The following is a 72,089-nucleotide window of genomic DNA, read 5'->3' as shown; positions in this document are numbered from 1 at the left end:
TTTCAGACATTGCGGAGGCTCTGATCGGGCAAATGCTATTTCCTCATACTGATCTCTGATTTGTCCTCATCAAAATCAATTTTGTTGAGGGGAATTCTGCTTGGGACATTTAAAAGAAGATGTGGCAAAACAGAAATAAATAAGCAGCTGAGAACAATGCTTACTGTCCAGGGGAGGAGTGGGGTAGGGTGATCTGTTAGATATAGGCCACCTTTAGGATCTCTGGTCCAGCTGTATTTTACTGTTTAACACCTCATGTTATGTGCAAGTGCTCTCTTCCGTAGCCTGAGTCTTCAGAGAAGAGAGGGTTCATGTAACTTAATGTTTTATATTTCCTTACCATTAATTCTTATTTAAATGAATGCTCTGTCTGCTTAGTAGCTATGCTGTGTGATGGACTAATAAACACAAAATAATACAAAAATGAGTATTTTATGTGGTATCTTCCTCCTTCAAAATCTTGCAGATGTTTGGGTCCCAGTGATACTTCTTAGAGGATGGAGTTTGCAACTGCTATAATTAAGCAATATAGTACTGTTAAGTCACTCGAGAGGAAATTAGGAACTAAACTGGTGCTGTGTGCCGAGGAAGCCAAAATTGTGAGCTGAGATCTTAATTCAGAGCATGAAAGTCTGCCTTTTTTTCTAGTTTACTTTAAAAGAGGCATTATTCTTCCTATTATACACCATCAGAAGATGCAAAAAGTGAGTTAAATCTGTATTCAATGTTTATTTTACATGTAAATTGGGATCTCGGAGTGTGGGAAAAATTTGTTTTTTGTCGCCGGTGCTTTCTGTTTCTCTCGTACTGTATTAGTTTTTAATGGGAAGGAGAAATGTGCTGATTTGGAGGCTTTCCAGGGGTTTGGCAGTATTCCACTGCATCAGCGCTGAGTAAAGAAGATGTTATTCTTTCTTGTTACAATAAGAACTGGGTAAAGGCAGTGTCACTCCTCTGAGCCGCCCTGGCGGAGCTCCACCTACAGAGAGGCAGCGAGACCAAAACAACCCCAGTGTGAGACAGGGAAATGCTACGTGGTAGGAAATGAACTCCCAGTAACCCGTCTGGGACAGCGCTTGCACACATCAGCTTCTGCTGCAAGCGGCCTAATGGGGTCAGGAGTGCTGCATCTCCTGGAGGAAACAACTGTCTCCCAGACAGCACTGAAGGATCGGAGTGCGGGTGATCCGCTCTCGCAAGAGCCTCACATCAGAGGACCTGTTAGCTCACATGGAAGTTTACAAAGCAGGGGAGAGCTCTCCTGGTTGCTTTCTGTGATGGGGATTTTAGGACATGCAAGGTGACGCGTCTGAATAGAGCTCAGTCTGGGCACTCGCTTCTGCTTCCTAGCAGCAGATCCACATCTCTGCCAGATTGCCATCTTCTTGGTGATCTGCTCTGTGCATCCCCACAAGGACTGTTGTTTTGTCTTTGACAGCCTACAGGCAACTTTCAACTGGATTCTTGACTTTGAAGCCCTGACGGTCCCCCAAAGTACCACAGCGTTTGTCTGTCTTGAAGAAACATTTGTAGACCCTGAACTTGTCAAAAGTATTATCCTTCCTCTCCCCTTTTCAGGTGACGTGCTTTTACTCAGCTGCATATAGAAGGATCAGCTAGATATTGATGTACGTTTTCAATTTAGTTCTCGGACTGATCTTCCTGCCCCTAAATTGCCACTTCAACAAATTGCTCTTCTCACTGGTCCTGACATACGTCTCCCCTGATCTTGCACTAGGCTAGAGTTTGGCAGCTTTCATGGATGCCATTATTTATTCTTCCTCTGGTTTCCAGACCCATAGACACTCTTCATTCCTCTCTACTTACCTACCTTGTCTGAACAGAATTTAAGTAAAGGGAATCTCTATCTTTGCATACCAGCAAATAAATAATTCTACTGTAGTCTAAGTGATCCCAAAGCCTTGCTGCTCTCTCACAAGGCCACTCATGGACAAGTCAAAAGATGCCATCAAGGTGCAACTTCCCTGTCACACCAAGGTAAAAATCTGAGGTCAGATTTCAAGCTTGATCTCTCTGGACCAAGCTGTTAACTGCATTGCACCAGGAACGTCCAGGCACGACAAACATTACCCTATTGTGTACACCTTTGTGCAAAACCAGAAAAGATAAAATAAGAGGCAGACACACCAACAAGCTCTTCTGCAGAGCCAGCAAAACAGTCTTATACAGTGGTTGAAGCCACAAAGAGAGTAATCTGCCCTGTTTTTCCTCAGTGATAGGCAGCACTCTCATTTTGGTGTGCAACAGTGGCATAACGCATTCAGTGATAGTAATCATGCCACTTTTGTAGTTAGAAAAGAAAGGAGAAGCTTCAGAAGGGAAGGGGGAGGACCTGAGCCTATCTGCAAAAGGTATTCCTGTGGGGTCCCTCTGCAGTCCTCCAGATGCCTTCATCTTACTCTAAAAGATGCTGCCCCAGCTCAGAGGTGCACAAGTCCTCTCTGTGGTCTTCAGGGGTTCCAGGAAACGAGCTCAGCCCAGACCCATGTCTTTTCACTAGTTTTACTGAAAGACAAATCTTACAATGTGTGACTTGAGATCAAGTCTGGCAGGGCTGGGAATGAGTCTTCCCAGCCCTGGTCTCCTGGAAGGACATGGTAATTTCTCCAGAAGGAAATAAGTCTTTGAGGGTTATATATAAAGTATGGAAAGAAAAAAAAAAAAAAAAAAAAAAAAAAAAAAAAAAAAAAAAAAAAATCCTATTATTTGGTAAAGTCAAATTTATCATGACAGTTATTAGAATGCCAGACAATGCTCAAAGAGTTTTGAAAGGTGAAAATCAGCTTTGTCTCATACCAAGTCTCTGCATAACAGGGGAAAAAAAAGCCTTGTTTGTCAGCTGCTTCCTTGATTATGTTCAATAAGGATACACAGGGCTGTTTTTATTTTCACTTGGCAATTTCTGTGTTGCTATGACTTCACTAATCTCCAGTCCATAAATCATTTGAGTAAACAACACACCAACAAGCTCAAATCCAGAGGAAATTTCTCCAAGGCAAGTCTTTATTCATCTTTCTGTTTTAAAGAGAGAACTCAAGAGATTCCGCCTACATGGGATGTCACCGTGAGAAAAAGACTCCTGACGTTCCTGAGGTTTAGCTTTAAAGCATATCAATAAGTGTAGGTATTAAAGTGAATAGAGAATACTACAGTATGGTCAGCTGAATATTTTTCTCTCTCTGAGTTCTGCTCCCTCTTGACCCTTCCATGAGGATCCTTCTGTTGACTAGAGGGTCTCTGCTTCTCCTCCCACTTCAAAACCCTTCCTCCTAGCAACAGAAAAACTATCGATGTGCAGAGGCTTTCAAGACAGCCCATAGCTGTGCTCCCGTGAATGTCAAAAGGGGTTGGTCTCACAGCTACAAATCAAACATCATTTTATTTAATAATATATTTCGTGGTGGTCTGTGTCTCATCTGAATTGTTTGTTTGCACGTCTACCTTTTGAGTTTTCTCTATAGCTGCAATCCAGTGCAAATAACGTGGGTGGTGGGGAAATGTGCATTGGCTTTATAACACAACTTAAAATAAAATCCCTCAGGGAAAAAACACTTTATAGGAATCAGAGGCAGAAAAAGCAACATGCGGAGATGCACTTACATGAACAGGTAGTCAGCTGGCCTAAGTCTCTGCTGCCTTGTATCTTGCCATTAACACAGCGTAGAATGAGATCAAAAAACAAGGAAAACAGTGAACGACCCAGAAAGTAATATTCCCACCATTGCCCACTTTGTGCTGCTGTTAGTAGCCACACGGTGTGAAAAGCACGAACAGATGGTGTACCCACAGTTTTCCTTCATGAGGGGGGATACAAAACAAGATAACTCTGGGATACAGTCAGAGTTTTTAGAATGTCTTTTGCAGGCTGTGAATAAAGATTTCACATGCCAGCCTCTGGGAACTCCTTGCCTGGACAGATTAATGTTGCCATGGACTGGCTAGAAAAGGATTCCCTGAGCGTCTTGCCATCATCTTCTGCTGAGTGAATTCTACAGTCCTTCTTTGTAATCAAATTATTTTCATATTAGCTGACACACAAATTGACAAGTGAATGATCTGATGTGATCCATGCCTAGGTATGAGTTAGATCTACTGTGTGGTGACATCAAGAAACTCAGTTCCATTGGCAACTAGTTTACCTCTCTGCAAAATGGGGCTATAATTTTTCTCACAGTAATGGACAAGCTTAAGGATTTCTTGACACTGTATTTCCTTTCAGCTCACAGAGATTAAGTAACTTGTATTTCTAGAGTAGATACTCTGGTCATTTACTTTCACCCTCAGTCCTTTCAGGAGAAATATGACCGTGCACTGTCATGTCTGTGTTTTCTTTCGGATCACCAGCCTGCCTAATCCTCTCCCTTAAAAGTATCTACACTGAATTTTCCTGTATGTCAAGATTTTTTCCTAGCTGTTTTTTGCCTCTCTGCTGCCACAGGAGACAGATGTCGAGACAGTATTTGAGAGGCTTTGTTTTCTCCTCATCTGCCTGCATGTGTGGCTCAATTTCCTTCATTCTCTGGCTCTTGGCTCTCTTCAGCATTGCTCCAAGTTCACCACTCACAGGGGCCATAGAGGCTTTCTGGCCTGTCAGTTTTTGAGAGAGTTTGCTCTGGCATATCCTTGTGAGAGTCTTCAATAACAGAAAGAAATCCCCAGTACGGAGCAATTTAAAGGATGGTAAGAAGGGAGAGACCTGCATCACAGAAGTCCTGGCACAGAAAGGAAAGTCCCAAGACACAAATCTCTTTTCTGTTCCTCTTAGGCATATTTCCTCTTTGCTTCTACTTCCCTTCTTTCACATGAGATGATCCTCCAGAAAATATTTCTTCAACTATCTTCAAATGTTCATCTTCTTTTGTTCATCCCAAGGGCAAACTCAGTCCCTGTTTTATTATATATATATATATATATTTTTTTTTTTTTTTTTTTTTTTTTTTTTTTTGCCAGGGAGCCAGCATAGAGCAATCTCCCAATAAAAGCACTACTTTTTCATCCAAAGTTGTCAAAGTGTTTTACAAAGGTGAGCAAGTGATGAGGGTCCCACCTGCCCAGCACACAACGGTGTGATCGGGATACGCAAAGCAATCACACGGAGACGAGAGATTTTGCAGGGCAGAGAGTTCCTCCGAGAGAGCCCCAAGGCTGAGCCAAGCCCAGAGCCCTCTGCCTGTTTATTTCTTACTTATTATATATTTGTGGGTCTGGCTGTGGATTGGCTTCTGGAGTTATCACCTCCCAGCTGAATGGCCAGACCAACTGTCAGTTACAACTGTTTTCAGGTTAGAAATATGCAAACAAAGGACAGAGAATGAAAAACAAAGGATTTGTTTATGATACATGTGTGAGAAAAGGCGAAAACTGCTCCTAATATTGTACAGTAGCTAAAAAGTCTGACTCCATTTTATGAACAATCAAAAGGCTTTAAAAAACTCAGAAAAACCAGGGTGACACAACGGGATGTATCCGAGATCACACTCAACTTGTAATTCCCCATCCCTGCCCCATCAGGAAATGCTACTGAATCCATACATTAAGCAAGCACAAACAGGAGGTCTAGGTAGAAAGGTGGAACCTGCCTGGGCAGATTGCTCCAGGCAGTCCTCTAGAAAAAACCCCAATGGTTATTCAGGAATAGAAGGTCTCTCTAACAAATGTGAAACTGTCCAGAATGAGTTGTTCATTCTTACTTTTAGAAAGAAATTACATTGATTTTTTCCTTTCTTCATGCCATTGTCTTATTTCACTGAAGACTCTCAGTAGCATCACCTGTTTTCTCTATGGGGATTCTTTATTTGTGGATGCTTTATGCAGCTGTGCTGTGCTACGAGCACCACTAAAACAGGAGAAATTAGGTTATCAATGAAAATCAGCTGAGTATTGTAATTTCTTTCTGATGTTCTCTCTTTTTCTTTGAAAAGTTTCCTTGGCACACTCCTAGTCCTCTTATTCTTCTGCTTCCCTCAATCCTCTGTCTCCCTTCCACCAAAAAAATCCAAAACAAAACCCAGCTTATTACCTAAAACAATGGTCAAACATATAAAATCACTTATTCTTTTAATGTAAGTGAAATGCTATTCTTCTTCCCAATAGCCTTCTACTGGGCAAAATTTTATTTCACTGAAAATTTTTGAGCATCACAAGAAGTGTTAATAAAGCATATATTGATCTGCTGAGGTTTTTAAGTTAAAATACATCTGAGAGGATCAATCTTCAAAGAAAAATAATGAAACAAACATAAACCAAGCCAATCTATTCCTTTTTAATATTTAAAAAAAAAAACTATGGTAAATTACAATTTATTTAAAGACAATTTTACAACAGAAGTTTGCAAAAATTTTGAAGACATTTGTAGTGAAAATTCTCAATTTAAAAAAAAAATACCCAATCTTTTGGTCAATTAGTCGATTAGAATGACTGCTGCCAGTGTGCACAAGTGAAAAAGGCTAATATATGTGTAAGTCTGAGCCTTAAACATTTTGCTGCTCATCATTTATGTTTCCACTTGTTGATGCCAGGCAGCCAGAGCAGGGAGACAGTGGGCAAAGGAAAGCCTGGACCCCATCCCAGTCCCAGGGCTGTGAGGGGGAGGGACAATAGAGACTAAAAAAGAAAATGTTGCATTGGGCAATTAATTACCAGTCTTTAAAGTAAACCAAATGTCGTATAATCACCAGCTAATTTAGATATTTGTGCAGTTGATTGAAAATATGCAAAGAAAGCAGCATTATTGAAAATTATTTTTAAATGTTTGGAATTTATTAGAGTCGACTATGGAAAAGAGATAATTAAGGATGCTAAATATAATTAATGTGTTGAGTTATAAAAAGCACTGCTTAGGTTAGGGGTTTTCCAGTAGTTAGAGAGATGGCTGACACCGTAATGACAACTTTACATTTAAATATGTTTGCGGTTCACATAAATATGTATTGAAAAATAATTTCTCAGTTGGTGTATAAAGAGTATACCTCCGTCTTCATATACAAGAACCCTTACACACAAGCAAGTACAGGGGAGAGACAAGGCTGTGGTAGAGAAGAAAGTCCAAATTGCTGCATGATATGGATTTCCCTTGTCTTCAGCATGTGTAGATTCCTTACCTGAGCAGGCAAGGTGAAGTGTTAATTTCTGGAGGTGCTAAATGTTGGGGTTTAAATAAAGTTGACGCATGAACAATGCAAAACAAGGTGAGATCAGCTGAAGAAAACAAAGGCACATTTTGCTGGTTTCTTTTTTAATAATCTAAGACTGCAGCCTTTTCACTTGGGTTTTCTTGGGGGAATCCAATTCATGATTTTTGAGCCCTCAAGGTTTACAGCCCTAGGGGTAGGGAGGCATCCTCTAGCAAGAGGAGGTCCAGTGTAAGGGCAGGTTGAAGCAAGATGGCAAAAGCCTCCCTGCACAGAGGTGACTACCGTTTCCATGCCTGCCATTGTAAGGAGTGTTTGGGTTTCCTATCTTCTGTCAACTTTACCTGTGCATCCAAATCCCAGTGTAACCAAAGCAGGAAGCTGGAACACATGGATATGGGCAAGGCGGGGCTCTGGGAAGGGCCAGCTCATGCTGCAGGGGGCTAACATCAGTCCGAAGGGATCTACAGCAGCTTAACTGCAAAGTCCCTTTGAGGAGCCAATACCAGGATGTGCTGCAGGGAGCCACACACGAAGTGTGGATGCCATGGGCCACTCTTACCCAGGGCATCAGCCTGAGGAGTGGTCCAGGCACTCAGACATCCAAATTGACTGACAGGCTGTATCAAACCATCCTATGCTAGCACCAGACACTGTGGATCTTCTAGGAGGCTGTGAAGCTCAGATGAAGGACTGCTGCAGGTGCAGAGAGCTGCAGGATGGGCTTCCACATTGGCTGTTGGCATAGCAAACACTTATAAAAACAATTCCAAAAATGCACAAAGAATTACAAGTTTTAGAATTGTATGGAAAGGCCAGGCTTCTCTGACTAGGAGCCTGAGATTTAGCATAAATAGACTTTGGCACTTTGATTTCCAATAGGTTATAGATGCATGAAAGTCTGTGCCACCATTTAAACTGGCACTTCATATCTAAATCCATCAAAACATGGAGTTTCCCATCAGATACAGTGAGATGTTGTACCCAGCAGGAGGATGAGGCTTGCCAGAGTCTCCTGCACTGAGCTGTTTGGTCTTTGTGCTCGTCAATCCTCAGGAAAAGTAAATTCAGACTGTGTGAGGGAAAGCAAAGCACAGATGGCGAGCTGGAGTCTGTAGAAGGAAATTCATAGAATCATAGGATGGCCTGAGATGGAAGGGACCTTAGAGATCGTCTTGTTCCAAACCTCCCTGCCACGGGGCAGGGACACCCTCCGCTAGATCAGGTTGCATTGTTCAACCAGGCCTTGAAAACTTCCAGGGATGGGGCATCTACAGCTTCTCCAGGCAACCTGTTTTTGAGCCTCACCACCATCACAGTAAAGAATTTCTTCCTAACACCTAATGTAAACCCACTCTCTCTCAGTGTGATGCCATTACCCCTTGTCCTGTCACTCTAGGCCCTTGTAAATAATCTCTCTCCATCTTTCCTGTAGGTTCCCTTCAGGTATTTCATTCTTCTTAGAAGGAAAATTATAGTATTGCAAAGATTATTTCTACAAATCAGGTCAGATAAAAGAAAAAGAATAAAAAGCCTAATTTCTGGGGAGACTAGGGCTGTGCTTGTTTTGGGGTTTTTTTGTTTGTTTGGTTTGGTTTGGTTTGGTTTGGTTTGTTTTTTTTGTTTTTTTTTTTTTCTTTTGTGTGTGGGGGGTGTGTGTGTGTGTGTGTGTTTGTTTTTTTTTTGTTTGCTTTTTTTGTGGTTTGTTGGTTTTTTGTTTTTTTTTTTTGGTGTGTATGTGTTTTAAGTTCCTTACTGTATCTTTGCTATTGCTTGAGTGGCTGCTGCCTCCCTGATGTTTAAGATAAGCACCTACCCTCCTGGAGAACAAAGCAGTCAGGGTGAGACTCGTGTAACCTTGACAAACTGAACCAAATCCTTCCTGTAATGACCTTCTCAACTTTCTGCTTTTTATTTTATTTTATTTTATTTTTATCCAAGCCAAGGAATATGTCTGAAACCAATAACACACAGTTCCCTTCCATGGGCATTTCATTACTACCTTTAAAACTAGAACTTACAATCACCATTTGAAAGTCAGGTTTCCTCTTCCCTGGTGCTTTAAATGTGAATTTGAGGCCATAACTTAGCGCAGGCTTTAAAATGAACTTGAAAGTACTCAATGCTCTGTGTTCAATTTCAATGAATACAATCTAAATTACTGAGGAGAGAAAGTTCTTCGAGTTGATGTTTTCCACAGACATCTGAGGTTTAAATACTCATAAAAGCCACTCATTGCATAAACCTTCATTGATTACAGCAGCATTCTGCTGTCTGCTACCGAGCACCGTTGCTCATCTCCCTGATTTAGGATATCTTGACTTTGAATGGGCGTAGTGGCAGAAATCCACCTGACGCCCCACAATGAGTTGAATTTTGCTGCCATTTCTTACTAAGCTGTGAAACTGCTCCCTCCCTCTCCCTGCTGTCTAAGATCCTCAGAAAAATTGCTTGCTGAGGTGTGAGCAAATGTGGAGCTGAGGCTGGAGAGCTCAGTGTCACCTGTCTTCTTGAGATGTCATTTTCCCTCACTGCAAACAGGGTCTCTCAAGGAGACAGACAATGCTTACCTGTCTTTCTGTGTAGCAGGATAGTCATGAAAGGAAAACATATCCCTAAAAGATTATTATTACTAATGGAAGATAACACTATGGAAAGGAAGGAAGGTGATAAAACTGCCAGATACATGTTGCCTGGTTTTAGGGCTTTAATGGGAAAGAAGACCTCCTGAGGGATTCATTTTACTCAGATTATTCTCCAGTTGCAGTCGCATTCTTCAGGGTCCTGGTATTTGGCAGAGAATAATCCTTTTTGACAGTGTTGACAGTGTTTCCTCCACTAGAATCTAATGAGAATAAAACACAGATGACTAAGGGGTGGCCTCTCGAGAGGCCAGCTCTTGGATTGCTCCTGAGATGCCCAGGGGAGCAGCAAGCAGTGCTGAAGCCCAGGGTGTGAGGACAGCACAGCGAGCAGCTGCCAGTGCTGACCACGGCCTCCTTTCACCTGCCAGCTCTCCAGGACCCAGGAGCACCTTGAGGGCTCCACTTTCCCATGTGTCATTCCACTAGCAGAAGCCCACTGCCCCACGCTGCTCTTCCACAGCGGGTTGTGTGGTGGGATTTCTCCAGGTGCAGAGCCAAGCTGTGCTGGGGGCTGTCATCCCCATGAGAGCAGCACCAGCAGCTCTCCTTGCGGGAGGACACGGGACCTGAAAGTGCAAACCTCGAACTTCATGCTCTTCTCTTTCCCACAGAAGTGAGGAGGAGCATCTCCACCGAGGGGAGGGCAAATGGACACTGGCAGGACCCCACAAACCACCCACATGTGCACACACACACACACACACTTGACTGCTGTGCTTTCTCAGGTCATAAACTTGTGGTTTTTGCAGGCAAGTGGGGGACTGAGCTCAGCTGTGCTTTCTGTACTCCCCTGGCTTTGCTTTTCATCCTGATCTCTGCTATGGTGTTACCAGTTTCCTCTCCCACATCTGATCAGAGTAAAAATAAGCAGTAAAAAATCACAACGTCTCCAGTTGGGAACAAAATAAGTTATTGTACCTTTCTGGAGCAGCTGTTCCCCTCTGCCTGCAAACCCCAGCTGGCAACTGAGCCCCACACAGCCCCTCACTCACTTCTCCCTGTGGGATGGAGGAAGACATTCGGGAGAGTAAAAGTGAGAAAACTCATCAGTTGTGATAAAAGCAGTTCAATAGGTAAAACAAAAGCCACACACAAGCAAAGCAAAAAAAGGAATTAATTCACCACTTCCCAGGGGCAGGCAGGTGTTCAGCCATCCCCAAGATAGCTGGGATCCATCACACCTAACAGTACCTTGGGAAGACAAACCCCATCACTCGGAACATCCCCCCTTCCTGCTTCACCCCCAGCTTCTACTGCTCAGAATGATCCCATATGGGGAGGATACCCTTCTGGTCAGTTGGGGCCAGCTGTCCTGGCTGTGTCCCCTCCCAGCTCCTTCTGCACCCTCAGCCTCCTCACTGCTGGGGTGATGTGAGGAGCAGAAAATGCCTTAATTTCGTGTAAGCACAGCTCAGCAGCGGCTAAAACACCCCTGGACTATCAACACTCTTTACAGAACAAGTCCAAGCCATAGCCCTTCACCAGCTAGTGTGAAGAAAATTAACTCTACCCCATCCAAAACCATCACAGGAATTCATCAGACTGAAATGAAAACCTTGGAAGGCGGGGAGGGGAGCTGCCATGAAACTCAATACCAAAGGGATGTGACAGAAGGTCACACAGACATGCCTGCACCTTGGCTAGGGCTGGGGGTAGCTGGGTCTTGACTTGAGAGATGTCCTGGGGTTTTTACACCTGCCCAGCTCCATCCTAGATAGATTTCAGACATACACCTCTGGCTTCCTAATTAAGGGAGAAGTCACAAGCAAGGCAGAGTCAATCTTTCAGTAGAAGTTTCCCTCTTCTGCAGTTGTTTCTGTCATAGGGAATGATTGGGTCGACTATAAATGATATTAATGTTGTCCTTAAAAAGTCGTAAGGAAATCTGCTGTAAGTCAGCCTGCTGGTCCCCTGGAATACAGAAATGTGCCCGTTTGTTTCCCAAATAGTCATTTGCTGTAAACAGAGTAAGTGATTGAAAGAGTGGGAGAGTTGGGAAGCCAGGGCTCTCCTGCAGCCCCGTGCTCAATATCAGAGTACACCAGGTGGTTCTTGGATTTGTTGTTGTTATGGAGCTGGTGAGGTTTAGAAGAGTCGCAACAAAATTTTCATTTTAGAAGTTATTTTGTTCCCATATCGTATTAGCTGTATTTCCCTTTTGTCATTGTCATTTACAAGAATATTGACATATAAACCAATGTTTGTTTTTTTAAGCTCATTTTCTCTTCCTACCTACTTTCCCTCTGAAATCATGAGGTGAACTATTTGCAGAAACAATATATTTGATAAATAAACTCCTTTTCCTTTTCACAAATTATCTGGGAATAGACATTGATTTTTTTATTACTTTGTTCATTATCTAAAGCATTTGTCAAATTCTTTCCAATAAAATTCCGAACCATGCACTGCTGTCACAGCTATCATTAACAATTTGACTTACTGATTTACTTTCTGGAGCCGGATCTTGAATAATTCTTCATGTCATTTCCAAATCCCAAAGACACTGTTAATTTGCTTTGCAGGAGCATCTTCTACTTCCTGCCATGCATCAGGATGACACTGTGCTAGGTGCTGCATAACAGATCAAGGAAATTCTTATTCCAGTACCCAGTCTAAAGTCTAGAAACAGCTGGGTATTACCAGGAAAGCCAGAGCACAGCAACAGGTACAGGAATGTTGGACACTGGTGCAGCATGCAAACAAACAGTTGTCACGTATTTTGTAGGCATCATAACAAAGAAGAGTCTGTCTAAGCAGAGACTGAAAAAAACAATGAGGTATTTTATATAAATTCTGAAATTATTTTGGTTTATCCATTGATCTGATAGTTATGGCCCCCTATGTTATTTGATGCTGCTTGAGTTCTTCCCAGAACTTGCAGGCTAGATGCAGGAATAACTTCGGGATCAAAATGCTTAGAGAAACAGATTTGGAGAGGTATTTGTAATCTCCATCAGTATTTCTTGTAATTACATTTTCAGAGAGTAAAAGAGATCACAAACACATTAAGAGCAAATATAAGAAAATGGACTTTCTCAACTTTTAGTTTAAAAGTCAATTTCCTAAGTTCAGTCAGGAAACATTCTCATTTTAACTGTAGTCTTCCTGGCTGAAAAAGGAAGAGTTTGCAAAAAGAGATAGAAAAAAGATAGAAAAAGACTCCACACATGAAGACCTCTCCCCATAATTTTTCAAGAGAAGCTTGCAGCTCTTTAAAACTAATAATCATCATTTCAATATATAAAATCAAGCTTAAGCAGAATCAGGCAAGAGCGTATCATATGTGACTGCAGGGATTATATAATGGGAAAGTTCTCATTGATTTTTATAAAGCGTTGGATCCCAGAGATTTTAAAATTAGGCATGAGGCTGACCCAGTTTGGGTGGAAAAAGCTCACAGAATCCCAGGGAAGAGCACAGCCCAGGGAGAAGTCTCAGGAGGTACAGTTATTTTTAACCTTTTGGACCTGCAAGACAAAGAATGAATTCTGAAAACTCTGGGTAGAAAAGAGATATTTAGTTTTGAAATTTTAGAATCCTCTACCCCCTCCCCTAGATCTTGACCCTGGTAGAAAACTTGTACAGCAAACTTTTTTTTATTATTATTTAAAAAAAATTGGTGTAGACTGAAGTTGGCATTTCACTCATCCCTCCACAAGCATAAAAGACAAAAGTAAAATATTTTCTATGATGAGATTCAAGGAAAGAACAGAATATGTAAGGTTAGACCTCCAAAAGAGAAAGGGATCTTGTTTTAGCTGAAATCAAGAAAGCTAAATTTATAACCAATCATGGCAAAGATAAACTATTGAATAAAAAGACAAACTTACCCTCAGAATTAACATTTGAATATTGGTCTAAAAAATGCTGCAGTTTCCCAGCGATTAAGTGTGCCCCATTAAATGATTCAAACAAAATTTGACCTGGAAAACTATTCTTTTGAAACTGTAATTGAATTTTCTTTCAACATGCAAGAAGGTTTCAGCCCTTCTTATAAATATGAAGGGACCATTATCTGAATAGACTCTATTATACATGCTGAACAGTATTTCAGATACAAATTTATTTGCAGTGGAGTGATCTTAAACAGGCATTTGTGTTTTGAGTCAGGTGAGGACGAGATGCTTGTGTTGGTACCTGATCTTGTCGTACCACTCCACACATTTTTAGTTGCTCTGAAATGGGAAGAGGACCGAGTAGAGATTTTTTTAAACAATGTAGTTATATGATACTTCTGGATTGAAATCCCCACCATAGTTTCAGCCTTATTTTACCATATGAGGAGGTAGACTAGGGCTTCAACATGCTTCCCTTCTCTTACCCCTAAGAACAGGATGTACAAAAGGAAGCAGAACAAGGCCTAATTTCCAAAGACGCTTCTAAAACCTGGGGCACAAATTAGGATGGGGAGCCCCCAGTGAAACAGAGGTGCCCAGACTCACTGGTGTGTCACTCCTGTAGCATCTCCCACAGTCATTTAAGGGATGCTTTTATTAGCCCGTGAGGAAATTTTACAGTATGGGACATTGGAGGAGCTTTGGCCAGAGAGAGCCAGGAGAACCCCTCTGAACACACAGCACAGCCCTCCCTGATCCTTTCCACTCCTGCCCACACTGGGATCTTTCCCAGTCAACCCCAGCATGCCAGGCCCTACGCAGGACAGGACAGGCAGCTCCAGCCTTGCAAACCACAAGGCTCCAGCCCCAGCTGTTTGCTGCTGGCACTTGGGGAGCAGCAGCAGCTCAGCAACAGGCAGCTTTGGGCAGTCCTGTCTGGGTTATCCCGTGTGTCTGCTGTCTCTTATTCTTGCCATTATGTCAGGTGTCCCAGGACAGTACTGCTGGCAATAGCTTGAGGGACTTATCTTGGTTTTTTTTTTTTTTGTTTTGGGGTTTTTTTTTAGGTTTTATTTTTCTGCTCAGGCCAGATGAAATTCCAGATCGTGTCCAAGTCCTGGCACAAATGTGAAGGCAAGGCACTGCGGAACTGACAGAAGGTGGCAGTGCCTTAAGCTGGTACTGCCAATGAGGACACGGGCAATTTCTCAGATGGAAATCACTGGCCTCACAGCCATATTTTGTTAACAGAGCTGAACGTTTCTCATTCATTGCAAGCTGGCTATGTTGGAGTCCTACTTCTGATTTTTGGTGGAAGGAAAATAATTCTAAGTCACTGCCTCAGAAATTAAGTTCTAGGGTTTTTTTAACATAATAATCTTCCCTAGCTCTTGCACAATTTTCCCTTTTTTATCTACAAATGTTAGTGTTGTCATCTTAACCCAAAAGTCAGCATTGCACTCCTGCCCTGTTGATCCTCAGCCACCTGCTGAAAGACACAACACAAAGCACACAACTGCAGAAAGGAGCTTGGACAAACTTCATTCTAAGGCAAAGACTCGGATTTCATTGATCTACAACGTGACATTCAGTTCCTGCAACTGAGTAGAAAAAAGGCCTTTATAACCTATTAAAAAACCAAGGATTATTTTATTCTTTTTTTTTTTTTTTTTTTTTTTTTTTTCTCCTTGTTGGAGAAATCAGTCTTTCAGAATAGCCTGGGAGTTGCAAATAAAAGAGAACTATGTTTATTTAGAGAACCTAACCCCTTGGAGCCAGCATTTTCACTAATGCATTTTACATTAGAGGGCTGCATCAGGAAATCCTGACTTTTGGTGCCAGGGGGGTAATTAATATCAGATCATGTTTGCAAAATGGTTGTGTTTATGTGGGAATGAGGACTGAACTCTAACTGGCAGGGTTTGAAGTACTCAACTTTTGCTATGAAGCTTCCATCACTTGCTAGGATGGGATGTTGAAATTAAAGGACTAAGTCCTGGTAACTTGGTAGAGCTATGGCTGCTGAAGAGAGCTGTAGCCTTTAGGATTCTGCTCAGGAACATTTGAGGGGAGTCTGAAGAGTCTTAAGAGTGTGAGGAGATTAGAGGTAACATACAAATAGTTGTTTTGCTCCTGTGGTCTCAGATGTCCCAGGAAGTACCAAAATATGCATATTAGGATTGTCGTTTCCCAGTACATGCCACTTCCTAAATCCAAATTGCCCCCAAATCCCTGTGCTTACTAGATAAAGAGTATCCATAGGTGGTACAAATGCATTTTATCAGCACACCTCAGAAGTGGTACTTGCTTTTGTGCACACATCAGCCAGCATGGTCCAAAACAGGTGTGGGCCAATTAAATAACCCTGAAGCCCAGTTCCTCCTGAGCTCTGTGTCTTGTAGAGGGACTGTGGTGCCACTCCAGTGCTCCCCACTCTAGGACGTGCAGTTCCCCCTGCACTTGGCACCCAGCTGCTCTGCACACTCGCTTCTTCCTCTGGAGGAGGAGGAAGCATACAAGATCTTTACCTCCTTTCTCCCAACTCAAAGCCAGGGTATTTATGGGATGGAATTCTTCTCATGATGGTGATTCAGTCTCATTTCCTAACACAGGCACTGTTTGCAGCTCCAGCTGGGACATCTCCAGCTCAGCTGAAAAGGATGAGGGAAGGATACCCTGAGCAGCATTACGTTTCTAGTATCAAAAAAACTACAGAAGATGGTTTGAGCAACCTGATCTAGTGGAAGGTGTGCCTGCCTGTGGCCTATATGACTTACATGACTTAAAGGCCTCTATGACCTTTAATATTCATTCCAACCCAAACTATTCTTTGATTCTAAAACGGTGCCTAAGAACAGCCTATTTGGTAAAGACCTTGGGTTCTCACCTCCCCAAAACTCAGTTTCTTAGCACCAGTTAGGAAACTTGGAATAAAGCTTAACAAGGTTGAAAATCATTCAGGAGTATGGGACCCACTGAATCGTAACATTACAAACTGGTATAGGCAAAGTTTAAAATTAAAGGATGTTTTCTGAAGTTGAAAAGAGGAAGGGTGCAACTGAATAACAGCAGCAGCTCGTTCAATATGGGGTTTATGTGCTGGTTTCCCAGCATCCATTTCCATGGGATGTGGCAGCTGGCAGGTTCTCTGCAAGACCATTTATTTACTCTCTCCCCATCTCCCCTTCGCTGGAAGTTCATGACTCCCTCAGCGCTGGTGGGGATTAAAAGTAAAGGTGTAATCTATGTTAGAACTAATATATGTTTTGTACTCTAATGAGCCAATATACTATTATGGATCTTGTGGTCAGCTCACTGTGTTTGATAAATATGATCAATAGATGTTATTCCCCTCTGAGATGCCTCCACCATCATCTTTCCATACTCACCTCTTGCCAGTAGTCATTTGGGGATAATTATCCCCACCAAGATCCTACCTCTAATGTGCCCACTGTCTTTCCTTCTGTCATAAATTGGTCTGATAAGATAACAAATCTGAACTCTATTGCTATTATTGCTGTTATTTTACTAGTTCCTTGATCCTAGAATAGGGCTAGCAATCTTAGTGGCAACAACAGCAAAATTCTATGTACCTAATGAGTTTCTCCTCATCTGGTATTTGTGTAACTGATTATTCCTACCTAAGTCTAGGAACAATGTCCTAAGCTTGAATACTCTTCAGCAACACTGTCTATAGCTTTTGTTCTCTGAGAAGTAATGGATCACCTCTTTTTTTTTTACCAGTATCTCTCAATAACTATAGTTAATTTTGTTGCTTGCCTTGATTTTATTTCAATGTGTTCTACTGTTATTTTAAGCCTATTCCCAACAATGAGAGTCTTAAGTGTACTTTCTCCTTTGTCTGAAGGCACTGATGAGCTCTTGGGTTCTCCACATAATTTGGTCTCTTCCATCTTGTTGCCACACATTCTCAATTGGCCAGTCTTCCATGCCTCAGAGAAAATGCTCTGCCTTATTCAGTGACACAGTGCTTTATTCACTGACAAAGCATCTCCTCTCTTCAATTTGAAAAGATGTGTATATGTTATTGTTCAAAACCAGTAAATAAATAAATAGAACTGTGTTTCTGTTATGCCTATGTAGCTAAAGCTTCAATCATACACCTATGGATCTTCATGTATATTCCCACACTTACTGCATTTATACACAAACACCTGGAGTTTTAAGCTTATCATTCCAGTTCATCCTCTGATCTTGTAATATAAAGCACCTCATTCTACAAAACCTTTGGCTCCTGATGCATTGTTTCTGGGCACTGACTGTGCATGATGACCTGCAGTGCTGTGTCGAGGCTTGTTCCACCCTCAGCAAAGCAACTGATGAAGTGGAACAAATTCAGTGGAGTGGCCCCAGGCTGGAGCACTTGCCATTTTTGAGGAGGTAGTGGGCTGGATCTGAACCAAGCTTTGAGCAGGATGTTGGACTAAAGAGCTCCTTAGGTCCTTTCCAATGTGTATTAATTTATTACCTGACTTGTTGCCTTCTGAGAATGTCATCAGTCATCAAAGTTGTTGTAAACCATCAAATTCTCCCCTTTTTCCCATCTGTATTGGCACTACAGACCCTCCCTTGTCCTTCCAAGTCTCCTGGGCTACATTAAGGAAGCCTTTATGCTTATTGATGTTTCTAAGTTTCACCATCTATTCCTCCTCCTAAGCTTTCTATACCCTCCTTTTACTGAAACATTATTTTTTTGCTTTGAGAGGCTGCACAGCTCTCAGATTTATCAGTGTGCAGCATGGTGGATAAACGGAATCTTTTCATGACCCTGTGCCACAACTGTGACACAACTTCCCAGAGCGCACTTAGGGAGCCACTCTCCTTGGATATTTATTTATCTGGAGAAAACAGGGGCACTGGTCCCTCCCACTGTCAAGATCTACCTGTGCAGAGCATGGTGGAAAGAAGGGTGTCCAAGTTTGGGCCAGTGAAGCCAGTCAGTACATCTGTGAAAATCTAGGAATCTTCATACAAGAGGAGTAGCAAACTCTTGTTGATGGAGTCACAGGAGCTCACAGTGCTAGAAACTGAGGACTCGGTGCTGGGATAGGTTCCACACAACCCTACAGATTTTGCCAGGCAAAATTTGCCAAGGCAGATTTTGTTGTCCATCTTCCTTGCAGTAGACTTTCCCACTCCTAAGTCATCAGTCAGTGAACAACAGAATCGAACCCCTTGGGCACCCTCTCCCTCACATGCACTGGTGCTTGGAAGATGCTGTGATCTTTCAGAAAGTTGGGGAGCAGTTCACTATAGAGATCTTCACTCAAAGGCCCTGCTTCCAAATATAATGTAATACAATGTAATGTCCACTAATTCATAGCTATCTCTTGGGCTCAGAGCCTGCTCACGATGGAGAAAGCAGTCTCAAAACACACACCATGTCACAGATATCTGCCAGCATCTCCAGCAGCAATTCTGCCTTTGCAGCTTTGTCAGGCGTCCAGGAGAGTCTTGCCTGTATACCCTTCTAAAAGATGAGCAAGGTCAAAAAGTAAGCTGTTGTGGCTTACAACAACAGATGGCCAACATGGTCCCACTATGAGAAACAGCAGCAAAGGAGAGGGCTTCTTAATGTTCAACTCTCTATACAAATGGTCTGTACTACTGATGCCATAACATGGGTAGCCTACAAGTTACTGAGTAATTGGGTCAACCTGTTGCAAAGACTTAACCACACGCTCACCAACACCACAGCACACTGCAGCATCCTCCTGCAACAACTCCTAAAGAAAAGCAGGCAGCCCAAAAGGTGCTTTGACCCACAAGCTCACTCCTACCAAACAGCTGATACAAGCTGCACGTGCAGCCAAGTGCCAAGTGACCAGCTGCTGTCAGTGGTCACTTAAACAGTGATAATGGGGCATAGCATCAAGAAATCCTGGACAGCCGGTCACCTCTACCATACTTGGCTCACAGATCTCAGGTCTGCCACATTTTAAACTCCAGATTTCTAAACAGTCACAAGAACTACTGAAGCAGTCAAATCAATTAGTCTCAAGCTCCTTGTCAGCAGAGTGAGTCTCACATAAGACTCCCACTTTTCTGCCTGCCTTTTTTGCAGCCAGAGGGCCAGAAAACATGAAGCAATGTGAAACTGATGGGCAAATAACACAGACAACATAGAACAAAGCTTCTGAGGCAATAGAGTATCTTTACAGCAAGAACACAGCAACAGCTGTAACAAGCACCAACGAGCACAGGCTCCATTAGGCACGTTAGCACACACACAAGGTGCTTGTAGCCTTGACAGATACACTTGCACTCACCATGCATCTACTTCGGTCCTAAAGTCAACCTCTTGCCATCAACCAAAATCTCTGGGGGATGCAACAGAAACCTTCATGCTGCCTTCAGGTTTGCCACATGCATACCTTTCCTGAGCCTACATGGACACTGAAGCAGGCAAAAAATCCTGAGCCAGTGTCACTCTAGCAAATACTTCGTCATACTCAGATGGGCAGGATCTCTGTGCTTATGAAATCAGAAACTCTGGTGTTCACAGGCAGAACCCTTTTTACACACCAGTAAGCTTCTAAGGAAGGCATTCCATGATAGAAGGCAAACAGTTTTGCCAAGCTGGAAAGAGTGTTGTGAGCAGATACACAGAGTTATCTAGGTGCTCAATAAGAGCTAGCTCTTAAATAATCTATCTGCATCCTTGCTGGGTGGGGGGAAAAAGAAAAAGAAAAAGAAAAAGAAAAAGAAAAAGAAAAAGAAAAAGAAGGAAAAAAAAAAAAAGAGAGAGAGAGAGACAGCAATTCTGATCATTAACCTTTGAGATTAAGATCACATCAACTTGTCAGAAAACTATCTTAACAAGTAAGGTCATAATTAGCATTTAGAAAGAAACTCTTAAGAAATGTGGCGCTTGTTTACATTGTAGCCCTGTGGAAAGAAAGTCTAAAGGCTCTGGCTGAGAAAAGCTACACGTGGAAAAATGTCCATGTGGCAACAATACCAGAGACCAAGAAATCTTGACTTGAAATTTGCTAAAAGCGTCAGGAAGTACAATTGACGGAACTTAATTTAAAAAAAACCCAAAATGTGTGTTTCTAGCAAGCATGCCCTCGCAAATGGCGTTTTTCTGTAAAAGGATCTGTAATGAACCTGTGTCAAGATGCCAGCGCACTTCTGGCAACACCAACTGCAGTAGGTGATTAGAATTTATGCTGTGTAAAATTAACTTTGAGATTAAATGGAAATTACGAACCAAAATGCAAAAGCATTTATACAGCAATTCACCTACACCATTTGTTTAAAAAGTGCCAAGGCCAAGTGAAAATTCTTCAGTGCCCTGAAGACTCCACAGACTATTGGGTCTGGCTATTCCAGCAGCTTCCTTTCCAGCCCCACAGCTCTTCCCACCCACCAAAAACTTAAGGTGTACCTACGTGAAGCCACTGACATACTGATCTACCTTAATTTCCTAAGACCAACAGGTGAATAGTTGAGAGAAAATTAGAAAACTTTATCTGTAGAAAACAGAAAAATCTCTCGTAAAATTGTCAGATCTCAAGCAGGGCAAAGAGACATTCCGCTGGATTAGTCAGAATTTTTCCTGAAAAATTATGTCAAGGGAGGCTTTAAGTACCCAGCCAGCCATTTTGCAAGACTGAAATTTAAGTATTTTGCTATTAACGTTATTTTGGAGATATATTTCAGCATAGCAAAAAAATAGCTTTCGGAATAGAACGTTGCTACCCCAGTCTGATTCTGGAACGTAAACCAACAGTCTTCTGCTAGTGCTGCCTACTTCCAGGTTTTGCAGACTGACATTCTAAATGTGACAATTGTAAAAAAATAAAAATATACTCCCAACATTTACTGTCAAGGCACCAATAGAAAAATATATTCTACACTCTAGAATGCTGCTTATTGCATAAAGCTGTGAAACACGTGGTTCTAATATTCTTTCAAATTTAGCTTTTCATCCACCTTAACTGCTCACGTGAAACGAGGTTGCAGAAAGTGGGGGTCAGGCTTTTCTCCCAAATAACAGATGATAGGACAGGAGTCCTATTCTTCCTTCACCAACTTAACAAATTGCAGATAGGGAAGTTTAAACTAGATATTTGGAAAAGGTTTCTCTTCCAAAAGGGTTGTCAACTGTTGGAACTGGCTGCCCAGTGAAGTGGTGGAGTTGGCATCCCTGGAGGTATTTGACAGATGTGGCACTTGGGGACATGGGCTGTGCTGGCCTAATGGCTGCACTTGCTGCTCTTAAGGTCTTTTCCAACCTAATCAATTTTATATTATTGCACATCTATCCAATTCATTTTTTAATCCTACTAAACCCATGGGACTGCATCTGCAGTTCTGTATGCCCTAAGAAACATTTTATCAATTTCAAAGATGTTGCTTTTAATTTTGGTCATTTTGTGTGTATTCTTACAAGAATTACACTATCTGTTATTATCTGTTATTAACCTTAAGAAGCATTTTATCAACATCAAAGGTGTTGCTTTTAATTTTGATCGTGTTGTCTGTATGCTTACAAAAATTACACTGTTACTTACTGCTGGTTTACACATACTGACATTTGAAATAATCCCAAACATGCTATATTTCTCCTCGGCCATTTGTTATCCACTTACCTTTTACCTGAGCTGTCTTCCTGATGGAGGAGAGACAAGGTTGAACACACTAATTCTGAACTGAAAAAAGTCTCTTATCAGTATTATGGCATTTCATGAAGCATTCCATTGTTGGAGTCCAGCTTTTTGAGTATTTTGGTAGCATTGTGACTCCTGGACATCCACAGAACAAAACTTTCACTGTGTTAGCTGCTGGACTACTGACAGCTGAATAGCTGGACATGAGTAAAAAGGCATTATCTCACCCAGTATTGTATTTGTAAACATCAGTAATTTCTAAAGTTATGCTATGCATGTTCCATTGCATTTCTAGTTTTAAGTCCTGCATAATCTAAATAGCACCACTTCTACCTCACGTTGCTATCAAAATACATATTCTTTTCTCCAATTTATTTTTAAGTGTTAATCAGTGATCCCTAGAGAGCACCAGCACAACTTACTACCAATCTCCATCACTTGTGATATTTAGCATTTACTCCTATTTTCCCTTTGCTGTCTTATCCCATTCGTAGTGCTTAATAGGCAACCTTACTCCATGCTTTAATTTTTATGATAGCAGCTTCTAAGAGAACTTCGGGCTTTGTGAACATAAAGAGCAATTCCATCAGACTGTGCTATGAGTTATTACTACAATTCTACCAGACTGAGGGTCATCTTTTATTGTGGAGGGGGTTTTTTTGTTTGTTTGTTTTTGTTTGTTTGGTTTTTTTTAATTAACATATAATTTAGCTTAGGGGTGTTTTTGTTTTTGTTTCTTTAACTTACTACTTTATCCAAGTATTTTTTAACTTACTACTTTATCTATTCATGTCAGGTTTGTCTGGCTTCATTTCACAGGATTTCATGCTTATGCTTGTTTTATGATACAGCAATTGTTGTTCATGTAGGGAAAGCCTGCTACTTTCTTTTTGAACTTCTTCAGGGCTTCTGGCAGAATTCCACCTAGGCTTGCTGAAGTAACAGTTTCTCTTAATTTTAAAAATTTAAGTATTCTTTTATCAAATCTAAAACCTGTTTTTTTTATCACATTGCAGTCTTTCAGCATCCTCTGTGGTGAAAACTGTATAAATACAACAATATTTTTGCACCAAAGTCCTTGCCCCTCTTTAATCAGGTGCATTTTCTCAAAAAAAAAAAAAAAAAGGCAAACAAACAAAAAACCCAATTACTTTACACATTTTAGAATAATTTAGGTATCAAAATGTGTCTTTTGCAAAATTATACGTTTACTCTGCCTATAAAGCCGCACATTTGCTTCCTTATGGCCAACACTGTGAAGTCAATTTCAACTGAAACAGGGAGCCAGCTTCTCCCTTCTGTGAGTCATTCACAGAGCAGAAAAAGAAATAAAGCAGACTGAATAGAGAAAAATACAACGGCAAAAATCGTAACCCTATGATAACTAAAAGTCACTGAATGCATTAACCCCTCTTAACATTTTTATCATTTCTGCTCATGTATCTGATTTGCTGTGTCAGTCCCCCTCTTATTTTCTATATTCTGAATGTAAAATGCCAGTTGCAACACCTTTTTTACTAGTTTTCCGTTGGATGAATTTTATTTAATAAGGAAGATTTACTAAAATGAACCTTGTACCTTGCCATTTCCTCCTGGTCCTTTTGTGCACTCCTGCTTCTTCTTTTGTTTAGGGAACACACGCTCCTTTTTAATATATAGTTTTAGCAGAAGTACTTCTGCGTGGAGCTATCTCCTCTCAAGTTGTTCTTTTGGCATAGTATCAGAGGAATAAGGTAATTTTTGTCACCACCAATTAAAAAGTTTTACGAAACAGGACTGTTATAAAACAATTAAACCTTGCAAATGCAGTAGTCTCTAGGAAGGAAACCCTGGAGGAAATTCTGCTTATTAAAACTGCAATTTTAGTTTCCATTAAAAAGGAGAGTAAGACAACAGAAGATGGGTTGGCAAGACAAATTATTTCTTAATGTCAGTTGAGCCTATTTCAAATGAGATAACATATCTACACCAGGTTGGGTTCAACACATTTTTGCCTCGTCAACTCATTTATCTAATTCAGTCATCTTGATTATAGCCTCCTGGACCTTCATTTTCCAAGGAAGAATTTCTTAACAAACAACCTACACAACATGCTGATTACTGAACAGTTAATTCTAATTAACTTGGCTATGGCAAGAGAATTTTGATAAAGTCCTAGACTGCAAATAAGGTTTGGTTATTCTGGCCAAACATCTTTAAAATCAAAACCCACAGCAGAGTCTCCAGATGAGACATCAGAGTGATAGGGATCTAATTTAAAGAAACAAATGAGAAAATTAAAATCACAAATAATTTATTCTTCTGCTAGAATTGATGGAGTACAGTTTTAAATAGCAATGAAGTACACAGTGGTGGAAAATTGGCACAGAACCTACAAGCTTTTAATTCATAATAACGTTCCTCATGCCATATCTGTTCAAACCTTGATGTGTATTTTCTATTGACTTTAAGAAAACTGTTTTCCCTTTAAAAAGGATTCACAAATGGAAAATCTTGTCTTCCTTATATAATGTCATACTATGAACACCAGTTGTTTCTTTTTCCCCCTGAACACTGATTGCAAACTGAAAAAACCAAAACATTATTTTATTCCTGGGTTAATTTTAGGTATTATCATTTATAAAAGTGGGCAAGGAATCTTGAATGCATATATTTCTGCAGAACAAAATATCCATTTATTTATCTGATACACAGTTGCAGGGCAATTTCAAAACCGATTTTTTTTGTGTACTATTATTATTGATCAAAGTGCTGCCTCACTCTCACATGCAACACTATATGCATTAATGTAGTCTGAAACAAAATTTGGCATTTGCCTCACCAACAGTTTTTATACTTGATGTTAGAAAGCATCCCCTTGGTCTCATGTTATTCAATAAGAAAAATGGGCACAAATGAAAATGCCCCTATTCTCAAGTTATTAGCTCCCAGTTAGGAAAGCTGTCCTGGTTCCGGCCAGGACAGGGTTAATTTCTGCAGTAGCCAGGAAGGGACATCTTTCTTGGGGACCCTTCCAGGCTGTGTAGCTTGGGGTGGAACCGGGATCTGCATGGTGAGCAATCAACCGCGTGTGAAACCTTCACCTCTTGCTTGCACCCTCTGGCACTGGTATTGCTGCCGTTACTTTCCTTTTCTTATTTCATTGCTGTTTCCAGTAAATTGTTCTCTCAAGCCGTGATCTTTACCTTTTGTGCCTCCGATTCTCCTCTCCAGCCTGCCATGAGGGAAGGGGAGGGAGTGGGGAGCCAGTGAGCGGCGCATGGTTTGGAGTGTGTCAGTGGGAATACTAAAATTGGGGAATACCATTCCTAAACCACGACAAAAGTTTAGATAGGTTTAACAAAGTCCTCTAGGCTATTTTGATACATACAAATTATTCAACTAAAGGTTAAAATACACTTATACAATACAGTCCTGTTCTCCATATTCTTTTTCAAGTTCTTTGCATATTCAAGCCAAGTAAAATTAACACTTGTCATTTTCTTTGTTATTGCAATTATTAAGAAGGATTACAGCTTGCTTATGCAAAGCTCTGACAAAACCCTTGAGAAATAAAACCCAAACGTTTATCTTGTTACCCAAAAAATGTTGCAGAAAATTGTCAAACTATGTTAGAAACAATTTTTACAAAACCGCTTCACTCAGAAAAATTGGAAAGCTAAAAAAATCATCTTTGCACAAGACTATATTACACTGTCCTTAATTATGTTCCCATTTAGATAACTGGGATTCTCAATCTTTGTACATGAACCCATCAGTGACATAGAATGCTCTCCATCTTTTCACTGTTATCTTTATTGTACACAATTTCGAGGCTAATACAATCAAGCATTTACCATGCCCCTACCCATTTTTAACAGTAGATTTGTTATCCTGCCCAGAGAGTAGTGTACTGTCTTGCATATTCACCACATGAAAAACATAATATACAAAATATTGCTGCTGTAAAAAGTGTGCATTTCCCCTTTCCCCCTACAAAAAAAATCTGTGGAAAAAATATTAAATTCCCATAGCCTTCATAAACATACAAAGCTGTTCGCACCTCTCAGTCTGTAACAGTATACCTGACATACAGTTCTCAACTCACTGCAAATTGTTGTATCACATATTTTCTGTCCAATATTGCCATCTAGAGTAGAGACATGAAACTAGTTTCTGAGAATCTACAGTCTTTAACAATTAACCCATAAAGACTGTATGCCATAAAACAGCCACAAGATTTTTCCAAAATCTAGATGGAATGGGAGGTTCTCATCCCGGGAAGATGTCCACAGTGCTGAGGAGACAATATGGCTGCTAATAGATTTTTGCCTACCGGAATGTGAGTACTTTTTCACTGTTGATAATTTCCATATTGACCCTAAAAAAAATTTCAAAATACATAATTAGACCACAAGGCAAATTTTCCTGCATTTAATTGGAAGATCATCCATATCAACTGTGATATTAAAAGGTATAAACAAATAAAAACAAGCGATATACTGATATGAGTAACTAGTGTAGTTTCATCTCACTAAAAGTAATTTGTGCTTTAATGTAAAAGTAAGACCAAATACATGAATTTAAGGCCAGGAACCTAATTTGATCAAAAGGCTACACCTTTACATTCAATAGGCAGCTGTGAAACTAGCTGAACATCAACAAAAACCAAAAGATAGGGATTACTTCCCACCTAAACTTTGGAAATTATTTCAAGAAGTCAAGGTCACTTAAATTCAAAGTAATTTAGGAAACTAACCATGACACATAGGTACCTAAAATTATTAATCTATCAAACATTACAGAATAATGGTACATGTATTTCAAAACCCAAGGCACATTCTGGTGAACATGAAGGACTAGTCCACATATCCTACGGGAGGCAATTATTCCATAGATCTGATACACAGAATTACCACCCTTATTGATATTCTCTATTTCTTTTGACAGAATGTCATGTACTGCAGAGGTGGGCAGAGGTGAAAGCATCAATGCTATAAGCTTACCATGATCCTTCACCACAGGGTTCAAGGCTTGCAGAAGTAGTGCTAGGGAGTGAACAGGCTCCAAACTGATCCTGCCACCATTCATGTTAAGTATTACCACAGCAAAGCAGTATTTTACATCTTAGTTTTATGTTGCAATGTCAGTTATGTTCCATTATAATACAACAATCAGTCATGAAGAAGAGTCTCACAACAGCTGCCAGATGAGAATTTAAGCAGCACAATTCCTATGGGAATGGCCAGTATGAAAGAGAAGTCTTCTATAACTGAGTTTCCCAGTGGAACTTGAGGCTGCCCGAACTGGAGGAGCACAGCCTATCAACAAAGAGGACTATCCACTTCTACTGCAAGGAAAGCTGGAAAAAATTCAGCAAATTGTGATTAAATTTCCTTGACCCTATACCGGCCACAAGCAAAGAATTCTCCTGCAGCCTATCGTTTTCAGAAGAAGCTACTGATTCAGTGCATAAACATTTTATGTAGTAAATAATTAAAAGTAACTGCGTGTCTAAACTACTACACTGAGAGAGTTTGTTCCTTCTGCCTTGTCTTTTCTAATTTCTGTAGAAAGCCAATTGTTCTTTAAAACTGTGGGCAATTCTCACTTCCTCAGAGAAGTTTTTCTTTAAAGTTCAACTGATCTTCTACTGGCACAACAGGATTTTATTTAAACATTAGAACCTCAACTTTATCATTCAGTTTTTGTTGCTTATACCAAGGAAAGTAATAGTGTACATTTTAATGACATTTCTGAATGATTCACAGTGAAAAGCCTGGATTTTTACAAGTTAGTACCTTTTACAGCAACAAAAACTGTTTCAACCTTTAATTCTAAGAGCTTTTTTTACATGAGCCCTTCACTACAACTTCAGCCTGAAGTTTTGGTGGCAATTGTTTGTTTGTTTTAATCTTGTCCTAGCAGTGATAGGAATGAAGCAGTCGATTTTCAGGTCACTTCTTTCCCATGTTCACTGTCCCGTTTTACTGCTCAGGAAAAAAATCTGTGCAAAACCAGGTTTCATATCTCCCCATAAGCTCTGCAGCTGAAGGACCTCAGCTGCACGCCTGAGGTGATTTTGCAACTGAAGAGGAAGATTATGATTAGGATTTGTGTTTGTGGAAAATAAATTCAACCACTTCTATTGCAAAAAAAAAAAAAAGAAAAATTATCTACCATGAGATTTAGAAACCTCGTCTTTTATATTAGTCATTCACCATAAGAGTATGAAACACATCACCTTAATTTTTAACGTCCAAAACTACTGCTGGGAAGGCCCCACTTTGCGAAATTGCATTAAAACTTAGGAAACTCAGGAGAGAATGACTAATCACTATTCCATACAAATGATTCTTGGTAACTCGCCAAGAAATAAACTCCATGAGAACTGCACACACATACCTGGAAGACCATGTCCTAAAATTCACTAGTTTGAATGTCCAGAATGTCAGGTTATCAAATGAGTGCGTAAGAATCACAAATTTCTCATCAAACCAAAGAATACCTGGTCATATCCATAAGGCCTCTGCTGTGGTGGTTGTGGTGGCCCAGGCTGCGTGGGTCTGTATCCCCCATACTGCTGTCCTTGTCCTTGTGGATAATTGGGATACTGAGGCCCTGGACCACTCTGCGAAGGGCCTGGGGATCATTAAATGGAAAAAAAAAAAAAAGGGGGGGGGGGGGGAGCAGGGGAAAAAAAAAAAAGAGAGTGTTTAAGATATTGGAAGGAAGAGAACAAGAAAAACACTGAATTTTACAACTAAACTAGGACTAAGAAATACCACTATTGTGCAATTAGGTCTTTTGAGTGGCCCACCCTGCTCTCCCTGGAAAGCACTTTTGCTGCCAGGGCCTGTGCTCCAACCACAGAAACATTTACTTTTATTTATGTATTCATTACTTAGTATCAATGCATGTAGTTCCACATACAAAGTCACAGAACAGAGAAGAACGAGGCAAGAAATGATAAAAATGAGACCTTTTCAGGATTTAGGAAGGCAGTCTCCTGATGTACGCTGCTTCAGTTCCAGAATTTTCTAGTGCCAAGAGGAGCTAGATAATCAGCAATGTTTAACATTTGGACTTTTTGAAGAGACCAGCAGTACTGTGCTGCCAGAAAGTGAAGTCTCACACCACAGCAGGCAATCATGGATGGGGTGTCAGGCAAGCAAGTTATATATGTATAAAACGTGAGATGTGACAAGCAGTAAAAGCTATTGAGAGACGAAAAAAAGCACTCTCTACTCCATACTCCTCTGGTAATATTAACTTTCCAGAAAAAGGCTAGGAAAAAACAAAAATTTGGACTCCAGTCTTTTTTTGTCTGTAAAAGAAGTAGTTCTTTTGCAAGTATAACTTTCTGTAACTATTCAGAGTTGGCCTGTCTACCACTGGAAGCTGCACGTTAGTACCACCAGGCAGTGCAGCCATGTTCCAAACAAATTTATCCCCATCCCCTCCAGCACTGGGGGAGATGGTGTACTCTGTATTTTAGTGACACTCCCTATGAATCCTTTGCAGTGGATCTATTAGCTTTTTCACCATCACCCCTCAAAAACTGGGTCTCTTTTTCAGAGCTGAGTATTTGCAGCTCTTCAGAAGCACTTTCTTTTAAACAAACCAACACTTTTTTCTCCTTCCCCTCAGAAGAAACAGATGTGTTTTAGCAACTGTGATTGAGTGCTAGAGAGGGCTACAGACATAGGACATTAAGTGACATCAGCTGGTTACTCCTTCAGTAATTCTGGATCTGTAAGACAGTGAAATGACAACCTGGAGAAGAAAAGCTCCATAAGCTATTACCATTCTCCTCAGGCCCCAAATCCCCTTGAACTATGCAGTTTCAACTTTCCACTATGAAACAAAACCTTAAAGATTGATAATAATGACTGAGATATTGATTTATTTTTGAAAATTAGAAAGCAATTAAATATTAAATTGAGCAAGAATACAACATCCTAAAAGTGCTGTGTTCATCTGACAAATGAATATGGGTTTATTTATTTATGGTATCTTTATAGCTGAATTCTAAATATTCATTGACACATTTCACAGGAAAAAAAATGGAACTTCAGTAACAATTTTTAAAAACAAGAAACTGAAAAATGTTATTCTCTTTTACAAATTATGTTGGGGAAGTGGCTCCAAAAGATTTCCTAATCCCTTTTCTTCTAGTATTTCTTAACCTAAACTTTCAGAATAAATCAGATTTTATTTCTTTACTTACAGAGTTCAGAGCAGTGATCTACACAGACCTCCACTCTGATCTTCAGTCCATTCCTATATTATGTTTACTAGAATGTAGGTATAAGTATTACTTTAGAACTATCAATTCATCCATAACCTCCAGAAGTAGAACACTTGCTAATTCTCAGTGGATCCTCTTAATACTTAACTCTGTCTTAACATAACTGGATTTCACGTCAATCTGGAATTTATCCACATGGCAAGCAAATTACCTGTGTATTTCCTCACACACAATGCTGAAAGCTTTAGCATTTAAGCCTGCAAAAGAGCTGAAAGCTAAAATACACGGAATTTATGGAATTTCAGCGATTTCTTCTTCTGTCATAAATATATATGACTTCAGAGTATGCAAGCAAGTAAAACTTAAAAGAGCAGTAGCTTCAGTATGCTCTTCTGACACTAAGATTTTTAGAATTAATGCACAAAGATTACATTCTACTGCTTTAATTTTCCTTTTTGGGAGGTTTTCCTTGAACCCAGGGACTTGTGGGAGAGGATTTCTCATTCCTGCCATGTCTGGACTACTACTGCGAATTTATAAGGCACAGTTTCTTTAAAGCTGCACTGCCAATGCTTACAGTCATTCCTCTACTGATCAGTACAAGAATTTGAAAAGAATGATTCATGTATGTTGAATGAAGTTTTGAACCAGTTTTTAAAAGACTGTTTTAATTGGCAAATCCACAGATGAAACAGATTCTTTGTCATCTTTAAAAGTGCGTTCACCTACAGAAGACAGAAAAGAGCAAAATCTTTCCAGGTCCCTCTAAATTACAGACATCCATTACAAGGCTGTTTAGTCAGTTTTGTTTTCTGTGCTACCACACTCTCCTAAACTGCCAACAGATATAATTCCAAAAAGATGCTGATTTTACATTTTGTTGTCTCAACCCAGTAAAATTGCAGGCACAGAGCTGTTCTGTACAAGCCTGGCCTCTCCTCTGGACGCAGTCAAAGAGGGATGGACTAACACACAAGGGTCTCTCTTAGTCCTTTCTGTGACAGCTGTCTGTGTCCTCAGATTCTTACCATAACCCTGCTGTTGTCCTGGGTAGCCTTGTTGGCCGGGATATTGCTGCTGTTGTGGTGGATAACCCTGCTGTTGGGGTGGTCCTTGATATGCATCTTGCTGCTGACCATATTGTGAGTTTCCTGTAAGATCATTGCAAGAAAGCAAAAACTCATAAAGATACCAATTTTATTATTTTTTTCCTTCTAAGATGCACAGCCAACAACACAAGAACAAAATGAAAATGCAATATTGATTTCAAAAACTGAACAAAACAAAGAAAACTCAAACCAAACAGAAGGAACTCGGCCAAACAAACTGCAGTTAAAGCCAATTTTGCAAAGTTGAACTGCAGCATTTTCAGCATCTCTGCCAAACGAGCATTACATTTACTGGAACATCACAGTCATAAGATCATGACTATGCTAAATAAAATAAAATAAAAAAAAAAAAAGACAAAATTAAGGACAGCTACAAGAGCACAGACTAGCTACACAAGATCAGCAAGCTGTTTCCTAACGGCACTATAATTATACAAAATATATACACACACAAAAAGATATACAACTGAACCAACAAATTTATGTTAAAATAAAAATTTCCATTGAGGTAAAAAAAAAAAAAAAATCTCTAGAGTGTTTTAGTCATTTTACTGTTGTTAGAATGGCAAATTGTGGTTATATATTTTAGGTGTTTGCAAGAAATTATTCTGAAGGCTTCAAGTTCCCTGCCATTTCCAAGACAGCCAGCAACTAGTATTCTACAAGAGCTTTGCATGGGTATAAGTTGTGTTGTGCAAGAATTTCTGTTCCCGTTGCGGGTGGGGGAGGAAAGGGAATGTATGTGCGTATGTGTGTGAAGGTATATAGATACCTCCTTCGTAGTAATGTTGTGAGGAATCCTCATAAGGCCTATCGTAGCCTTGTTCAGGATACGACGGTTGCTGATAACCGTAATCATTATGACCTACATCAATTCGACAAGAGACAGGAAGAAACGTTAATGGCCTCTGAGTGAAAACCCTAAAAATATTTAATTTCTCAGAAAAATTTAAAAAAAAAATAAAATTTCAACTGGATATACATGAAAAAGAATTTTCAATTTTATTAGCCAAAGACTTATTAATATGATTTCCTTTCATATTGAATTAACATGTGACAGGGGAAAAAAAAAGGCTTAATGCAGTAGTTCTAGAAACATCACAGCAAGGGATGGTCTTAACCTTCCAATAATCCTTGTTGGGGGAGTGGGGGGGAAGTACTTCATCTTTCACTCAAAAAAAAAAATGAAAGCATTTAGGCCTTTCACATGTAAATAACCTGAATTAAATTAGAATGAACAAAGAAAGCAATTACCATAATTTGTCTAACACCTGTTCTGCTGATCTCCAATTCAAAAGCATATGCTAAAAGCAGTGTGAAATACAGTAACAAATAAAGCTCAATGAAGTTATGAACCATCATCTACATTAAATTCTGTTTATAAATGACAGAAATATAACACGCTCAAGGTTTTCCCTACAAATAGAATTCCTACTTAAGGTCTTGAGAAAACTTTTTTAAGGTCTTGAGAAAACTTTTCCTCTTAACATTCCAGTCCTGAGCAGATTCATTACACACAAACCTTTCTATTCAGAGACTGCAGGCATCTCTGATTAAGAAACCAATAAATGCAGTAAGCACCCCACCTGTTGTTGGTTTTAGCACACATATATTTTGTCTTGCAGATGATCAAAATATATCTTATTGCTAACTTGGTCAAGAATACATGCCAAAATTTTCTTTACATTCAAAATTAAATAATATAAATTTGGAATAAATATTTTAGGTACAATTAAGGAAAGGAGGAAACAGTTCTAAAACTCAGTGGTTTTGTTATCAGGTCTGCAACTGTACAGTACACCACTGACTGAATCTTACACGCATACATAACCATTAAAACAAGTCTTAAAATATGTTCCTTGTATTCTACATAAGAGTAATAATGAGGTAATGATAAAGATGATTCTTTAGAAGGAATAGATCTTAGAAGTAATCTGTGTGGCCACAGAACTGCTGATGCTAACATCTAACTGCCCTTACTAGAGGAAATTGCCCATAACAATTTAGTGTTCATGTGTGTACATAAATGTTCCAAAATGAAAGCTGAATAATTACCAGTTACTTGTAAAATAACTCTGCACGTATATCTCCAGAAATTAACACGTTACCTTATACAGATACGGCTTGATGTATCTTATAATCAGTGTGATGGAAATTGAATTCAAACAACTGACTTGCATCCCTTTATTTGCTATGAGTAGTTGCTTTGGCAATTACACAGCTTTGCTTTGTATACAAAAGCTTTTTTAAACATTAACATCTACCACATTTGTTGAACTTCATAAGATACCATTAAGTTGCACACATGGTTAGCACAGTAGTCAGGAGTCAGCATCTTTGTTCTCCCAGTCTCTGCTCAGCCTGAAAACAAGTTAATTTCAACTTTTCTAACTTATAACACAATCCCATAGTCTTCAGCACTAGATATTCCAAGAGGTAGGAGGACAGATTTATATAATTCCAAGTTTCAGTCTTGTTTTGAAAGCACTGAGGGGACATCCAATGAGGATCCACATTTCCTCAGGGCAGGGACCACTTTATTCCTAGATAAATGTTAAACTGAAGGCCCATACCATGTCAACAATAACACATTTGTGCGACTTATATGAAAACTAAACATTAAGTTTAAAAAGTAGAGTATTTACCGAAAAACCCACATCTTTTTAGCAAGTTTTTCAGTTCAGTAAGATTTTTAATAAAAGGATATCGCCCCCTCTCTTATTGATAATAAAGATATGACTGTTTAAATTCATCTCAATTATATCAGATATGCTAAGGAACTCTCCATTCTTTGAGAGAAACCAATTATTTCCATTCTTTTGAAATACTAAAACTATTAAGAATGTCAAATGGGAGTAATACAAATTACATGCTTTAAGTTGTAAATTTAACTAGTCATAGTAACTTAAACTGTAGTAATAATTCTGAATTTGGAAGGTTTTGTAAATGTGAGGTATGATATCCAATTACTATTCTTGCCTCATCCCCTAATTTTGGGCATATGACTACATTAGTATTGGGCAGGTATAGAAATGGGAAAGTTAACATTTATGAGAGATTACCATCAGGGTAATATTGCTGGTTCATGCCTTCTGGAGGACCTTGTCCACCATGACTGTATTGGTCCCCATAATAGTCTTCCTGGCCTGAGTACTGCTGTGGTGGGCCTGAAAAACCACAACCAGTCAATACGTAAATAACTTGTTTTCTCTGTTATAAAGTCTTCTAATTTCTGACTTTAGTATGAGAAATATTTCTCAAATGTATTCCCCACCCATACTGTTGCATTACAGACAACATATGTAATCTGGTTTACTTAAAAAAATAAGTAAATGTATCTATCTACATATACAAACACACAGTTGTTTGGCTGCACTAGACTGAGACTATATATATCAAACTTCAGTTTTGAGCTCATTTTAGGAATATGTGTATAATAATAAACTAGGGCATTAAAAATAAAATTATTCCTTGTTGAAAAGGACTAAAAAGAAAAAAGAGAACCAGTATTGTGGAACATTGTTCCTTTTTTTGTAATTGAATGAATTCAGAACCAAGTAGGTATTCTGTTCCTTTTCTGTACCTATCATTTAAATTTCAAAACAGAATTCTGCATCAGCACATCTGAGATGCATAATTTCAGAATGCATAATCTCAAAAAGAACCAAAAGAAAAAGAAAACAAACTTGTCTTCACATTTCATGGTGATAGCAATAATCTCTTGCTGCAAGAACCACCCTTAAAAAGGGTAACAAAAAGAGTGTGCAAACAAAGTCTGTCACACCAAATGACTTGATAGAAATTTGGTAAGTAAGAAAGTGATGTAAAACGGTTTTAAACGTGGTTATTTAAAATCAATGTAAAAATACTGAAGTGAATTCCTACCTTGCTGTGGTGGCCTGTATGGAGGTATCTGTCTCTGCCCCATCATGTGATTTCCTTGGTTAACTTGGCCCATCATTCCCATCGGTGGCTGCTGCCCCTGGTAATGCTGGCCACCTGCCTGTGGCATGTTGTATTGCTGGGAGGGAGGCTGCTGGTGCATCATTGGACCTGCAAAAGGAGAAACAGCAAAAATGTCAAATACTCAAAAATGATTTGTGATTGAACCTTTCCAAAGGAACGTGGAAAACCCAACCTTTAAAAATGGTCCAAAAAAGGCTCTGTATATTCAGTGCTCTGATAAGGGTTTGTTGTTTCTGGAACCTATGCAAATGTAAGTGAACAGTTCAGTAACTAAACTACAAAAGAGAAGTCAGCCTAAAAAGGTTGCTTTTAGATGATTTTTCTTCAAAACCACAGGTATTAGTTTACATATACACAAATATAACTGGAACATTTCCATGAATTTTTGTTTTAAAAAATATCTTCAAAAGAAGTGTAGGTGAAAACCTGATGGTGAAACCTTGGTAAGTCATAGAAAAATTGTTTAACATTTGTGATCTCCTCAGAGAGCATAGTTTCAATACACACATAGTTGTTGTTATATTCCATCAACAAACCACTAAGCTGTTACCACAAATTCAACAACTTTATTTAGCCTGTGAAGACCAACCATGTGAACCAGACAGGCAATTACCACAGGCAAATGCAAAAGGCCCATGGAACACAGGCTCTGCCTGACACCAAACAGTACCAAACAAGTCTGTAACAAAAAAATCTTCTTTCATACCAAGTTGCACCAAGTTTCTATGAACCACAGGAAGAGACCAGGAGAGATCAAGTACTGTCCATGTTTTATCAACTGACAAAATCTGATTAAGGCTGTACTTGGAGAAATGCAAATTTCAGTAATGAAAACAGACAGTTAAAGAGCACCCTACTGACACCACACAGCAATGAAAATGATGATTACACCATTTCATTATACGAGATTGCAGGTTAGATTGATATAACATTTAACAAACAGCCTCTGTGCCTCCTCTGTAGTACCACTTCAGAAAAGTTATTCCAGTATCAAAAACATGAGGAGGAAAATCTGTTGTGACAAGGAGCTAAACTTTTTTAAACAGATTTTTGTAATATATTAATTCAAACCACTTCACAAATACTGCCCAGTCTATAATGGTGAAACCCTAAGCTCTTTGTCTTTTTTAAAAATAATTTATTTTATAAACTGCAAAGACAACAAGAAACTAGCAGCCTCACTAAAAACTAAAACAAGCCATGACATCAAACTAGCAGAGCCACTCCCAGTTGCCATCCAAGGAGAGAAAGGAAGTTATCACCTCCTTTCTGTACGCTTAGATTTTTCCATTCCATTTAGTATTTTTAAATAACTAGGTGCTGAAGCACAAGCAGAAAGTCCTGTGTGAAACTACAGTACTGGAAAAATACCTAGATACAGTCAAATGACAATGGATTTATACAGGTAAAGGAATATGTAGTCACTTAGATCCTGTCTATGCAGTTATGAGGGAAAGTTAAGGCAAATTAACTAATGGTATGAATTCAAAGTGCATTAGTTAAATCCCATAAAACCCCTGTGTGGGATCCCTCATTGCCAAGCAAAATGACCTAAGCTTCATTTTCCTCTAAAGATAAATATTGGCCACACTTAAGAAGATCCAGTTATGCTTCTATCCTTCAGTATGTCAACTTTCTGTGTCCTCATTTTAAAGTTTAAAAAAAGGGATAAATTCAGATGTACTTATTTTAGTTGTTGGTAAAATACATTTTTTTGATCTTCTAAATGAGTAGGTAACTTAGATTATTCCATTTCACCGCTCCTCTGTTCAGAGGTACTGAGAAACATTAGGCAGTCTTGAAAAAAAATAGAAAGATGTTGCCATAATATTCCTAGATCTCAAGAAAGCTTGTTAATTAACAATATTAATATTAGTCACAATACAATATGATAAAATGTGTTGAGTCCCCATGGTGCAATGTAGAGATTTTGTGTTTGCTTTTTAAATTAGAACTTCATTAATGCTTTGTAGAGCCACAGTGAGAATTCACTAACCCTGATTCAGGCTGTGTGTTGTGTTCATAACAGACGGCCTGGCTTCCTTCCAGTTTGGTTCTTCTCATTAAGATACCTAAAAGAACCACCATGGTCTCTACTGCCTCATGGAACATAAAACCATTTTAAGCAGCAGTTTTGAGCTTCGAGGGAACTCTGAATTTATTCTTCCATTTGAAAACTCTAGCCTAGGAGAAGGGTATGTTTATTCATCGTGTAATACTTAATATGACATAAAATCCCAAAACTTAATAAAAAACTCAAGACTATTAATTCATTATCTACTTAGATATGGACAAACTTGAGAAGTGGGCCCAAGAGAACCTCATGAAGTTCAACAAGTCCAAGTGCAAGGTGCAGCACCTGGGTCAGGGCAAACCCAGACATGAGTACAGAGTAGGAAACTCACTGAGAGCAGCCTTGAGAAGAACTTAAGGGTTTACATTGATGAAAAGCTGGGTCTGATCTGGCAATGCAGGCCTGCGGCACAAAAAGACAACTGTATCCTGGGCTGCATGAAAAAACATGGCCAGGAGGTCAAGCGAGGAGATTCTGCCCCTCTACTCTGCTCTAGTGTGATCCCAACCAGAGTGCTGTATCCAGCTCTAGGGTGTCCAGCACAGGAAAGACACAGTCCTGTTGGAGCAACTCTAGAGGAAGGCCACAAGGATTATCAGAGGGACAGAGCTCCTCTCCCATAAGGAAATGCTGAGAGAGCATGGAGAAAACTCCAGCGAGACCTCACTGTGGCCTTTTAAAGGGGGTTTTATAAAAGGGAGGGAGAAGGACTTTTTATACAGGCAGATAGTGACAAGACAAAGGACAATGGTTTAAATTTAAAGAGGATAAGTATAGATTTGATCCTAGGAGGAAATTCTTCACTGTGAGGGTGGTGAGGTATTGGAACAGGTTGCCCTAAGAAGCTGTGAACGCCCCATCCCTGGATGTGTTCAAGACCAGGATGGATGGGGCTCTGAGAAACCTGGGCTAGTTGTAGCAAAGGCAGGGAAGGCTGGACCTATATGATCTTTGAGGCCCCTTCCAACCCAAACCATTCAATGATTCTATAATGCTTTCTTATACTTGAGGCACCCTTATATTTTTACAAGCACAAAACACAGCTCTTGAATCTCTAATCAGGTCACAGCAAACCATATTTGGAAGTCATGATCTCTTTCAGACCTGGAGATAAGACTTTCATATACAAAGCTCACACAACTGTGAGCTGCAATAGTACGTTCACTGCTTTCAAAAACTCTCCACAGAAACCCTTTATCTGGTGATTTTCTAGAACTATTTAATCCAGAAAGGACAAAGTATCTTATTTGTACACAGTTCAAAATGCATCCAAAGAAATATTGTGTTAAGATTATCTCTGTAAAATATGTAAGTGTAGAATTTAACTGGTCTACATTATCAATACACATTTTTATTTAGTAGGTGTAGGCAACTTTGAGGAGTTGAGAAAAAAAAAAACCCAACTCTGCTCCAGCCATATGCCTCATGTACAGGGAAGAAAAGGTATGTGGATCAAAGAAGAAATGGACTACTACCTGATCTTCTTGTAAGTACTGTGACACAGCAGCAGTCTCATGACGAGAAAAGACTTTTGGAAACTGATAACCTAGTCTTCACACAGGTAAGATAAACAGAAAGAAACAGAAATACAAACTGAAAGTAGGTCCCACATAAAGCTAACAAATCTGAGACCAGAAGTGCAGAGGATGAAAGAGCTGCAGAAAAGTTTAGTGGTTTATAAATGTCTCCTTAGCATTGTCCCTTATACTGAAACCCAGGTACTGGGTGAGGGCAATAACTGCTGACATGGTTGAACCTTTTGAAGAAGCACAGAAGTGAGGAACCACTCTCATAAATGAACTCGTGACTGCTGTTCTGGCTAAAGAGCTATGGGAAGAGGTGGGTATGACCAAAAAGCAACAGTACAGCCTATTGTTTCTTCAGCCTTGCAAATTACACTGGCTGTGTTGATCAGGGGTCTGTTCTTTAGGCATTTCACAACGTGCACTTGTATGGATGAAGCAATTAGATATCCAAACTTAAGAGTAACAGCAAAGAACACCACGCCAGACTTACCATGGTCAATCTCATCACAGGGTCTACTGCTACAAAAACAACAAAATATAAATCACTGCAGCAGCCCTCAGCAAAACTTGTTCGCTGTTTTCCCACGTTTAAAAAAAATGCTTCTTTTTTAAACGATGGTTTTAAGTCTTGTGAGAGATATTTTAGAAACTATAATGTAGGGTCAATTTAACTTGACAAACACTACAATTCAGAGGTGCTTAGTCAAATGAGCCACCATCCTGAAGGTGGTTTAACGCCAGGAGCAATTTAAACATTATCTCAAAAGACTTGGAGGATGCAAAACTTTTTGTTACTCCGAATGTATGATTCAGGCTGCAAATTAAAGACAGTAGACACTTCTCCACGCTTTATTAGTCCACAAACTTCTCATCTCAAACTGAACCATAATTTCAGGTATCATTTAAAAAAAACCTAAAACATAAAATGTCATAGAAAAAAATTCCTTTGTTACCAACACTGTCTTTCATGTTTTACCCTAGGGAAGAATATGAAAGCACAAGCTCTGTGGCAGCTGTTTATATCTTTTGTTTTCTCATGACAAAACTACAGTGTCTTCTACAGCTAGACATCCTACACAATGCAGCTATATCATGATGGCGTTTCAGAATGTGGAGGCAATTTTGTTTCCCTTTAATAGGCTAGATTTAAAAAAAAAAAAATTTAGACTGCCCTGCTTTTTCCATAACATCTTGATTACTGTAAGCAGTCAAGGTACTGAAACCTAAGTCTCAGCGTCCATGGGAGTGAACAGATGACATGACATTTATAAAAGGTAGTCAAACTCAAAAATCACTTTATCCTGGTCTGCCATACCCTAAATATGTTTATATTTTAGCTAACATTGAATGTTTCTGTCTTTATATTCACTTCTTTATGTGCACAACAAAAGAACCAGAATTTGCATTTGCCTCATCTCTACTATTTTTATATTTGCTTGTAAGTTTAGGAGCTCTGAGATTTTAATGGAATTTTTCCAAGGTTATATAAATGAAGCTATCATTAAAAAATTTCAGCACCAGATCTGACTGGTCTGCAAATGTCTGAGTCAACATGATATTGTCCTGTAGAAGTAAACTCGTTCCCCTCCCTTACCACAGGCAACATATAATGCTCCAACAGAGACTGGGAGTTCAGCAACTTTGTGTCAAGCTCTTCTAGCAAGGGAATGGAATCCCAGCAAAAGGATCTGAGAAATGACAGTCTCTGGGATGGCCATGCCTAGCAGTTTCTGAAATGGTCAAGCTACACCTTCCTGGTTCTTACTTGTAGTATAAATTCTACTATTAAATATTATTCCCTGAGTCTAAAGGGTTTGTTCAACATAAAAAAAGAGGAATTTCCATGCAAGTTTCAGGTTTCAGAAAAATCAAGCCTGCATCGCCCAACTGTCAGCACTTGAAATTTTTTTTCAACCTAGGAAGTTTACCATACACAAGAAGAAATGCACCCATAAAAACATAGTTACTTCCATATTCATTCAGTTCCTTCTGCTTCTTATCTTTTCCAAAAAGGTAGCCAATATTCCTTGCAGATGTTCCGGGCTGCTATATTAACTTTTCAAATGAAGAGTCATCTACAGAATCTTCCACTTCAAACATTCTGGTTTTTAAGTCCAAAATTACTAGAATTCCTCTTTTAAACTGGACTGACTATATAAAATCAATACCATGAAAACTTTGCTTCTCATTTAAGGTATTCCTCTGGATAACATTTTATAACTAGTACAAATCAATAATGAGTATAGAGTGGATACAGGAAGTAAATCCAGCAGAGTTCTGTTACTATGCATTTTATTTCTTAATTAGCACTTTCTCATTTTTTTATTGCTAACACCATCTGCCTCACAAGGTGTATAGACAACAAGATGTTTTGGTAGCAAGTGCACATAAAGAAGTTATGCTCAAACATAACCCAAGTGTTGGAGCAAGCCTTTCTGAGTGTTACGGTGATTTTATCTATTATATAATAGTATGCTTTTTTTCCCCCTAGAAGTACTGATTTCATTCAGTACACGGTAGGTATTACTCACTGAAAAACAATTTCAGTATCTTGTTTCTTCCTAATAGTTCATGTGAGATGTGATACCTAAGTGATACCTAGTCAAACACTGAAGACAGAATTATTAATTTATTCATAGGTTTTCTTATGGCATCCAGAAGTAATTTGTCCAAATCTTCATAATTAATACACTTTGACAACTCTCCTGTGAAATCATACGGTATTGTAATCCTACCATCAGATTCATTCCTCTACAGGTGAGGAACCCACATAGGGAAAGATTAAGGTCAAAAATATCTAGTAATTTTTAACAGCCAACTTGAGATGCTAAGACCTCATCTGGCAGAATATTTAGCATTATATTTAGCTAGTGCTGTTATTAACTGACAGATGTAGTAGGATCTCTCATTTTCAATACGGATCACTCCTGTAAGACAGAGAAACAGGGCATACTTAGGCATTCACAAATGTCTCCTGACAACAATGCTGAGGTTCAGAAATTTTGGTTCACTTGTGTTTCTTAATTGTTGCACATGCGACCAGTTAAGAAATCTTTGAGTGTTTATTCCTGTTTTATTAAACTGCACTGAGTGCATTTCCTAGCAATTCATTCTTGTTTCTTCACTTAGGTGAGAAGCCTGCTTGGCTGAGACCTCTGCCCAGCCAGAGTGGGACCTGGCTACCTACCTCTAAATTTCTCATGGTCTCACAGGTTACTCTCTCGTTCCCTGCCCACCTGTCTTGGGAATCACAAGAAAGAAAGTGAAGATACAAAAACACTTCCTCTAATTTGTCACCAAACTTCAATGCAAATGTAACAACTAAGTATAGAAAATGGAGAAAATATACTAAGCAGACCTGATTTGGAATCATCTTAGATCAAAATAACATACATGCCCACCTTCAGACTTAAGACTTCCTCTCTCACAGGTATTTGGAACAATATTTTCATTTAACAGCAAAGAGCACTTTGCTTGCATAACAGACAAGTTTCAAAGCCTTGCTCTAAAGAAACTGCACTCCTGCATTTATATATGAAGTGCTCTGTTTAGTGAGACACTGAAACATTTTAAAGAATATAATTTTTCACACCACTGCCCTCTACTTCTGTGAAACCTCTGCAAAAAACAGAAACAGCCTTGAAGCAGACACTTGGAATGGAAAAAATCTCAGCCTAAAGGGTCAAAACTTGGCAGAATTAGAGTTACACAATGTGAAAGCTTGCTGTGGTCCTAATGGCAATGGTACCATTGTTCTAACTAAAGATTTTGCTCTTGTTCTTGAATCTGTAATTTGGTTAATACTATTTTATTATTTATTACCCAAACTCACTTCAGTACCATTAAATGTTCAGAACAGAAACCTTCTAATTTTATTTCTGCTTAGTTTCCAATGACCAATTTTCAAGTCTGACAGAGTACTGAAAACACAGCAGGGGAATACTATGAGGGAGAGTAAAGAATACCACTTTGAGACTAAATCATCTCCTAAATTTTAGGCCAGTCACACAAAATTGTTTTCTGTAAATTGACTTACTTGATGTCTCCCTCACACATACTGCTACATAATTATTGCTAACTCTGCAACTAAAAAAATCTGAACTGAAATGGCAGAAGGCTTTTTCAAAGCATCTTACAACATTCATGAAATTGCTATGCTATGTACTGCACCGAATACAGATAACTTGCCAGTTCAGAGAGACAGTCAGAAGTATTCCCAATTATGATTTCTTCTGCTATGAGCCTATCTTCTGTTTCTTCTGCTCTTACACTTTAAGAGAAATGCTATTTACAATGCGCACGTTGAAGGCCTCAGACCTCCCAATTTCTCTACTAGTAAGAAAAGTGCAGAAACAGCTTCTCTCATCATGACTTATTTTTAGCCTCTCATTAAGTTAGTCTTTTGTCTGTTTTGCACCTTTCTGCAACCTAATAATCAAACCAACCAGTATGACCTGGTCTGTCTGTACACCTAAGGAACAGATGGTATCTACACATAAAAAAGTGGAGCTTTGGTTTGTCATATGTCTTCTAGCAGATGCTGTGTACAGATCCAGTGCAGTAATAGACTTAACAGGAAAGCTGGAAATACTGATTGCTGACTTGTAAAGCATCTCTATAAGAATATACAACTTAATAGTTTGCTGTGCTGTCACTCTAATGCAATATTTTAATTCCACAATGTCCTTGCACTTCCAACAAGGACATCAAAACATCATCAGTTTATGCAACGGAAATATCTTAAATACAAAATTAGTTTTGATTTTTACTATATATACAAAGACAACTCATGAAAACAGTAGGGAGCACCAGATTTGCTCCTGGAACTGAATTTTGCTTCTCTAAGACTAACAGACATTCCATGATAAAACAGCATGCAGCAGTTTCAGAAAACAAAGACTAACTAGGTGTAACAATCTGAGGGCTATCTGACTTTAATTCTCCAATTTAACCAAGAGATTTAAAAGCAGAGATTTCTCTTATCAACCTGAATGACAATAACACTTAGCTAGAAGTGTAAAGTCTGAAAAAGACAAACAGTCGTTCCAGCTCATAGCTGATGAAAGTGGATTCATTCCCAGATTCCTGATAATACCTGAAAATAGTTCAATTTCTGCAAATAAACAAAAAGTCACAGACACATGGGAGAAGAGATACAGAATCCTCCAAATATAGGTACAGAATATTCACAGAGTATTCTGAGATGATCCTTCCATAAGGATCACTGAGTCCACATCTTAAATAAATGGCCCACAGGGTGACTGAAGTCACAACCTTTGTGTTCACAGAACCATGCCCTAATCAACTGAGCCAATCTCAAGGTACAAATGCATTTAAAGAAGGAATCTACAAAATAAGACCTTTAAAAAACATCTGCACCTAAGATGTTTTCCTTTTACAAACACCTCACTTACCTTGGTTCGGCTGCATATTCATGTTTGGTCTGGGTCCATAGTTGCCCATTGGCTGTCCCTGGCTCATTGTCATCTGATTCTGCACTGGCATGCTCTGTGACGATGGCACTGAGTGATTATAGCCACCCATGGACCCATGGCTACTTGAAGGCATATTCATGGAACTGTTTGTCATATTGAGCTGGTTAGGTCCAGGTCCTTGCATAGGCATATGGTTGGGTCCTTCAGAAAGAAAAACAGGGAAAAAAGTCGTACATTAAGCATCATAAAAGCAGGTGAAAACAGTCATGTTGAATCACAAAACTAAATAGAAGTCATTAAATACAATTACATGAAAATAAATTTAAATGTAAAGCTTGTCTGTGATTTCCTTGCTTTAAAAATAAGAATGTGAACAACAAAGTTCATCTCTACTATGAAATACATTTCTTTTCTATGAAACATATTTTTACATTTTTCAGTAGCTAAAGCTACTGAAACAAAGGTGAATTATCATATAGCTCATCTTCTATCCATATCACACACAAAACTAGTGTTTTTAGTACTTGCATAACACAGCCTGGATTTCCTTCTGATTTCCTTCACTGGCACAAGACCAGTGTAACAGACAGCTTGAGAATTCCATCACAGCTGTAATTGTTACAAGGGCTGTTGTAACATTTCTATGTATTCAAACAACCCATGCTAGACAACGTTTTGAAACTATCTATTATTTTTTTTAAATGCAGGCATATTAACATTGACATGGAATAATTACATAGAATCACAGAAACATTTTCATTGGAAAAGAAGACTAAGATTGTCAAGTCCAACAACAAATTTAACACTGCCAAGTACACCAGTAAATGCTAACTTAGGCTAACTTAGGCTAACTTTCATTCAAATTATTATACAGTTACCCATAGAAGAAAGAGGTGACAAGCACTCCATGGATCACTGACACAACAGCAAAGGTTTTTATGGAAAATCTGTGAGCCAAATTCATTCTTCTATAGGGCTGTTTTAATGTCCCTGTAGATAAAAAGCTAACTACAAGCTGGGAATGAGAACAAGACTTTGTGGTAAGACATCAAGACTTTTTTTTTTTTTTTTTTTTTTTTAATACTTCAATCATTACTTTTTTATAAGAATGACATGTAAATAGAAAGCATTTAGTGACCTGTGTTGGTAAACACATCACCTTTGCTGCGCATACGTAAAAGAACAACCTTGGAAATCAGACAAAGGTGTGCAAAAAGGAACAAAGAAAAAAATGTTACAAACAATGTGCTGCATCTTTTCTACTTGTAAATAAGGTGGAAATTTTCAACACAACAGAAAATTAATGCTTTTGATTTCTAATGGACCTAGCATTGCAGTGATTCAGATAGCATGAAAAAATGTAGAATAAAAATGGCTGAAGAACTATTTAACATTTTTGCATATACTATATAGCCAGTATTCCACAACTGTGTTTGCAGATTACTAGAGTGGGGGATGATGACTAGAAGGACAGTCTCCAAATTTTCAGTTCCACTTGTGAAGATGCAAAGGAAAAGCAACTTATTCATGCACCCATGAGCCAACAACATTTTTTCACCTTCAATTTCCCTTCTTCCTGACAACAAAGGTTGAATTTGGATTATTCTCTGAATTCAATCTACTCTCAATGGGTATTTTAACAAGTATAACATTACAATACCATCTGGTCAGCTTACTCATTACTTCAGGTGGAACAGGTGAACAGCTACTAGAACTAAAATCGGTAAAAGGTGGGACTGGATGTAACTAAACCAAGTAAAAAAAGTTGATGAAATGCATGGATTATGCCCATGACAAGCACCACATGAAGACCTCATGAAAATATGTACAACCAGAGGATATGACAAACCAGGTCAACTTTAAACAAGGCAAATGCTGATATGTACAGATTTCACCAAGAAGATGCTGCTGTTGCTAAACATGCCACAGGTTTTTTTGTTAAGCTAGAAAAGTCTAAGAAGAGGAATCTAAAAGAAACTACAGTAGTAGATCTGTAGGAAGGTACTGATTTGTTTACATATTTCCCAGTGAAAACTAAAAAGGAAAAAAAAAAAACCAAAAACAAAACTCACACACCCCTCTGCCTTCAGATGTAAACAGCTCCTAAGTCCTTGGCTAATGAAAAAACTGCACTAATCTAGGGTAGCATGAAGGCAGAAATAAGGACAGAGAGAGCTGCACACAAGGTCACAGAGACAACACTGACTGAAACAAAGACGCAGAAGAAAAAGATAACAATGATAAATGAACACAGCTACTAAAGCCAAAGTGAAGACACAGAGCCTAAGTTTAAAAATGCGCTTATCCTCTTGTCCTTCTTAAGACACCTTAGTGAAATAAACACAAACTTATTTTGTCAAGGAAAGTGTAAAAGCTGAAAAAGGTATCATACATGTAGTCCACTGTTCCTGCAAAGCAAGGTGAGCAGAGATTGCTGAAATATACAAAGGCAGGTCCACCACAAATACGGAAAAAGTAATTCAGTGAATAGGATTATGCCCACAAGAGTACTACAGATGCCTATACTGCCCCTCTTCAATTCAACACTGCCTAATTCTGTAATAATGAGAACACGGAGACAGTTTAATTATGAAAAAGTGAGCTTGTCTTCAACCATGAGCTCAGTTGTGAATGTGCTCTGAAGTAAAGCTACAGGGGAGAAAAGCTTCCTACTCTAATGCCAAGCAACTATTGCAGAGCTGCTAGAAGACTACTTTCCTAATTAAAGGAAGGAATACACAAGGTTAGTGTCAGAAAGTTAAGGTCTGGGACTGGTTTTACTTCTTTCTGATTAAAAGAAGACATTGTCAATGATAGATATCGAAGAGTTAGGCAAACACACAGGAGCAAATTTTTGAAAACTGGTAATGAAAGTAGCAAAATGAGGAAGGCAAAAATCATCACAAGAATTAACTTGAAAACTAAAACACTTTCTCTAAAAGGCTGGTTTACACTTCATGACTCAGGTAGCACTAAGACAGGAAAAAGGACTCATAAGAAAAAGTTGTCATATGAAATATGAGGTATGTGTATTTTCTGTGGTCAAAATCTAGGGGTTTGTCAGTGAGAAGCTAGAAAACAAAGATGGAGAAAAAGCTAAGACCATAGGATCAAAAACATTGCAAATGAAAAATAATAAAAACACACTTAACATATTTTTTTTTAATAGTTTGTCAAAACACTTCATGGAGTTCTCGTGCGTATAAGGACAAAACAACTGATTTCCTTTTTATATGGATAAATGAAATAGGAAGAAGAGAATATGAATGAACAGTGAGTGAATTAATGAAGCATGAAAGTATGTACCTCCACTTTAAAGTAACTGCTTTAAATGCTATACTTATATATATACTTATAATTAAATTTGTGTTATAATGAAGTTAGCAGAGTAACTACCTATCCTGAGTATAAACAGAAGTCCTTTTTCCTCTTAACCACCTGTGCACAGAACCTTACCTCCAAGAAGCTGTAATCCAAACTAAATACATTCGAGACTACATTTGCACAAAGGAAAGAAGATTTTGAGAGAACTTGTTGGGAACACACAAACACCTGTGTTGTGGTTTACAAATGCTATTCTCCAATTTACTGCTTCCACTAAAACACTCCAAACCACACACGACCTTGCTCACTCCCCTGTGTCCCCTTTCCTGTGCTGGGCTGGAGAGGAGAACTGGAGGCACAAAAAGTAAAGACTACAAGTTGAGACAAGAACAATTTACTGGAAACAGCAATGAAAAAAGAACAGTAATAGCAACAGTATTAATAACAGTGTACATACAAGATGCAAAGGATTCACAAGAAATTGCTCACCACGAAGAACGCCTGACAATACCCTACAGGTCAGAATAACCTCCAGGTCCTGGCCATGCCTCTCCTAGCCACTGCAAAAATTAACCCAGTCCTGGCTGGAACCAGGACAACCTGTTATTCAGGAAGGTCACCAACCAGTGCCACAACAAACGTCAGAGACCCCTACAGCTTAGTCTTACCTTTCAACTTTTTACATGTGAGAAAACAACCTCAAGAAATCAGGTGGATAACATGCACTCAGCACATCTTAGTTCATTATCTCCTTCCAAACCCGGATCACCCTTACTTTGCATCACATGAACTCAAAGTAACTCTTCAGACAGCCATTTTCTTCAGCAAAAAAACAGAATCTGTCACAGGTACAGATAACACTCGAGTGTATCACTAGCTGAAAAAGTTTGTCATGACTGTCTTCTGGGGCAAGAGGATACAGACACACATTTGTCAGGGGATGCAATTAAGGGCCCCAACAGCACTTCAGGTTCTGTATTAACCAGGACACAAGTACAAGAAAAACCATCCTTTGCTCTTCAGGCAATGGGACAGGTCTATAGCAGAAGTTTAAAATTACTCATGCCCTGATGATCACTAGGCAGCTCTAATCCTCTCGTCAAGCTTTCTGCCCATACTCAGGCCTGTGGAAGCCCCTGCTCAGGCAATACCTGAAATCCTTAGCTGGCATTTTTAAGAGCCTGCATTTTATTGTTTCCAGACTGGTCAACTGATGTCAGTCCTGGATTCTCTCAGTTTAAGACCAGTGACTTTACTCCTTTTATACAGATCGTCACCACAGATAAATTTAAGATTATGTATCTGGTTTTTAGTAAAAATGTTTATGTAAGCTAAGAGTAAGTGCCCTAAAACCAGAAAGCAAATGCATACATTGCAGAAAATATTAGAACTACATCTCCGTGAAATACAGAAAGGCTCACAAGCAGGTAAACTAACACACACTTGAAGATATGTGTAATTCAGCTATACACTTAACAAGATGATTCTGTTTCCCTTTTTCCAATGCCTACCTATGAAATTATTCTAGCATGCCTTTCCGATATTAGAGATGCCTTCATCCTAAGCTGTTTATCTTCACATCCTCAGAGAAAACTTCAAACTGAGAAGGAAAGAAAGACATTCAAGAAAGGGAATATGCTGGAGGAAAGGCTAAATTAAAGCTTAGAGGAAACTGTATTTAAGTACCTGTCTAGGTGAATACCAAAACAAAGCTATTTACCTTTCACATATTTTCCTAAGAGCTCTTTCCTTATTCTATCTAATTACAAAATATGTATGTTTAAAGAGTGACTTCTCTCCCCCGTGGCTCTGCAGTGAAGTCATTATGCTCACATTGTGACTTAGTAATCCTTCTCCTTGGAAAAGATCACTGTAATAACAATAATATGATTACACTTGAGGGTCAAAGAGACTGATTTCTGAGAGGCAATGCTACTCTCCATGGGAACTGATGGATCTTAGATGGATTAAGGACACTATTATCAGAATATCTCTGCCCTATTTAGGGAGCAGCATATATTGCCCTTTACGCTTCCAAATGCAGACCATGACTAACATGTATGATGAAACTAACTTCTCTAGATCTTTCACTGCACTTCTTACACATGGCCTCTGGAGGCTATTCAAGCTACTCTTTCAGAAAAGCCACCATTATCAAATCCCTTTTATCACGATTTGCACAGAAATTAGAGACTACAGCAATTTTTATATATATATATGTTTATTAATATTATTGTGCTGAGTTTTGCACAGTTATTACTGTGTTTGCTGTCAGGAAGGTTATCCTTGACACCAGTGAGAGATGAATTTTCAAAGATCCTTCGACAGTAGTTTCCTTCCTTGAAAGTACCAATACCTCGAGGAGCTTTTGTATGAAAAGTTTCTCCACAAAAAAAAAAAAAAAAAAAAAAAAGATCCTGAACAAAAGCAATCATGGGAATGCAATTTTAAGCTGAAAGCCATTTCACATGAAGTAGGCAGTATGATTTTACAAGCGGAAATTCAGAAAAATAGCTTCTACATAAAGAAGCATGCTTTTCCATTGCCTACTCCACTCTGATCTCACCGCTAAAGGGAATAGCTACCCCAAAGCCAGTACTGGTACATACAATGTGGAATTTTATCATCCTCTTTCTCTGCTTTGTTTCTTTCTTCCCAAGTACTTTTCTTTTTATTACAGAACAGGATGGCATAGAAACTGATTTAAAATTTACACCTAGAACAATAATCTGGAGGCCATTTCTTTACAAATCCCTTACGATTCAACACATCTTCAGTAATAAAGACAGGAGATTAGTGGAAGCTGTATAAAAGAAATCTTTTTTTTTTTTTCTTTTAAACATTTACCCAAATCAGAAATGGCCTCTTTCAGATATATCTATTTTATTATTATCTAATTATTTAGCTACAATGATTTCACATTGTCTTTTTATGGAAGGATTTGTGTTCACTCAGCCACAGGCCAATACCTTTCCCCAGTAAGCCCTCTAAAGCCAGCTGTACTGCATGGTTTCAAACAGACTAAATTTAGCCAGTTCTGTTCATCAGAGGAATGCTGTGTGTCAGCTACATCAAAGCCCAAGGGCAGCCTGATAAACACTGAATACAGGTCACGTAGCTCTGTAGCTAACAAACTCTAAGAGAGCTTGTACTCGGGGGCATTCAAAGCAGTTTTGTCATCAACAATCTAGTATCCCTTGAGCCCCCACGTCGTTTCAGTTGCCAGGCAACGCTGGTGTTAATGTCTTAGAGGAGAAAAACTTACCAGGCATCTGGCCGTTCATCTGGTTCTGCATGTGTGGTGCAGGAGGGCCCCCACCTACCATACCATCTGAAGACATGTTGTGCGAGCGCGGGGGTGGGGGAGGGCCGCTCTGACTCATCCCGCCCGGACCCATAGGCATATTCTGTGTGGGTGGCTGAAAGGAGACAGTTTAGTCAAACACGAGAAGCAGTTAGTCTGACAAATATATTATATGTACATATGGTACAGCACTTGCCTATATTGTTTAATGGCATATGAAAGAAAGCCCTCAAACGAATTTCTTTCTCTAGCTGATACGTGTAACTCCTCCCAACATTAATTCTGGCAAAACATTTAACATTTTAATCAATTTTACGTGAAGTATTACACGCAGAAAACATCACGGCATCTTTGAGCACCACTTTAAAATAAAAACGCAAATCAATGCCTTATTAAAAAATTACATCTGAGCAGTTTAAATTTGCTGGAGTCACTCCCTCACACACACACACACACACACACACAAAAGCTTTAATTCAACAGAGAAATAAGTTTTCACTGTAATTCTCTCACATCAACAATTTGTTGCTGTTAACAGATCTTGCACCGGGACAAAACAGGTACAACATGAGATGAAAGCCTCTGAATGCTCATAGACCAACAAAAAATTTGCACCTGGGTGTGGTAAAATGCTAGCGATCTTTTCCCCGCTCTCCCCCAAAAGCGAAGGAGGCCTAGTTCATAATTCTGTGCCAAACACCCCCTACAGACTGGAAGCACATTAGTGCTGGCCTCCAAAGGTCCAGAGACAGCTGCCTAGAAAGGATGTTTTTGGCAAATTTCCTAATGAAATTGTGAGGAAAATAACTGAATAACCTTGAGAGTTCAAAGAGGGAGAATAAGAAAAACAGTAAATACAAGGGGGAATTTACTGGTAGGTTCTACTCATGGCAATGTAAGGAGACACAGAAACTGTCTGTAGCCAGCTTTGTTTTCCTACTAAAAACACCAGTGAGACTCTACGATCCTCCTCACATACATTAGCCAAGCACTTTCAGGGGAGTAAAAATCATCTCAGTGAGAGCAAATTCCTAGCTCTCTGGCTTTTGAGGACTCTGTCTAGAGGTTACAACTATTCATGAAACACCCTGCCCATCAGACAACCACGTGTGCATTTTTCAGTATTTCTCCTCACGGACAGAACCAAGGCGGTGAAACCTAAGTTCCTGTCTAGCCCAGTCCCTGCTTGTGCCAGCACTATTCATCAGGTTCATAAAGACAAAACACAATACCGTAGTAAAGAGTAAGGTATGTGCCCAGTGAGTGCTGGAGATGGTAGCACCAGGGTTATAGACACACACACACATATTCACCTGCCAGGGGATGGGAGTGAACAGTAGTAATTTATTCTCTCAACATTTCTTCAAATACCTCAAGCAGGTATTATTTTCCCTGCACTACCTTAAAAAAATTCCTCAGGAAATCAGTGAAGGCTTTTTTTTTTAATTAAGCAGGAAGAAGGAAGGAGATGAAAAATATAAGCAAGTAGGCAACTTCTCTTACTAAATTCCTTTAATTCCTCCGTGAAGAAAATGACATTTTACAAGAAAAGTTCCTTCCCCAACCTGTAGCAGAAGTGGCAGGAGGTGAAGATGGTAAGAGTGAAAGGCATTTCTACCCTCTGAACACTGTGACTGAAATGCTGATCCATTTTGCTTGTTCTTCCTCCACTAGTGAGCAACCAAGGCAAGGCTGCTTCACCTCAGTTAAGTCTTCCATTCCTTCACCTTCAAAACTCCCTAACATCCTAATTTCGCATCTTACAAATCCCACAAAAAACACCTAAAACTGATATACAAAGAAACAAAAACAAAACAAAACAAAAAGAGACTATCTTCATTTTTATTTGGGAAGTATATTCAGGAATACTAGCAAAACCAACACACTTGCTAAGCTCCACATGAACAGTCAGAGCTCAGAGCCCTGTCCCATGTCAGCCTCAGAGCCATGCCAGCAAACTGAGAGCAAAGTTGAAAATCATCCAAGCTGAAACGTTTTTAGAATTAAAATGAACTTCTTCAATTCCAAGCACAAAACATTAGAAAGTCCAATGAAGTACTAAAAATTAGCTCATACCTAGGTTTTAGCTATTCTGAAGAGGAAATTGTAAATACATGGGGATGCCCTTATCTGTGGAAAGATGGATGAAAAAAGCTCCAAGGATTATTTAGACAAAAAAATATATATTATACCAACTCTATCTAGCCTGAAGTTTTCAAAACAACTATCCTTCAAGAGAAACACTGCAATTATCAAAAAGACAGCATTAGAGTGCAGACATGCAAGGACAGGGAAGAAAAAAGTGTTAAGGACTTCAGATACAAAAACCTGCATGAGACTTCAGAAACCACAGGGAATTAAGACAATTCAGGGAGAAACTAAGAACACTCAGAAAGGTACTACCAGAAAGTAATTCATCAAGATGAGCTTCTGGATATGGAAATAGCTCAAAGACCTGTGCGAATCCATATCAGATTCTTGAAAATAATGCAAGAAAACAGTACAAGCTTCTAAAAAAATTCCATCTTCCATTAAAAGAAATTACCCTATCAGATGACTACATGGTAGACAAACACTGTACCTCTATTTGTAAAAAAATGAGTAGGACCAATTCTAGGAATTACAGATCTGTGAACCTTGTTCTCTGAGCTATAAGTAAGATAATGAAAATAATTAAATATCGTAAAATTCAAGGATGATAGAGTCAATAAAGTGTCAATATAGTAAAGCCAAACCTTTCTAATTTACTGAAAAAATTAAAAAATATAAATTAAGCCACCTAGCTGCATATTTAACAAAACTTCTTAACACAAGCTTTTTGACAAAGCCTTTTGGAGCAATACATTGACAAGTGGCATTGATCAGAAACTGCCCAAAGGGAACTTCATGAAGTTCAAAGAGTAAAGGAACATACAGAGGTCTCCCAAAAATATTTCAGTAAATGTCAACACGTGACACCACTGCAATATTACTGAAAATGTGGAAAAAAGAATAAGCAGAAGGTGCCAAGTGATGTGGATAAATATACAGCAATTACACCGAACTGTAAACTACTTTCTTCAGAAAGAGGAAGCTCCCATTGTCATTAATCCAGAAAAAAACCTAACACACAAAAAGAATCGACCACAATCCAGACAGTTTGTTGGGAAAAAAAAAATACCCAAACCGAAACAAAAACCCCAACAAAACTAACAGAAAACTCAAATCCCATAAAATCTATTCATAATACCTGTGGTCACTTTCTGATTATCTTCAGTAATATCCAAAGTGAGGTAGAATATTAAAGAAAAAAAATGCCAATGTATTTGATACCACAACACACATTCAATTTGGGCAATCTCAAAAGGATACTGTAAAAATAGAAGGATTCTAAAGAGAGGCAACAGTGATTAACAACTTTGAATGTTTACATTTGAAACGGCAAAAAGGAGAGATTTTTTTTTTAATATATAAAAGAATATAAACATAAGAGGATATGACAGAAATACAATTTAATGTATGATACATACAAAAAAGTAGATCATCCTATTTATGGTTTAACAAGAAGGAAAACCTCAAGAGAATAGTCAGTAAATTGAGGAATAACACTGAACATATAAGACACCCCATAAATCACGTAAACCTGAGGTATTCATCAACACAGTACACGAGAACTAAGTTTAAATACGATTAAGAGATAATTACACAAATATTTCTATATGAAATAGAAATAGTTATATAGGATATTATATAAGAAATTTTAAAAGAGCATTACGAGCCTTTTTGTCAGTTCATAAACCAATCACTACCTGATAGTAATTAAAATGAAATGTCTCCTGCAGACATAATTATTCCCCAGTGGAATTCCTCCAGAGTATTTTTCTAGTGGATGCAGACAGAAGAGAACAAGAAAAAATTGTTTTTAAATGGCAACTTCCCGATTTCTATTGGACTTGATCCAGACTTTTACAGATAATAAACTCCTTTAAATTAACTTTATTTAAAACCCCACAACAACAAAAAACCTACTCAGCTACATAAACTAGATTATTTAACCTTTTTTGTTCTTTACAGAAGTTAAGCACATTTACTATCCCCACGAACATGCACTACATATAGCCAAGACTTTTTAAAATACAAAATGATCACACATATTCAGAAGAAACAACCCACCCTTTGCGAAAGAAAAGCTCCCCAAAATGAACCCTAGCCATTTAGCCTAGATATAAAAGGTGAATGACATCCAAACACAGGTTAACAGAACAAAAGAAAAGGCTACTTCCCTTCTTTTGCTGGATGTGTGTCAAAAAGGAATGAAAATTAAAATCACTGCAGATTTTGTTCCAATTAGGTAGTAGGAAATGTTAAATATTTTACTACTGGTAAAAAGTGAATGAAATACTTAGAAAATGTTAGATATAGCTTCACTTGCTAAACACTAACTTTTGGCTCATTTACCCAAACATAGAGGTTACACTTATAGCTGCTATGAGAATTTAAAATTTATCAGAGCATGAAAAAAAAAAAAAAAAGCAATTTAGTGAAACTCTGGAAATCTGAACTGGAAAAAGACTGAAACTGACCCAATAGTTAAAAAACAAACAAACAAAAAAAAACCACAAAAAAAAAAAAAAAAAACCCACAAAAAAACAAACAAACAACAACAACAAAAAAACACACCAAAAAAACCAAACATCTCCCCCCCCAAAAAAAAACCAAGAGAGAGAGATGAGAGACAAGGGAAAAAAAAAAAGATTTTAACTGACAACTTCCAGCTGCTAAATCCAGAAGTTATTTGAAAGCATGCATTAAAGACATCTACACTGCATTTTTTAGAGGATATTCTTTTAAATAATACAATAGATCAAATGCAAGATGCAAAAATAAAATCTCCTAGGGTGGAAATGCACACCTGAAGATGGTAAGAATTTTCTCACCACCACCAGCAGGTTCAAAGATTTGTTTATGGAACATCTAGTGTTATAAAAACTGAGGCAAAACACCAACTCAGTCACCAAAACAAACAAACAAACAAACAAAAACCCCCCACAAACCAGGAAATACTGCTAAGCACATTAAAACTCAATATTGCTAACCAATACAACTAGTGATAGATATTTAAACTACACTATCAAAAATACAATTTTCTAGAAATTCTCTCAGAATAACAATTAAAAAGCTACAGGAAATCCAGACATAAATAGCCTTCTTTTCCTTCCAAGAGAAGGATTTAATCAATCATCTTTGGTTTCAATTCCCAAACACGATTTTCTGCAAAGCAAAACACTCCTTCCCAGGGGGTACTCTGCTCTGCTCATATCACATTGCTAATATCACAGGACCTGTCCCAGTCTCAGGGAGCAGTACTCTGTTGATAGGTGGTGATGGCACCTGTGGAGTACTTACTGAGGTGTCAGACTGGGAAAGAAGATAGTAAAGGAATATGGTTTTGCGATTTGAAAGAGCAGAGCTTTAATTGGGTTACAACTCTTCCTCTACAAGGTACTGGGTATTCTAGTACTTAGTGTCTTATATATATTAAAAAAAAAAAAAAAAAAAAAAGACCATGTATTAATTTTCAGCTAGTGTAGTATTTGGGGGTAGGGAGTACTTCTACAGGAAAAGCATTTACAATCATGTTGAAATAGTGAAGTTAATTATAAATGTAATTTGTGCTCTCACTGTTGGATTACCAGTTGTGATGCTCGGAGTAAGGAATTCTAAATTTAGAATGACAACCAGTTTATACACCTTTATTTACATCAGTATCTTCAAAAATCAGTGAAATTGTGACTTAATATTTGAACAAATGTTAAAATAGTGCATAATGTAATACTTAAACATTCTGTTTAAAGACGAAATTGGAATCTTTGCTTCAAATTGCCTAAGTCACTGCATAAAAATATTTCACTATCCCAATATTCTTTAACAACATTTTAACAAACAAAATTTAACCCCAAAGTATCTGATACTCTCTAAGCAATAGCTACTCTTATACTTAAAAAATAATACCCCAAAAATTCTTTGGGGGGCTTTAGTAAAATTAGAACTTATTTAAATCAGAAATTTTTAAAATTGTATGAATTCATATTCATTTATTGTAAGTGACCATGAATAAGTTAACTCAGGGGGTTAACTCAGGGATCACTGAGATATAGAAACTAGACAAATTCTGAGGTGCACTATAACTCCCCCATAAAATGCAGTTTCTGTCTGTCCTGAGAAGTTCTGTGTTGTTCCACAGCCTCTTTTTCTTTTAAGGTGGTTTAATGTTTGGTCTGATATTTACAGGTTTTGCTTGCATTTAGTAGCCTAAGAGAAAAAAAAATCCACCTCTGTTCTAGCTAAAAGGCTTTATGTAAACTCAACTAAAGCCGAAAGAATCCCGCAGAACCCTCACAGCAAGGCATGTGGGACAGAGCAAAACCTTACAGACTCTGTACCTACATTACGAGAATGCCTGGTACAGTTCTGAGGAAACTGCCTGCAGTTGAAAACGCATTTATTGTGCAGATACTGCACTACAGAGAGGCAAATCACATCTTCGAGTATGAAAGAATTACACTTTAGAGCATACTCCTCACTCAAACTGCCAGTGATTTTTACTGATTTCTAAATCAGCCACAGAAGTTCATAGGCAAAGGAAGTAGTTTTTTGTGTACAGTGCACTAGCTCCCCATGTGGACACACCTGATTAACAATACATGCAAAGTAGCTTACAGAACTGAGTGATCCTATGGTTTAAAGTGGCAGCTAGTGGGCTCTGAATTCACTCCTAACATCCTGACAATTTAAATTCCCTTTTTTTTTCTTAGTGTAGTTGCTGGGTTAAGAAACTTCCCTCCAGTGACTCTTCATTTCCTATAGCACCCTTTCAGTTGTGCCAACATAGCTGCCTTTTTCTCTTTTATAACCTCTTAAGAAATTATGTTTTTTTCACAACTATTTAACATTTAATCAGAGCAATTATTCTTCAAAATCCAAGCTCCAGTAATGACTAATAGCTCCCTTGTCACTTGACTATAAACATTCAACCTTCCTTTTGCTCTGTTCTCTATTAATTCAGTTTACAGACAGTTGAACCTGAACAGGGCACGGACTTGTGTTCTGAAAGGCCAACGGAGAATTATGCACCATACCACACATACCAGAAACAGCTTTTCTGGTATGCTACCTGTCCTGATACCTATGCTATCTGCTGGGAGAGAGTTGATTTTCTTCCCAGTAGCTGGTGCAGTGCTGGGTTTTGGATTCACTAGAATAGTGTTGATAACACACTGATGTGTTAGTTGCTGCTAAGCAATGGTTACTCATAAGTCAAAGATTTTGCAGTTTCCCAGGCTCTGCCAGCAAGGTGTGCAAGAAGCCAGGAGGGAGCATCGCCAGGAGAGCGGACCCAAACTGGCCAAAGGGATAATCCACACCATAGAGCATCAGACTCAGGCTGGGCACTGGGTTTTACTGTCTCATTTTTAACTCCAATTATAATCTTATTTTAGTACTTTATTTCCATTATTAAACTGCTCTTATCTCAATCCATACATTTCACCTTTTTTCTGACACTCCTGCCCAGCCCACTGCAGGGGGAAGGAAGGTGTGTGGGGTGACCAAGCAGCTGCATGGTACTTAGTTGCCAGCTGGGGTTAAACCACCACCACCACACCTATCAAACTTTCCTAGGCATTTGGTATATAACTGGACAAGAATCTAATTAATTTAGGATTCTTCTCATCATCAGTAACAAAAGTTATATCAAAATTCAATTTTAAAGTGTGAAAACCAACGCATATTTTTATTCTCAGGATGCCATCTTGCTTTTTTTCAAGAAAAACCAAGTCAAGGTAAATCAATTAACAAATATTTTAGACAACTTTTATGTTCAAAAAAAGGGCTACAAAAACACCGAAGTGCATAGATCAGTTTTTAAGACTCCAATTTTTTTCTACAACCACATCACAAATACATTAAAATCATAGATTGAACATTACCCCTTTGAAAAATAAAGTGGTTGAAATTATATGAAAGTTTTCATTGTTTGAGTGAAAGCATGCTTATAGTGAAGATTCCTATTTAGCCTGCAGAGCTCCACAACGTAGAAACATTAAACATCATTACTAACACTTCATGAAAGCTTGTCTTCAAGTTAACTGTTGGAAGTACTTTATTATTTTGTGTATGGGTGCTGGTTGTCTTTGGTTTGGGAGGTTTTTTGTAGTAGTTTGTTGTGGTTTGGGTTTTTTCCCTATCTCTTGAAGCAGTTGCTTTGAAAATAACCAGCATTTCAGTGCTTGTTGATATTAGGTGTTTATAAAAAGCAATCATTATCTTATAGAGAGGTTATTTTATAACTAAAGTGGCATGGATTCCTCCCTAACCTGTGTGACAAGTATGGGAACAGCACAAAATAAGGGATTTCACCAGTCCTACTAAAAGCTTTATTTTCGAAAGAAATAGCTGAGAAAAAAAGATTACAGAATAATTATCAAGTTTATTAATATTCTTTCCAATATTATGAAATTTAGAACAACTATTTAATGCAATATCCAGGTTCTTCTACAACCTGGACAAAATAAGTTTCCTTGGAAGTCATTACATACAGACTGTAACTTAGTACAGGAAGAAACTGGCACTTTCAACATAAAAGTAAGCTCTATGTTACACAAGTGAGTAATAATCAGAACCACTTATCTTCAACACCTTCTTGAAATACACACCGAAATCTCATGCTCTGCATACTGACAGAATGTAAGTAAAGAAAAACTGAAAAAAAAAAAAAAATCACTTTCTATACTAAAAAAAGAAACAAAAACAAACAAACAAAATCCCCAAAAACTAAACTAAACAAACAAAAACCCACACACAAAGGTTCCCAAATAATTCCTGCAGACCTCAATATCTGCCCATCATAAAATGGAAAGTTTCTGACTACATGCTCAATAAAGTGATGGTCATGGGTTGTTTCCTTAAAAATATTTGACAAAATGAAGATATATAAGAGAGGGAAGATGTCCAAATAGAAAAGCTGGGGTTTTTTTATTCAGCAGTCTTCAATGACTTTTTAAGGGCACTAGAACACTTCAAAAAACCAAAAATACAAGCCAAGGAGGATAAGATGCTTGCTCTACAGTTTGAAATTCCATGTGTTTAGAAATACACACAACACACCACCACCACTTTAATTGCATCTTTCCCCTCTACAGTTCAAGGACCATCAACATCTTGCTGCAGCCTCTCTCAAAAGCAGCACCAGTGAAAAATCACAAGAAAGCCCGTGTTCCTCATGGGGCAAAAGCCCTTTTTGGGAAGCTAGCTGATCTCATAAGGTGATGGTAAAGAGACTCTAGACTGTGATCCAAGAAAGAGAATACCTGCCATAACTCAAAAAGAGACAGCAAAAAGTTGCGTCAGCTTCACATGTGAACTTAGTCACTGCTCTTATCCAGCTTGGAAGACAGCACATAACAGCCCTGCCTTTAATAACACAGCTCAGAAAAGACTGGTTGACTCAAGAACCTCATACTTTGTTTTTTAATGTGAAAGAAGGTGTCTCATCCCAAAAGTAATAATTTAACACTCCAGCATGCATACAAGAACACAGGAGCTTTGTTATGACACTGGATTTTCAAAGTTTTCCTAGCTCCCTTCACCCAGACCCTGCTTTACCTCTTTCACCTTTCCACACTTCCAGGTCCCTGTCATAAACATTTCTCTGCACAGCACCACTGGGTCACTACACCTTTTCCTCTCTAAGGAAATACCAGAGTTTCAGAAATTACATCAGTCATTTCATCAGAACAGTGAACTCTGAAAGACAAGGGAAAAGGCCTAACAGCCAACTACAAGCACTTTCCTAAAAAAAAATATAAAGCATTAAGTGTAAGGAATATTGCTAGTGGACACAATGAAGTTCCTGTAAGGTTAGAGTAGTTCTTGCTCGCATGAAGAATTTCAATGAACCTGGTCATTTATGTCTTTTGTTCAGTGTGAATGATATCTGAACAGAAGCATTCCCTTTCCAACCTCACTTGAACATAGAATCATTACTTTTTATGAAATGCTTTAAAAGTTGTGAAATTTCTTGAGTGCTTATTTAGCTGATTAAAACAGTAACAGGATAAAATTTAAACAAAAAGAAAATATAGTTTACTAGGGGGAAACAATCTTCCAGAAATGAACTGGTTGAGACACAACCCAACTTCAGATGGTTTTCAAACTCAAGGTCTCCTAACTTCTGTGGAAAGAAACTGCAATAGCAGTATCATAAAACTGATGTATTTTAGTATTAAAATTAGTAGATGTCTACACACACATTATCTTGGTCTGTATTTAACTGTTACCATCCACACCTTGAATTTAGTAAGACTGATCAACTGCTGATACACAAGCATGGTGAAGAGAATCATACTATTTCCAAGTCAGCATGAGCCTCATCACCTCCTACATGGAAAGCCAGTGGAAGAAAAGACTCTCAACTAGTCCATCTTGCATTGAAAAAAAAAGGTAATATGATAACTCACATGTTCCCAAATTCTGTTAGCTAAAATTTACTAGGAAAACAGAAAGAATTTAAAGAATATTTTCCTTTAAACCCCAACAAAAATCATCTTGTCTGATTATGCTACAGATTAAGACTGAAGATCTAAGTTCCATTTAGTATTTTTGAAAGAACACCCAAGAAGCTACCTTTATTCCCTTCCTCACCTGTCCAAATGAGACTTTCCCTACCCACTCAAACACACACTATGCTATTTTTCTCAGTACCACGGAATATTCCTGACATTGAAGATCAGAAAAACACTTCTGTCTAGATCTGCAAAAGCCTTTCCCAGCCCTGTCTTTACTTTGAGAATGTCATCACATTCAACTTTAACAACGGGACTGTCCACCAGGGACTAAGATAAGGTCAAATTCATTTCCAGTTGTCATCAGAACCAGGATATGAATTAAGCCTCCAAAAACGTATTAGTTGAGGAACATACACAGCCCTCTTAAAGGTTTCTCTCCCTCCCCCTCAGCTACAAGCATGGATTTATAAAAAGAGAAACCTCTATAGGCACAACAGGTTGGACATAATGAAGCACTGTTTCTATAGTCCTCTAGGTACCAACTGGAAGGGATGCTTCGCTAGTAGCAATGATTGGAGAACACCTCTCCAGAGACCAAAGAAAAAGTAATTCAATTTCAGTTGGTGAAAACTAGTATCTAGGAATGGCTGTTTTATAGACATTCTTTTTAGCTTCATATTACAGAAATGAATCAAGACTATATTAATTCAAGAAAAGTCTTATTACCAAAAAAACAAAGAACTTCCTTGTGTTACTCACAATGAACTCCCCAAGCTTTCTGATTAGCACAAAAAGCAAACAGACAGCAAGCTATTTTAACACTGCTGTTTCTTTTCTTACTGCTGCATAAACAATGGAAAGGGGGAAAAATTTGAGGCATCTTATAAAATACAGAGTTCAAGAATACAGACTCAGAAAAAATTCAGACTAAAAAAAGATAGCAAGTAATATCCATGTAAAGTGATGCAGTGTTTCAAGGGCCTGTAGGCCCTTATTTCTTTCATATTATCATAATCCACCTTAAAAAATGGTTGTTTCCCAACACAGGAGAAAGGCAGAGAATTTGACACTCACCTAAAAGGTGGAAAAGCAGAAAAAAATTTACCCAGCCTCATTCCACTGAGGCAAGAGAATGGATGATATTCTAGTGAAAAATAAAAAGATAATAAAAAAAATTCAATTCTCCCACCTTTCTCTAACCTAAGAGGAAAAAGAGTAGTGCTATGGGAGTTGACTAAGAACTATACCAGTACAGTTCTCAGCTGAGGGGGGAAGAAAAATTCTGTCTTTGAGGCAGACCAGATAGCTGAGCATTGCATATCTAATTCATAGTAAGACTCTACTGTCTTACCATCTACTGTCACATTTTAAGCAAGACCTAAGCAGAGAGATTACTCCAAATACAGCATGAAGAGACATGTATTTACTGTACATCTATGTACAGTAAATCAGAGGCCAAGTGTTTGGTCAAAATCTCAAACATTTGGCTGGTTGGTTTTCAGTTTGTTTTTTTCCTTTTTTTTTTTTTCTTCAGGAATCCAAATAAAATATATTCCCTACTTTTACACTATTTTGTACTTACTGCTGGTAGTAGAGACTGCATGTTCTGGTTGGAGTCAGCTATAGTGGCTAGGTAAACCAAGTTTGTATGCAGCATCTGCTGGTATCTGTCAAAATAAACAAAGCAAAACAAATCTTAATTCGTAATTACAGTAACATCAGAATTTACTCTAATTTCACAAATGTAAAGAAAACTACTTATGTAAAATAAGACTCAAGAGACTTACAAGAGTACCATTACTACCAGTCTTAGAGCCTTTTCCCTCACACTTATCTATTACCCAGTCCTTCCCAATGTCTCCATCATATCTGTGCCTATCTGTACTACTATCGTGCTATGAAAAAAATCTAAAGTTGGGCAACACAGTTCTCATCTATTTCACTTCCTGCCTTAAACTAAATCACTAGAAGACATACACAGAGTGTGCTTGTGTCTGGTGTAATTTCCATTATAAACACTAAAGAAAGAGACCTGTTTATTATGTCCCCATATTCAAGATACCAAAGATTTATGTGAATTGTAACCATATCTCATCAGGACCCCGAGCTTTGGAAGTTTGCTATGGAATATTTTTTCTGCTAGAGAACCACAGTCCTGATTCTCAGTATCGAGCCCACAGTCACAAAAATAACCTTAAAAGCTGGAGGACATTACAATTACATAACTACAGGCTTACAAACAAAAGTAGATCCGTAAACCAAAAGCACCTATTATTTATGATCCCCCTCCTATTCCCAGACTACCAGTTCTCTTGGCAAGGGACTAAGACGTCCCATTTGTGCATATTTGTCTGACTGCATGGGTGCCATCATCACCTCATGCCAGAAAAGAGTAATGGGAAAATACCACTCCTTAACAATTCACTCCTTCTATAGTCCTCTCAGATCACTCACTGTCTCCACTAGACAGCAAGTCCATGATGGATATTTTGGCAAGCCAAACTTCTAAGACGAACCTGTTTGTTCCTGGGCAAGAGAAAAGCAAGTAGTTTTCAAACCTGCCACCAGGAAACAGAAAGGTCCACTTTCCCACATGATTCTGAGAACTTTTCAAACAAAACTACCTCTTTCCAACAATGCAATTACAATACAGAGGAAAAAGATCTTTGTTGTACAGTCCTTATTTTTATGAGCATCATCATCGTGACATCAAATTGCAGGAGGTTAAGTTGCAACATTTCAGTGACAGAAATCATACTCATAGAGCAAATAAAACCCACCCACCCCGCACAAAAATTTCAAGTGTAGTATCTGCAGCAATATGTTTCTTCACAGCACAGTTCTCCTGTAAGGTAAGCTAAAGAAATCAAGAATGATGATCTAGATGGAAATTCACCCAGTCCACAGTAGGTATGGATTAAGGTCTTACTGAGAGCATTCAGAAGTCTTTCCCTTGTTCTGATAGTCCATTATACACTGGATAAGATGGTTGTTTTCATCCAACATCTGAAACAATAAAGAAGTTTGGAGTAAATTTCATATTCTTTGTAGAAAGAAACTGAAGATAAGTTTGAGTCTTGAGTAATGCTTCCCCTTCTTAGTTTTAAAAAGCAACAAAAAAGTTGTTATCCAGAAAGTTCTATTTTACCAATTATTAACAGAACACTATTTTGCTTCCATTTCCCCCCTCTGATTAGTTTTACAGGTTTTGGCTTACGAGTTTCATAGCACTACCATCAGCAGCTACATCTGTGAAGCACCCTGTTCAAATATCTATGCTGATTCTGCACCAAGTTCTTGGAAAGTTTTGGAAGTTTTCTGCATTCCTTCAATTGCTGACAAGAAATTCACTTAGAAATCCATGCCCCAAGTTTCTCTTCTCCTAAAGCCCTCAACTGCTTATAAATTGAATTTTAAAAGGCACTGAAATTGTTATTGATGGAAACTGAGCTGACCAGATTTGTTCAAAACAAATGCACTGCAAAGCCAGGTGATATTTACATGAAGAATTCTCTATCTAAGCTGCATTTATAAATATTTGCCATAATGGCACATTATGGTTCAGGAATGGTATTGCCCAATTTAGTGTGCCCACTGAAACACTCCAAACCACGCATCCCTCTCCCCTCTGGTGGGCTAGAGGGGAGAACTGGAGGTACAAAAGGTTAAGATCACCAGCTGAGATAGCAGAAATTTACTGTAAATAACACTGACATAAGTAGCAAACAGTAACAGCAAAAATACTAATAATGGAGGGTACAAGAAGGCAAATGATTCACATGCAAGTGCTCACCACACAGAGCCCCTGACAATACCCGACCACACCACACTACCTGACCCCTTCCTCCATCCCCGGAGAATGCAGTGAGGCGCTACGGAAGAACCTGTGGGTCCATGGCATGAGCCCTCTCGGCTACTGCAAGAATTTAATCCCGTGGTGGCCAGAACCAGGACAAATGGACACAATAACTCTATTATACTTCAGAAGTTTCCATTAAAATGAACACCTGTTAATTAATTTTCTGACCAAAACAGAATAGTTCTAAAAATCATGGGAAATAGCCGATTTCACAACTTTCTACAAAAAGTTCATGAAGTCAGAGTGTTCCAAGCTCTGTAAACGGGAAAAAAACCCCACAACCTGGTCTCCAAGAGTACATGTGACCACGCTCATCTTTGTAGCTTATGCTCTGCACTCTAAATGGGCAAGATCCAGAAGAACCATGGCTAATCTGAGCCACCACCCAATTTATCCAATTCAGCTTACGGAAATGGAAAATTTATTGCCAAACGCAAAATTTCGCATCAATTTACTCCTTTGCTTTCTCTCACTGGAAGGATAGTTTAGATCACTTTATCCAGATGCTGAATTTCACAAAACTAGCAGAATGTTAAAACATCCCACAGATTCTCTCCTTCTTCCAAACATGATTGAAACTAGCCATGACAAGACTCATCCTTCCACAAGGAAAGCACAACATCCATTTCACATTCCACAACCTTTATTTCCCTAACAAATTCTACAGGGAGGGAGAAAAAAAAAAAGAAGTAGTGACATTTTTTGTTCCTACCTAATCCATGTCTACCATGTAAACAGTATGGAGTCAGAAACCTCACACAGTTCACTTAGGACTTCCATCCACGTAAGGATGAGCCAGCCAGCCAAGTTTTCTTAAACTCTAAACAGTAATTTACCAGAATGGACTAGAATGATCCCAGTGCAAGTATTCTGCCTGAAATTGCTGGATCTGGAAACACATTCATTAAGCACTAAACACAGACATAACTGCAGTATTTTGAGCTACTGTGTGAGCCTCAGAAAACAGGCAAAGCTACAAGTGCACTCTCTGAAGAGGATCACAAACCCACTGCTACACTGGAACACAACACATGCGCTAACTTTAAGCTTTATGAGAAACACAGTGGCCATTTTCACCAGAAAAAAAAAAAGGAAAATAAAGTAATAATACCTTTGATACCAAAGTCTAATAGAGCACTTGCAAAGGAAGCTGTAAATCAAGGCTCTCCTCAGAGTATCACCCACAGTCCTGAGGGAAGCAGCAGATTCTTAAGGCTTAGCAGACAAGGAGACCTTGAGACTGCCCATTAGGTGGTTGCCATCCTTCACTACAGCCATGTAAGCCAGACCTCTTGGGGAGGAAAAGAACAGAGAGGGGCAGGAATGCTAGGGCTAAGAGGAAAGGGAACAAGAAGGAATAGAACGGTATCCTAGGTGGGGCTGCAGACAACTGTTTAATTGAGTGTTTGCTGATAGAAGATTGAAATAGTCATAAATATCTGCCGTCAAAAGAGAATTTAATTTCCAGCTGGATAAAGAGACCTTCAGGGCTTCAGACAAATTAGGTACATTACAAAAATTCTTCAACTTTAATACTAGGATTTTGCCAGCACACCACCATTGAACTAATGGTTTGACTATAACACAAGAAAAACTTAATTATCTGTATTCTCCACGTGCACCTCAGCATCTTGAAGTGTCTACTGACTACCTTTGTGCAGCTTTCTACCCAGCGGATATGTATTTTTCATAGACAATTCCCAAGCACTGACTTCTCCTACAGTACCCTGGAGGTTCCCATTACAACTCTAGGGTCTTCTCTGAGGTCCATATCACTGCAACACCTAGTTTGTAGAGCTTCTAATTATTTATTAAATCAGAAGCTAGCTCTATCTACCCGGAGGGTCCTCTACATAAGGAGCTGGTAGGAATCTGGAATCCGTTTGATCCGCGGCCATCCACACAAATGATGGCACGAGTCTTCGGAAAAGTTTCCAAATACCACACAGTTACCAGTGAACTTGAACGTGCTCCTTTGTTGCTGCTGATACAAAACACTGTGAATTATTATAAATCCTGCACGTGCTTTTCTTTGATCGCTTTAGCGAGTTAACTTGCTCCCTCCCACAAAAGCTTAGGTGGAATCGCCCGGAGCCGCTGTCATTGGCTCAGACCGCAATATTCTTCTTCAATCACACCTAAGGTTTAGTGGGAAGCAGCCTTAACTACCAGGTCAACCAAGTTTGGGAACTGGAGCCGCCTCCTACCCCGCAGCGCCCGGAGTCAGGCACAGGGGCTGGAACGACCCGGCTGCGGTCCCACTGTCAGCCCCGCCCCCCGGAGAAAGGACTTACTCAACTCCTTCACTTTCAGGCCGAGTCCTGTCGGGTTAATTCAAGCCCGCGGGGGCGAACGGGACAGCCCAAATGGAGAAAGAGAAATGAGGGCTGGAGAGGCCCAGGGACATCGGCCGCCTCTGTCCGGCGCCTCCCGCCGGTTCCGGGACCCTCCAACAAGTGTCCAAGCGCAGAGAAGGGCAGCGCCCCGCCAGGGCCGAGCCGCGGGCACAGCAAGTGCGGCCCGGCCGCCTCCCTTCCCCGCCGGGGCCTCGGCTCTCCGGGCCTTGAGCCGCCGCGGCCGCCCCCGTTCCCCGTGCGGCAGGAAGCGGCAGCTGCAGACCCCGGGGCCGCCCGGGCCCTCCTCCTCGCGCCCTCCTCACCTTCTGGATGGCGGCCGGCGTGATCTCGCCCTTGCCCCGCTGCCTCGCGGCCGCGAACGCCACCGACATGTCTGGCGGCTGCCGGAACGCTCCGCGTCCGCTCCCGCCCGTTCGCGCGCGCGCCCCGCGGACCCAGCAGTGGCGGTGCGCGGAGGGGCGGGGGCGCGCCCGGTGGGGCGGCCCATCCCGCCAGGGGAAGGGGTTAAGGAGAACCGGCGGCTCCTCCCTGCTTTTCACCCTGGCTGGGGGACGTCTCGATGAGACCGCAGACGCCCCGCACGGCCCGGCCAGAACAACTGGACCGAGAACCGACGCTGAGCCGCTTCGAAAGTGATCCCCCCACACAGCCTTGTCACGCGCCTTTCTTGGCTACCCCCTTTCCCTCCGCCGCGTTGGTACGTTCCTACCCGACGCGCCTCAGAGCAGGGAAGTGGTACGGCCGGCTGTGGGGGAGTGACAGCGCTGTGGAGCGCACGTTGCAGGGGACATGCTCGGGTTGCGCCGAGCGGCAGTCTCTGTTCCTCCCTCTGCCCAGCGCCGCATTTGGTTGCACCCAGGCAGCAAGCTCTGGCGGCAGCGCGGGGCGGGGCGGAGCGGACCTGGAGGGAGGCGCTGCGAGTTGGAGGGAATTTGTTTTAGGGTCTGGAGCATCTTTCATGAGGAGAGACTGCGGGGGCTGACCCGGTTAGCCTGGAGAAGAGATGATTCATTAGTGCGCGTAAACATGTCAAAGGGGGGTGCCAAGAGACTGGCGCCTAGCGACAGGACAAGGAGCGATGGCCATAAACTAAAACACAAGTTTCCACTTAAATATGAGGAAGGACGTTTTTACATGGAGGGTGGCAAAGCACTGGAACAGGCTGCCCAGCGGCTTGGGGTGGCTTTCCCCGATGAGGTGGGCGGCTGCGGGTTCCCTGCCATGAGAGTGAAACAGAATAAGAACGCGGCTGCAACATTAAACATGAATTACAGACGCTGGAAGGGCTGAAACCAACCTTGATTTGTTTCCGTGCAGCCACTGGAGGGAATCTCGGTGTCGCCGAAGAGCCTCATGAACAAGTTTGCAAAGTCCAAGATAGTTTTTGGAAGAATGAAAAGTTGTAACGGGCAACTGGTATAAGGACACTGAAAGTTCCCAACCAAAGCATTTTAAACCTGCTTTTTCCTGGGCACATCCTTTGCTCAACCTGTGTGCATTCCAGTGCCACCCTACAGGCTGTGGGTACAGCATTCCTTGCCTTTAGCCAGCTGGTGGCTGCTCTTGCAGCTGGCCGAGGTGTGTGTGCTTCCGTGGCTGGCACGACACTGACCACCCGCTGACAGGATACCTCCACCCACTCCACAAGACCTGAATTTTAGTCCTTACTTGCTCTGTTTCTCAGCTGTTGCTGGCGGAAGGCTTTTCCCTCCAGCCCTAGCCGGCCCTTTTGGTCACAGCACACATTTGTCAGTGGCAACCATGGCCACCCCGTGGCTGTGCAGCTGCTTCCCAACTGGCATGCTCTCTCCTCAGACTGGGTCTGGGCTGGCTCCTGTCCCCAGCCCCATGACGATTACTCTTGCTGGCTCTGCTGTCCGAGGATGTGCTGCGACTGCCCATTGCGTCCTGCCTTTTTTTTTTTTTTCCCCTTGACAACCAGTTCCCGGGCTGCTGGCTCCAAGCTGTTGTTGCATTCCTACAGCATCCCGCTCCCCACGGGCACGCCACCTGAGCCTGATGCTGTTAGCAGAATGACACTTCTTCTGCCCTGTCTCTTCAGATTATACAGGACCCAGAGTTGATGTGATGCTGATCTGGCTTCCTTTTCTCCTGAATATCTGTGGCTCAGTGCTTGCTCTGTAGATTATGCTAAGATGGAGCAATGCCAGCGTGTCCATTACTTTATGTTTCGAACCATTTCACTCATCACTGTGGTCCATTTCTTTTACTATTTTGGTCCAGTTTTTTCTGTCTGTTACACACTTTATCATCATTATCATCATCATCACTACTATAATACTTGTAGGAAAACAAAAAGAAAAAAGGAAGGTTTGAAGAAACGATTTTTTTTCTAAAGTTTATATGCTTCATGGTGATCCGTGGTTATTATTACATGGTTTTGTGAGGAACTCAGAGAGTAACAGTTGTAGTGCCTATGTGCTCAAAATGGTACTTTTTTAGTTACTTCAAACAGCAGCAAAGAACCCTATGAGTGAAGAATACATGATGGCCATGGCCAAATCAGTGTGCAATCAGAACCAACCATCTCCTACCCAGTTAGTAACAGAATTATGAAGACCTTTTTTTTTTTTTTTTTTTTTTTTTTTTTTTTTTTTTTTTTTTTTTTTTTTTTGTCATATAGTTGTCCCTGGAGAACTGGTGAAGTGTCTGAAAGTGTCCTAAGGCTGCAAGCATAGCAAACATGTTCCCATGAAATACGCTGAACACTGGCAATGCCACTAAATATTTTTATTTTTTCCACAAGTGTGATGTCGAGATGTCATGCTCTGGTTACCCGACCCCTGTGTATAAAGTATTTTGCACTGGGGTGTCTTGATGATCACAGTGTTTGAGATGATCTGGGTTAGATATCAGCCACATAAACACTGCTCTTGGGATCTGAATGTTCCATTTTGTTTTCCCACACTTTCAGGTTGGCTTTTGAGTTGAGGGGAAAAAAAAAAAAAAAGAAAAAAAAAAGGCTTGTGGGATGCCACAGGTGAGGAACCTTAAAATGAAAGGAGTAGTTTTCCATTTTATTTCCCCAAATGGTCCAAACTAAATATGTGATTTTTTTTGATTTTTTTTTTTTTAGTACATTCCTCTTCCCATGCAAAATACAGAACAGTGTTTGAAATTCAACTCTGTCAGTTTCTAAAGGGAGGATATAAGATCATTCATTCATAGTCATTGAAACTATCTCCTTTGCCTCATTTTGTCTGAGGATTAAATTAAATCTTTTTTTTTTTTTTTTCCATTTCTGATTTTTTTTCATTCATGTTTAACATTTTGGACTTTAACATTCATAAATAACAACATATCTAAAGAAACATTGATAAAAGGGAATCTGAAGCTCTGTTTCTTTTACCATGCAAAGGGAAATTCACATTCAAAATCAACATTTAAATAATGGCACAGATGCGTACAAGCAGGGAAATAGATAGCTACAATGGAAATGTGCCACATGCCTCAGAACACATAACCACAACAGGGTGTCTCTTTTATGACTTCCTTAATGCACTGCAATATGTCTAGATATTGAAGGACATATGGTATATTTTCCCTTTAATTGCACATTTCTTTGCTCTTGTGAGTTACTCACAACCTTAACATTATTTAATTGTAATTCAGATGCATAAATCTCAGTCATCATCAAGAGTTTCAAATGCAAATATGTTTCAATGAGATCTTGCTTCCACCTTTATTCCAACTTTTGTAAGTGTAGTCTTTCTTTTTTGTTGATATGCATTTGAGTATGTCATATGTTTTGGAGAGGTCATATGTTTTGGAGAGAGAAGAATTCAGACAGAGGAGGATCAGTCTTTTTCTAAAAGACTTTTTCCTTTGTTTCTGACTCATATTTCTTAGTAATGTTTTTTTTCCTTTTTTTTTTTTTTTTTTTCCCTGCTTGTATTAACTGAATAAAAGAGTCATGGATGTTTCCACAGAGTTGTGAACATTTCCGTCCACAAGAAGGAAAATACAGAATGGCAATTCATTAACATTTTCAAATGTACATTTAAAATGTAAAAAATTTAAACATAATATTTATGAGGCTATATATACAGGAAAGGGAGAGCAAAGAATTTTA

The 72,089-nt window shown here is 39.2% G+C and overlaps 1 protein-coding gene across 5 annotated transcripts; it reads right to left on the bottom strand.

Annotated features, from left to right (window-relative positions):
* Positions 1 to 24,544: 24,544 nt before the first annotated feature.
* Positions 24,545 to 68,426, bottom strand: SS18 (SS18 subunit of BAF chromatin remodeling complex). 5 transcript variants are annotated; one of them, XM_040065244.1, is made up of 11 exons: positions 68,299 to 68,426; positions 64,710 to 64,786; positions 63,363 to 63,447; positions 51,198 to 51,351; positions 44,588 to 44,809; positions 35,493 to 35,660; positions 34,670 to 34,774; positions 32,380 to 32,472; positions 31,527 to 31,649; positions 28,756 to 28,889; positions 24,545 to 26,628 (listed from the first exon to the last, which is right to left on the bottom strand). In XM_040065244.1, the coding sequence occupies exons 1-11, from the start codon at positions 68,365 to 68,367 to the stop codon at positions 26,602 to 26,604; spliced, it is 1,257 nt and encodes a 418-aa protein (XP_039921178.1). In that variant the 5' UTR covers positions 68,368 to 68,426; the 3' UTR covers positions 24,545 to 26,601. The 5 variants fall into 5 exon arrangements, with proteins under 5 accessions (XP_039921178.1, XP_039921189.1, XP_039921199.1 ...); XM_040065255.2 differs by lacking the exon at positions 68,299 to 68,426 and adding an exon at positions 67,934 to 67,951; XM_058420962.1 differs by lacking the exon at positions 24,545 to 26,628 and adding an exon at positions 26,660 to 27,609 and having other exon boundaries at positions 68,299 to 68,420.
* Between the last annotated feature and the right edge of the window lie 3,663 nt (positions 68,427 to 72,089).

Source organism: Hirundo rustica, chromosome 1, assembly GCF_015227805.2.
Source record: "Hirundo rustica isolate bHirRus1 chromosome 1, bHirRus1.pri.v3, whole genome shotgun sequence".
Classification (NCBI taxonomy): Eukaryota; Metazoa; Chordata; class Aves; order Passeriformes; family Hirundinidae; genus Hirundo; species Hirundo rustica.
This window is presented reverse-complemented; position numbering and strand designations above follow the sequence as displayed.

What these genes read in the sequence shown, in the direction of transcription:
- SS18 (XM_040065244.1), bottom strand. Translation starts at nt 68,367, where the DNA reads ATGTCGGTGGCGTTCGCGGCCGCGAGGCAGCGGGGCAAGGGCGAGATC. An exon ending in GATGAACGGCCAGATGCCTG is followed by an intron (nt 44,810 to 51,197) that starts GTAAGTTTTTCT and finishes TTCTTTCTGAAG; the next exon opens with GACCCAACCATATGCCTATG. An exon ending in ATACAGGCCACCACAGCAAG is followed by an intron (nt 34,775 to 35,492) that starts GTAGGAATTCAC and finishes GTGGTTTTTCAG; the next exon opens with GCCCACCACAGCAGTACTCA.